Source organism: Saccopteryx bilineata, chromosome X (assembly GCF_036850765.1).
Source record: "Saccopteryx bilineata isolate mSacBil1 chromosome X, mSacBil1_pri_phased_curated, whole genome shotgun sequence".
Classification (NCBI taxonomy): Eukaryota; Metazoa; Chordata; class Mammalia; order Chiroptera; family Emballonuridae; genus Saccopteryx; species Saccopteryx bilineata.
The window spans coordinates 13,612,504-13,684,592 of NC_089502.1; positions in this window are offsets into that span (position 1 = coordinate 13,612,504).

Sequence of the window (72,089 nt, forward strand, 5' to 3'; positions counted from 1 at the left end):
AAACTTATCTCTCAAATCTTATCTTTCACAACACATTCGTCTTCACATATCATATCCTTCACTTTGTACTTACTATTTTTCTTATTCAACAATGCCCTCGCTGAAAAATTATCCCCATGTGCCTAATCGTGGAACTCCATTTGAGCCAACCAAAAATGTTCACTCTTTCCTTGAAAGATTAGAACAAATAATTGCAGCATACAATTATCTTATACTTGTATATTACTTTGTTCTATACTAATTTTCTTATACCTATGTTTATATTGTATGATTTGGAGTAGAGGACAGCATTGTTTCAGAACTTTAAAATCACCTCAGTGCTTGAACCAAGTTGGCACTTAATAATGTTGTTCAAGGGAAGAATAATAACTTTGCACATACTGCATCTCTGTGCTCTGTCATGGATATTTTTGTCTATTTTGAACCCTCTAAAATGTTTAGAGGTATGTTTTTAATCCACACTTTTTCTTTTTTCAATATTTTATCTCCTCTCAAACATTTACATTTTATTTTTAAATTTATTAGGATGACACTTGTTTATAAAGCCATACAGCTTTCAAGTATACAATTCAACAAAAATCATCTGTGCACTGCATTCTGCACCCACCAACCAAAACAAAGTTTATTTTCATTCACAGCTATACCCTCTTTGCCCACCTCCACCAACCACATTCCCTTTCCCTCTGGCTATCACAAACTTTTGTTGGTGTCTATGTACTTATTTATGTTATGTATCACATTTATTTATATGCAAGTATTGTACCAACATTACATCCTCGGAATAAATTCCACTTGATCATGGTGTATGAATGTTTTAATGTATATTTGGATCTGGTTTGCTAATATTTTGTTGACAATTATCACATCTATGGTTATCAGGCAAATTGACCAATTTATTTTTCTTTGTAGTTTCTTTATGTGATTTTGGAGTTAGGATAATGCTGGCCTTTTTAAGAAAATAAATTAAAAAAAAGCTTGGCCCTGGCCGGTTGGCTCGGTGGTAGAGCATCGGCCTGGTGTGCAGAAGTCCCGGGTTCGATTCCCGGCCAGGGCACATAAGAGAAGCGCCCATCTGCTTCTCCACCCCTCCCCCTCTCCTTCCTCTCTGTCTCTCTTTTTCCCTCCCGCAGCGAGGTTCCATTGGAGCAAAGATGGCCCGGGCACTGGGGATGGCTCCTTGGCCTCTGCCCCAGGCGCTAGAGTGGCTCTGGTCACGACAGAGCGACGCCCCAAAGGGGCAGAGCATCGCCCCCTGGTGGGCAGAGCGTCGCCCCTGGTGGGTGTGCTGGGTGGATCCCGGTTGGGCGCATGCGGGAGTCTGTTTGACTGTCTCTCCACGTTTCCAGCTTCAGAAAAATACAAAAAAAAAAAAAAAAAAAAAAAAAAAAAAGCTTGGAAGTCTTCCCTTAAATGTTTTATAATAATGTGAGAAGGATAGGTATTAATTCTTCTTCAAGTGTTTGGTAAAATTTGCTTGTGAAGGTATTCGGTAGAGGACATTTGTTTCCTGGAAGTATTTTGATTATTGTTTAGATTTCATTAGTTGTAATCAGTCTATTTAGATTATCTGATTCTTCCAGATTCAGTTTTGGAAGATTGTATGTTTCTAGGAATTCATCCATTTTATTCCGATTGTTCAATTTGTTGTTGTATAGTTGCTTATAGTGTTTTATTACAATCCTATTTCTGTGGTGTCAGTTGTTAGTTTTTCTGTTTCATTTCTGATTTAACTTATTTGGATCCTCTTTTTTTTCTTAATGAATCTGGTTAAAGGTTCATTAATCTTGATTATCTTTTCAAAGAATCAGCTTTTGGTTCATTTGTCTTTTATATTTTTTTAATTTCTGTCATTTATATCTACTCTAATCATTGTTCTTTCCTTCTTTCTGTTTACTCTGAGCTGTGTGTGCTTTTTATTTTCTAGCTCTTTTAAGTGTGGGGTTAGATTCTTTACTTGAAAATTTTCTTGCTTCTTGAAGAAAGCCTATGATGTATGGACTTCCCTATCAGGTCAGCTTTTGCTGTGTCCCAGAGTTTGGGTTATTGCATATTTACCTTTACTGAGTCCAGGTAATTTTTTTTAATTTTCATTTTTCTGAAGTGAGAAGCGGAGAGACAGAGAGACAGACTCTTGCATGTGCAGGACCAGGATCCACCTGGCATTCCCACAGGGGATGATGCTCTGCCCATCTGGGATTGTTGCTCTGTTGCAACCAGAGCAATTCTAGTGTCTGAGGCAGAGGCCATAGAGCCGTTCTCAGTGCCCAAGGCAAGTGGAGACTTGGCTGCGGGAGGGGCAGAGAGAGACAGAGAGGAAGGAGAGGGGGAAGGATGGAGAAGCAGATGGGCACTTCTAACTGTGTGCCCTGACTGGGAATCAAACCTGAGACTTCCACACGCCAGATCAACACTCTACCACTGAGCCAACCAGCCAGGGTTGAGTCCAGGTAACTTTTAATTTCTTCCTTGATCTCATTGTAAACCCATTCATTGTTTAATAACATGTCATTTTGCCTGCACATGCCTGAATGTTTTTCAGGGTTTTTTTTTTTCTTTAATCTTAGTTGATTTCTAGTTCATACCATTGTGGTCAGAGAAGATGCTTGGTATGATTTCAATCTTCTTGAATTTATTAAGACTTATTCTGTGTCCTAAACATGTCATCTGTCATTGAGAATGTTCTGTGAACTCTTGCAATGAAAATATAGTCTGTTGCTTTGGGATGAAGTGTTCTGTAAATATCAATTAAATCCATCCTATATACTTTGTCATTTAAGGTTGCTGCTGCTTTGCTAATTTTGTGCCTTTAAGATCAACCCATTGATGTTAATGTGGTGTTAAAATTCTTTATAATGACTGTATTATTATCAGTATATTCCTTTATGTTCATTAAGATTTTCTATTTATATTTAGATGCTCCTATGTTAAGTAAGTTTACAAGGGTATGCCTTCTTGCTGAATTGATCTTTTTAGTATTATGTAGTGACCTTCTTTGAAGTCCATTTGGTCTGATAAGTTTTGCTACACCAGCTATTTTTTTTTGTTTCCATTCCTTCACTTTCAGTCTTGGTGTATCTTTTGTTCTGAGATGGATCTCTTGTAGACAGTATATATTTTGTTATCTATTTAGCTACCCTATGTCTTTTAATTATAATATTTAATCCATTTACACTTTTTTTGACAGAGACAGAGAAAGTCAGAGAGAGGGACAGATAGGGACAGACAGACAGGAAGGGAGAAAGATGAGAAGCATCAATTCTTTGTTGTGGCACCTTAGTTGTTCACTGACTGCTTTCTTATACTGCTTTCTTATGCCTTGACCAGGAGGCTTCAGCAGAGCAAGTGAACCTTGCTCATGTCAGAGACTTTGGGCTCAAGCTGGTGAGCCTTATTCAAACCATATGAGCCTGCATGCAAGTTGGCAACCTCTGGATTTCAAACCTGGGTCCTCTACATCCCCGTCCTACGCTCTATCCACTATACCACTGCCTGGTAAGGCTTCATTTACATTTGAGGTTATAATTGATAGTTACTTATTTAATGCTACTTAATTCTTTCTACCTAAATTCCTCTTTCTCTTGATTTCTTCTTTTTTCTTAAAGAAGACCCTTTAACGTCTCTTGCAATAGTGGTTTGAAAATAATAAAATCCTTCAGTTTTTTTTGTTTGTTTTTGTGTGTGTGTTTTGTTTTGTTTTTTTATCTGGAAAGCTCTTTATTTCATCTTTAATTTTAAAGATAGCTTTGCTGGATGGAGTAGTCTTGGTTCTAGGTACTTTCTTTTCATCATTTTGGATATATTTCAGCCCAATCTTTTCGAGCCTGAAGTGTTTCTGTTGAAAAATTATCTGACAACCTTATGGGAGCTCCCGTGTAGGGAATTAGCTGTCTGTCTCTTGCTGCTTTTAAGATTCTGTCTTTGTTTTTAACTTTTACCATTTTAATTGTGATGCATCTGGTTATAAGCCTCTTTGGGTTCATCTTTGTCGGGATTCTCTGTGCTTCTTGAAATTCTATGATTTTATTTTTCCTTCAGAATGTTAGATAAGTTTTCAGCCAATATTTCTTCAAACAGATTCCCTATTTTTTGCTCACTTTTTTTTCTTCTGGTACTACTAATGTGGATACTGTTACACCTGATGTTGTCTCAGAGATCCCTTAAAGTTTTCTCATTTTTTAAAAATTCTCTCTCTTACTATTTTTTTGATTCTCTGCTTGTTTATTTACTGTTTTCTTGCCCTCTAAATCACTGATTTAATTTATTTTATTACTTTTTTATTATGTAGGAGGCAGGTAGGCAGAGACAGACTCCTGCATGTGCCCCGACTGGTATCCACCATGAAAGCCCACTGGAGGTGATGTTCTGCCCAACTGGGGTAGCTGTTTTGGTACTTGACAATCAAGCCATTTTAGCACCTGAAGAAGAGCCCATGGAGTCATCCTCAGTGCCCTTGGAAAACTCACTGAAATTGGTTTGAACAATGGCTTCAGAAGGGGAAGAAAGGGGGGAGTGAAGGAGCAAGTGGTTGCTTTTCTTGTGTGCCCTGACTGGAACTTAAAACCAGGACTTCCACATGCCAGGCTGATGCTTTACTGCTGAGTAAATGGGTCAGGGCCACTATGTCATTTTAAATGCATACTATCTCTTTGTTTAGGTTCTCATTGAGATCCGCCATTTTTCTCCTAAGGTCCTTGACCATCCTTATAAACGTTGTTTTAAACTTTGCATCTAGTATCTTGGCTGTTTCCATTTTATTTAATTATTTTTTCTGAGTATTTGTTTGTTCTTTCATTTCAAGCATATTTCTTTGTCTCCTCATTTGTCTCTGTGTTTTAGGAAGATCTATTATAATTTCCAAACTTCTTATATTGGCTTCATGATGTAGGTGCTTTTTGAACTCTGTGGCACAATCTTCTAGAATACCTTAACTACACGTGCCAGAAATGTTTCTTGAGAGTTATGTGCATCTTGATTTTGTAGTTGAATGCTGTTAGTTCTTTCTTGTGTTGCATTAACCCTTCAAGCAGGTTAACTATAAAGATAAACCTCAATCACTGTGTATGAGTAATTGTGCAGAGGCTGCTCACTGAAGGCACAGTTGTTACAAGCAGGATCTATTGCCTGCCATAATACCCCTTTAGGTATGCCATTTGTGTGGCAAGTTGAGTTGAGCTCAGGTGTAGTATAAAGTTCATCACTAGTTGTATTTCTTCGGATCCATTTTGACAGGATTCAGGTACATGTTAATGACATTGTGTATAATGGGCCTTGGGCAACCTGTCTGCAGTTATCACACTATTCCCAGTCTGTGGCTGCATCTACTGGGCCTGGATAGATGTGCATGAGAAGGGCCAACCTGTGTACAAGGTTTGGTTTCCTCCAACTTAAAGCTGGAGACAGACTTATAAACTGCTTGAGACTTCTTGTGGTCTGCCTTTATCTTTCAGCTACTTCGCCTCCCCCTGAGCTTGCCTGCTCTTCTTACAGAATATTTTAAAGAAGGACTGTAGAGTGAGCCAAGATGGCCATCACCCACAAACGCTTCCACAGTTTGTAAGCTTGGTATGGTGGGAAGAGCAGGCAAGATCAGCAAGACAGGGCTAGTGTGTCCTCTTCTTGGTGTTGTGTGGTCAGGCACTCACTGAGGAAATAGTGGCATCTGTTCCAGGGACATATCAGTCAGTCTCTTCCAGAGTTTCCAACTCTAGGTCTCCTAGGAAGAGCACACCACAAGTTCATGTTGGGTGCGGTAGCTGTCCCCTCTGCAAGAAATCTTTCTCATCAATCATTTTAGACTCTTGCTCAGGTACCATAGAAAAATACCGTTTCTAATAATTAAACTGTTCTAGAAACATATTTTAAGAAAATGGCCCTTGGGTAATATCTAAAATCTTTTAAAATGTTATTACCAGCAGTCATGTGTTCCTTCAACAACTTCATTATGTTCCAATGTCCTAGTGCTCTGCTTAGCTAAAGTAAGGATTTTGAAGTCTGACTTACTCTACCTTGAAACAATTCTCCTTTAGGTCACTTCAAGAAAGCTCATAAGATATAAGTATTTTAAAATTAAGTGTTTTTCTTAGTGAATGAGGTAACATAATTGTCACTGGCCCTTCTTAAGTAATATGACCTAATCAATTTGATTTAGTTATTTTTCCTTGTTTGGGATTCATTCTAGTTAATATGCATCACAGACCAAAACTACACCATCTTGACAGCACCTTGAGAATTAAAGTCTTGGATTTACTATTAAATACAGTAGTAATAACAATCCAACAAGAGCACCTCTGGTTTAATGCATGCCTATGATACTAGTACCTATTGTTTTGGACACAATTTCTCATTTCATTTTACCAACAAAAAAAATTTAGGCTCTAAAAGATGAAGGAATTTTACATAAGAATAATTAAAAAACAGAAAAATGCTTACTACTGGAAAGAAAATTTTAACACATGCCTCTCAGAAATTTTAAAAGCAAGTATGCAAGGATATATATATATATATATATATATATATATATATATATATCTCAACACAATTTTGAAGCTTGACTTAATACACAAGCACACACATCGAATCCTGGACCCCCAAAATATAGGCTACACATTATTTTCAATCACATTCTAAACAGTTACAAAAAAAGAACACCCTGACCAAGGGTGGCATAGTGGATAGAACGTCACACTGAGATGCAGATGACCCAGGTTCAAAACTCTAAGCTCACCAGCTTCAGTGCATGGTCGCTGCCTTGAGGATGGGTTTGCTGCCTTCAGGGTGGAATCATAAACATGACCTCATGGTTGCTAGCTTAAGCCCAAAGGTTGCTGGCTTGAAGCCCAAGGTCGCTGGCCTGAGCCCATGGTCACTGGCTTGAACAAGGAGTCACTCGTTCTGCTGTATCCCTCCTGGTCAAGGCACATATGAGAAAGCAATCAATGAACAACTAAGGTACCACAACAAATAATTGATGCTTCTCATCTCTCTCCCTTCCTGTCAGTCTGTCCCTCTCTCTTTCTCCCTCTTTGTCTCTCTCTCTCTCTGTCTCTATCACACACACACACAAAAAAAAAAATCACATTTCAAGTATAAAAAGTCTTAATAAATTTCAGGTAAGCAATATAATATTAATAACATTCTCATCAAAATGTAATAATACAGAAGTTAATAAATAATATCCAAGGAACCTCCATATTTAAATAAAAATTCCTTCTAAAAGGAATAAAAATGTAATAAAAATTACAATTACTACTGAATATCATGAAATTATAACATGTAACTGATGTGATGTTCATAAGAAAATGCATGAACAATGAAACAAAATAACTAAATATTAATATGCTAAACATTCAACTGAAGAAGATAAAAAACTATAAAACTAATCCTAATAAGGTAAAAGATTAAAAATAAATATCTAGAACAGAATAATGAAATAAACAAAAACTAAATAGGCAATAAAAGATTAAATAAATACAAAAGAATCAAGACCAAATAACCATCCTTAACAATGAAAATGGGGACAGTACTAAATAAATACTTGAGATTTTTACATATTATATTATATTATATTAAATTAGATTAGATTAATTATATTTTTAGTGAGAGAGAGATGGACAGTGACAGACAGACAGGAAGGAAGAGAGAGATGAGAAGCATTAATTCTTCATTGCAGCACCTTAGTTGTTCATTGATTGTTTTTCTCATATGTGCCTTGACGGGGTGCAGGGGAGAGGGAATGGAGGTTTTAGCTCAGCCAGTGACACCTTGCTCAAACCAACGACCTTGGGCTCAAGCCAGCAACCATAGGGTCATGCTTATAATCCCATGCTCAAGCTGGTAACTCCATGCTCAAACTGGTGAGTCAGCACTCAACCAATGACCTCAGTGTTTCAAACATGGGTTCGCAGCATCCTAGGCCAATGCTCCATCCAGGGCATCACCACCTGGTCAGACAATACTTCAGATTTTTAAAACAATAAATGTGTGTTATGACATATTGTATGCCAATAAACATGAAAATTTTGATGAAACAGACAATGCTTTAGAAAAATACAAATCAACAAAATTTTATTGATGAAGAGATTAAAAACATGTACAGGACATTAGATATTGAAGAAATTTAGTCAGTAGCCAATTCCCTCTGCCACCAGGGACACTAATCCCATATTATTTCACAGGCAAGTTTTATCAAACTATCAAAGAAAGACAATCAAATGTCTTTAGTCACTTAATAAGCAACTATTCCTTCTCCCTTTCTTGTTCTTTAGCCCTGATAAAGCTCTGCAGGTAAAGGAATCAAATTATTCTCTAACATTCATTGGAGCTTCTCAAAATTGAGAGCTTTGATTTTAACCATTACTTTGGTTCAGTTTCTGTCTTAAGGAGTCACTACTACCACAACATCTTTCAGTTAGCTTACAAGAGTATGCAACCATGTCTTCTGATCTTCAATCTCCTTGCCTATAAAATAGTGCAGAGAAATCAGCAATTGAAAGTTGTATTTGTTATCACTGATAAAATTAGCTGAGCTATAGATATGTAACAGGAAGGCAATCAGCTAGACCAGCCTTTACAGTTCATTTTGGAGAAGAATGGAAAACAAAGTCATATAACCTTAATAATAAAAAAAGGAACAATCTCTACATTATAAAAAGTAAGCCAGCAACAATAAAAGAAAAGCTACCAAATTCATTTTATGAGGTTAATAAAATCTTGATACCAAAATCAAACAAGTTTGTTAGAAAGACCAAAATCACACGTCAATATCATTGTGTTTAAGTTTCAAAAGCTCTTATTAAAATATTAATCAGTTGAACTCAACATATGTACAAAAATAATGCAACATGATCAAATGAGCTAGATTACAGGAAATTTAAAAAGCCTAATTTTAGGAAATCTATTATTACAAGTCACCACTTAAGCTGATTAAAGAGAAAATATACGCTCATCCCAATAGAATAAAAAAAAATTAAAGAAAATTCCACACCTCTCAATGGGCATAAACAAATCTAATCAATTTTAAAAAGAAGAAAAATCATTAATCTGTCAAAGGATTTCTACCAAAAACCTACAATAAACATAATTAATGTAGAAACATTAGAAATATTTTCATTAGAGTCATGAACAAGATGAGGATACATGCTTTCCAGATTACTATATATTTCACATCACATTGAAGAAATCACTGTCAATTCAATAAGACAAGGAATAGAAATAGATTTAAGCATTGAAAAAGAAGAAAGTGTCATTATTCATTGATTGGCTGCAAAGAAAATCAAAGAATTTTTAGATACATTATTTTAACTATTTAAAGAGTTCATTAATGTTGCTGCATAGAAGGTATTCTTTAAAAATTAACAACAATACAATACTATAGCAATAGACAATTAGAAAATATATTTTTAAAGTTACCACTCATTGGTTAAAATAAAAAAAAACTGATAATATTTAGTGTTGGTGAGGATGTGACACAACTACTAGATCTTGCATACATTGTTAGTGGAAATGCAAAATTGTATAGTCACTTTATAAAACAGATTGATATTCTTAAGTTGAATTTATTAGGGTGACACTAGTTAATGTAATTATACAGGATTCAAGTATCCAGTTCTACCACCTATATCTATACACAGTATTATGTGTTCACGCTAAGTGAAATAAGTCAGTCAGAGGAAGACAAGTATCATATGATTTAATTCACATGTGAAATCTAATAAAATGAACTAATAACCAAAATATAGACAGACTGATAGAGAGCAGGCTGACAGCTGTTGGTTGGCTGAGGCAGGGAATGTGTTAAGGGAGTGGAGAGATTGAGCTAAAAATGGCAAAAATGAGAAAAAACTTGTGGACACAGACAACAGTGTGATGATTTTCACTGGAGGGGCAGGGGAGAGTTACAGAGGGTATTAGGTTATAAGGTGAAGAAGGTAATGGTAAAGGATTGATATTTTAAAAAATAAAGTTAAACATGCATATAAAATATGGCCTGACAATCTCATCCTAGTAATTTACCCAACAGAAATGAAAACATGTCCACATTAAGACTTGTCATGTGGGCTCTGGCCGGTTGGTTCAGTGGTAGAGCGTTAGCTGGGCATGTGGAAGTCCTGGGTTTAATTCTCAACCAGGGCACACAGGACTGTCACCAATCTGCTTCTCCACCCTTCCCCCTCTCCTTCCTCTCTATCTCTCTCTTCCCCTCCCGCAGCCAAGGCTCCAACGGAGCAAAGTTGGCACGGGCACTGAGGATAACTCCATGGCCTCTGCCACAGGAGCTTGAATGGCTCCAGTTGCAATGGAGCCATGCCCCAGATGGACTGAGCAACCCCCCCTGATGGGCGTGTCAGGTGGATCCCGGTGGGGTGCATGCAAGAGTCTGTCTGCTTCCCTGCTTCTCACTTCAGAAAAAAAAAAAAAAGATTTGTCATGTGAATTCTTATAATAGCTTTTTTCATTACAGCTAAAACCTGGTAACAACCATGAACTGGTGAATCGACAAATAAACTGTGGTACATCCATATGATAAAATATTACTCAGCATTAAAAGGAAACTAATAATACAAATTTAAAAAGTGGGTGAATCTCAAAAACATCTTGATGAGTAAAACAATTCAGGCACAAATGACTTTATACAACACAATTCCATTTATATGAAATTCTAGAAAAGATTAACTATTGTGACAGTATCTGTGGATGGATGATTGCCAAGGACCTGATGTGGTGGAAGAAGCTCACTTCAAGGGCCAGGAAAGAACCTTTTTTGTGTGTGTATTTTTTCTGAAGCTGGAAACGGGGAGAGACAGTCAGACAGACTCCCGCATGCGCCCGACCGGGATCCACCCGGCAAGCCCACCAGGGGCAACGCTCTGCCCACCAGGGGGCGATGCTCTGCCCCTCCGGGGCGTCGCTCTGCCGCGACCAGAGCCACTCTAGCGCCTGGGGCAGAGGCCTAGGAGCCATCCCCAGCGCCCGGGCCATCTTTGCTCCAATGGAGCCTTGGCTGCGGGAGGGGAAGAGAGAGAGAGGAAGGAGGGGGGGGGGTGGAGAAGCAAATGGGCGCTTCTCCTATGTGCCCTGGCCGGAAATCGAAGCCAGGTCCCCCGCTCGCCAGGCCGACACTCCACCGCTGAGCCAACCGGCCAGGGCCGAAAGAACCTTTTGACTGACAGAAATGTTCTACATCTTTATTGATGTAGATTACACAACAATGTTTACATTTTCAAAACTCATCATACTATAATTTGTAGATTTTATTATTTGTAAATTATACCTCAGTAAAACTAGTAAAAATAAATCTTTCATTCAATATAACAGATAACACAATTAGGAATGTAAGTATAAATCTAAAAAAAGATATCCATAATCTTGATGGAAAATATTGTAAGTACTATTGAAGGATATAAAAGAAGACTTTAATAAAGGAAGATATGCATCATTTTTGCTACAGGAAAACTTACCAACTTAGAGTTGTTCACAGTTCCAAAAATTAATTTATAGATTCAATGTAATCCCAAAGTTCCAGTAATATGTTTCATGAAACTTAACAAGCTGATTCTAAAGTTCATATGAAAAATTAAAGAGCCAAGAATATCTAAGACAATTATGAGGAAGAACAAATAGGAAGGAATTTTCTTATAGATATCAAAACTAAGAAAACCATAGTAATTAAAAGAATGTAGTATTTGTGTAAAAAAGAGAAACAGATCAGTTGCAAAAAAGACAAACCCAGTAACAAATCTGAAAATATAAGGAAACTTGGTACATGACAGAAATGACATTGTAGATCATCCGAAGAAAGGATGGATTATACAATAAATGGTATAGGAAAAATTGCTTATTAATACTGGAACAAGTAAAATTAGCTTCCTACCTTGCATCATGTACAGGAATAAATTCCAAATGGATTTAAATTTTAAAAGAAATTTTGAATAATATATTTATAATATAAGGGTAGGAAAGGATTTCTTGACTAATTAAAAAGCAAAAATTGTAAATGATTGATAAATTTGGCCACAAAAAATGCTTCTGTCCTTCTATGTGATAAGATACTATAATGGACAAAGTTAATAGGCAAGTGACAAATTTGGAGAAGGCATTTTCAACAAATATGTAACAAACAGATACAAACTACATGAAAGACTATATTTGGTTAAAAAAAAGAAATCCAGATCAACAAAAGACAAAATATTATTGGGAAATACACAGAGAAAAAAAACTTGAATGAACATTAAATAAATAAAAACATGATTTTATCTTTTCTAATAATAATCAAGAAAGCACAAATTAAATTAGCACAGTGATACTACTGCATAGCCATCATGTTTCCACAAACAGAAATATACACTAATATCAAACACTGGCAAGAATGCGAAGAAACAGATGCTGCCATACACTACTTGTGAAATGAATGTTTGCAAACCCATTTTAGGGAGTAGTTCGGTAGTACTTAATATGAATATACTTCAAGCCAGCAACTCAACTTCTAGGTACCTTAAAGAAATACGATAAGCAAATAAATTGAAGGACATTCATTACAACTCTGTTTGTAATGGTTAAAACTTATTAACATAAATACCCATCCTTTTCTAGATCAAAAAAATCAAGTGTTCGCCTGACCTGTGGTGGCGCAGTGGATAAAGCGTCGACCTGGAAATGCTGAGGTCGCCGGTTCAAAACCCTGGGCTTGCCTGGTCAAGGCACATATGGGAGTTGATGCTTCCAGCTCCTCCCCCCTTCCCTCTCTCTCTCTCTGTCTCTCCCTCTCCTCTCTAAAATGAATAAATAAAAATTTTAAAAAAAAATCAAGTGTTCAAATCATCAGTCCTTTTATTAATTCATTCACTGCAAACTCAAAGCAAGCAGCTAAGAAAACTAATTACTATTGCAAGATTCTTATTTATAGCAAGTAAGCAATTAGGAAAACAAAGCAACCAACCTACAATTTTCAGTATTAGGAAGAGTATGGCAAATCAACAATGAAAGCATGACAACTACATACATTAACAGATATAACGTTGATAAAACAAATATGAAGTGGGAGTAAAAAGCAAGTTGAAGGGTTCAGATGTCATTTGTGGAAAATTAAAACATACAAAATATTACCAGTATTGTTTATGGATATATTAATATTTAGTAGAAGAATAAAAACTTGAACATGTAGGACAAACTTTAAGTTTGGGTTAGTGGATGTCTCTGGAGCTCAAGAGACATGGGAGTGGAACAAAAGAAATTTTTACTCTACCTATAATGTTTTATTTCTAAGAACACCAGCTTGTAACAAAAATAAACAATGGCTTATCCATATGCCAGAAACTATGCAAATGTTGAAATTAATGAGATTGATCCATGCGTGCAGACACAAAAAGATTTCTAATATATATTAAATTTAAAAAATCTGTAAAATTATTATGTTCTGTGCAATTACTTTTGTGTAATATGAAAAAGTGTAAATGTACATAAATGCTGGTATAAGCATATACACATTTCTTGAAGCACCCACAAAAAGAGATTAGAGTAGTCACCTCTGGGTGAGGGACTGATGGTTTAATATTGGAGGATTAATTAGTTACACTGTTTTAATTATTAACCATGTACAAATTATACATTGGTCATTAAACTTAGTTTTTCAAAAATTCATGAATTTAAAAATCAGACTAACACTTTGTGTGATCTTCAAGTTAGTATGCTTTGTGTATTGAAGATTATGTAACATTATTGGATTTTTAAAAATAAAATTTCCTGCTGAGCCTTAGTGATGAGCAAGCTGACAATTAAGGAGGAGGTGTCACTTTGGTGAGCTGTCCAGTGGAAAAATTTTCTTTGGATTGTAGCTTTGTGTCTACCAAACATAGTACAGATCCTTACTGTGTTAGCAAATTATACTCATACATTTATTCCTTCATTTGTTCATTTAGATATTTATGCAATAAATGTTATAAAGAACTACTATATTTTACTTCAACCATAAAGCTTTTCAAGTAATTCTTTCTTTAAATATATTTTTCTGATATGATTAGAGATTTGGGACTGTTTTAATGGGAAATGTGAATTGACATAAAATAACTAAGTCACATATAAACTTTAAGGTTATGACTCATTTACGTTTGTGAATACTCAAAAAAATATTTTCCATAAACTACTTTTGATAAAGTTGAATGATGATGAAGGGAAAATATTACCTTATTGACAATGACATGATGTTATTAGTCCCCGAAGTCATTGCCTCCTTTTCTTTTCCAATGACCACCATTCTTTCTTGAATTGATTTAACAGCTTAGTCACTGGACTTCCTGCCTTTATTCTCTTTATCTCTAACTTATCATTTGCATAACCACCCACCCAGAATACATAGTTGTCTAACATGCAAACATGACTATGCCACTTTCTTTTTAAAAAAATGCTTTAATATCTTCTCACTGACTTCAGGATAAAGTCCACACTCCTTAGGATGATATATACAGGACCCTCCATCTTCTGTGCTGGTCTACATCTCCAGCCTCTTCTCTTGTTACTCCTTTATTGTCACATGCTATTTCTTCTGGCAGAAACACTTTTCATTCTTTATTGGCTTGAAAGATTTGTATTTATTCTTTCTGCATTTTAAAGTTTAGTCAATTATAAAATGGGAAAATACTTTGGAAAAGCAAAAATAAAAAAAATCCCATCCCCGATGGCAGGCTCTCCAATAGACCTTCACTGTTACTGCATTTTTCATGTTGTTATTCCAGTGGTCGGGAATCTATGGCTCGTGAGCCAGATGTGGCTCTTTTGATGGCTGCATCTGGCTTGCAGACAAATCTTTAATAAAAAAATAATAATGTTAAAAATATAAAACATTCTCATGTATTACAATCCATTCATTTCCTACCACTCATGTTCATGGTTGTGGGTGTTTGGAGCCAATCTCAGCTGTCCTCTGGGACAACATCAAATTTTTATTGAATAATGCGTAATGTACACAGGTCGTTGTATGGATCTCATGGAATTACATCTTAAAATGTGTGGCATTCATGGCTCTCTCAGCCAAAAAGGATCCCAACCCCTGTGTTATTCCATTGCTTTGTTTACATGTTTGTTACTTCCACTATTCATTGCCTTCCTAAATAATGAATTTATTTTCCTAGCCTTCCTTCTTTATATCCTCAGCATTTAGAGCACTGCCTGACAAAGAGGAAAGGCCTGATACTGTTTTTGAACTTCATAACCGAATAGTGACAATGATGATAACTTTTATTAACAAACACAATTGTCTTATTTCTGCAAGTGCTCTGTTTTATATTATACTCACATAGCATTATGGGATGTTCAAAGAGCCATCAAAGAAACAGGAGAGTTGCTTCACTAAATGCTATACAATGGATTTTACTACCCCCAACCAACACTTTTCTGTACAGCCTGTAAAGCAGATAAAGTATTTTAAACCAACATTGAAGTAACTTACTCAGGAGGCCAGATGCAATCTGTCCACCAAGGATGGAAAAATGACAAGGTAACTAGATTAAAAAAAAACTGCCTTTGTTAACTTATGTAAGAGGATTTGTAATTTGATTATTAAAACCAAATTATAACAATTGTTATTTTAAATAGAATTTAGAATTCACTTAAGATTGACTGAAGGCTTAGGGTGAAGGGAATCAGATGCTTTCAGGCTATGTTTAATGATGCTGGTTGTCTCAGTGGTAAAGTGTCAGCCCCATGTGTAGATGCCCTAGGTCCAATTCCTGGTCAGGACACACAGGAGAAGCAATCATTTTTTTCTCCAACCCTCCCCTCCCCTCTATCTCTCTTTCTTCTCCTTCCACAGCCATGGCTTGATTGGCTTGAGTGCATCAGCCCCAGGTGCTGAGATGGCTCTGTAGAGTCTCTCACCTCAGGTGCTAAAAATAGCTTGGTTGGAGCATGATCCCAGATGAGCAGAGCTTCAGCCCCACATGGGAGTTGACAGATGGATCCTGATCGGGTTGCATGCAGGAGTCTGTTTCTCTATCTCCCTTCCTCTCACTTGGGAAATAAAATAAAATAAAGTTTTACTTCCAGGTTTAGTAGTCCAGCTACCTTTGAACTTAAAGACAAAACTATTCTGAACATTTAGGACCAGCAACATCATTTCAATACTCCTCAAATATGATACTAGGAGGGAGCATATAGATTTCTAGTTGGTAAAGGTTTTCCCATGTATCATTTTGTTTGAGTCTCACACACCTGTGAGGTCATTAGGGCAGGAAATAGTGTCACTATTCAAAATAGAAAGAACTGAGATTCATTAAAGATAAGTGACATACCAGACAGAATGTACAGTGGGAGATCCAGGTCCACAACCTAGATTTTCTGTCACCAGTTTCAGTATCTTTTACTTTGTACCGTCCCCAAAATATTACTTTGGAGCTTTCAGCAGTCTTTGGAGGCTGGCCTAATATGGATCATGGCTCTGACTCATGTGACATGTCAGATACTGCAATATCCAATTTCACACTCTTAGTCAGCATTCACTGAATGGAAGTTCAGGCTGTCATGAGAGTCCAATACTGATGTCTCAAAAAACAAAACTCCTCTGGGAGAAAAACTTAATGATAATTGTTTTGTTTGTTTGTTTGAACTACCAGTCCCTGTTTGCAGAAGGCTGTAGAAGTCTTAAAAGACAGGTACACTAGCAAATATTATGAATTTTCTAAAATCAAAGGTCACTGCAGGAGCTAAAATGTTTCAGCCACCACCACTTGAAAAATAAAACTGTCTTTAGGTGATGTGTTCTTAGTTGGTATTTTTATTTTATTTTATTTTTCCTGGTGTGAGTTTTTATTTATTTATTTATTTATTTATTTATTTATTTATTTACTAATAATTTTTTATTAATGGTAATGGGATGACATGAATAAATCAGGGTACATATATTAAAAGAAAACATGTCTAGGTTATTTTGTCATTAAATTATGTTGCATACCCCTCGCCCAAAGTCAGATTGTCCTCTGCTACCCTCTATCTAGTTCTCTGTGCCCCTCCCCCTCCCCCGAACTCTCTCCCTCCCTCCCCCCACCCCTGGTAACCACCACACTCTTCTCCATGTCTCTTATTCTCGTTTTTATGTTCCACCAATGTATAGAATCATGTAGTTCTTGTTTTTTTCTGATTTACTTATTTCATTCCGTATAATGTTATCAAGATCCCACCATTTTGCTGTAAATGATCTGATGTCATCATTTCTTATGGCTGAGTAGTATTCCATAGTGTATATGTGCCACATCTTCTTTATCCAGTCTTCTATTGAAGGCCTTTTTGGTTGTTTCCATGTCTTGGCCACTGTGAACAGTGCTGCAATGAACATGGGGCTACATGTGTCTTTACGTATCAATGTTTCTGAGGTTTTGGGGTATATACCCAGTAGAGGGATTGCTGGGTCATAAGGTAGTTCCATTTGCAGTTTTTTGAGGAACCACCATACTTTCCTCCATAATGGTTGTACTACTTTACAGTCCCACCAACAGTGGATGAGAGTTCCCTTTTCTCCGCAGCCTCTCCAACATTTGCTATTACCCGTCTTGTTGATAATAATCTAACAGGGGTGAGGTGGTATCTCATTGTAGTTTTGATTTCCATTTCTCTAATAACTAATGAAGCTGAGCATCTTTTCATATATCTGTTGGCCATTTGTATCTCTTCCTGGGAGAAGTGTCTGTTCATGTCCTCTTCCCATTTTTTTATTGGATTGTTTGTTTGTTTGTTGTTGCGTTTTATGAGTTCTTTGTAAATTTTGGATATTAGGCCCTTATCTGAGCTGTTGTTTGAAAATATCATTTCCCATTTAGTTGGCTATCTGTTTATTTTCATATCAGTTTCTCTTGCTGAGCAAAAACTTTTTATTCTGATGTAGTTCCATTCACTTATCTTTGCCTTCACTTCTCTTGCCATTGGAGTCAAGTTCATAAAATGTTCTTTAAAACCCAGGTCCATGATTTTAGTACCTATGTCTTCTTCTATGTACTTTATTGTTTCAGGTCTTATATTTAGGTCTTTGATCCATTTTGAATTAATTTTAGTACACGGGGACAGGCTGTAGTCGAGTTTCATTCTTTTGCATGTGGCTTTCCAGTTTTCCCAACACCATTTGTTGAAGAGGCTTTCTTTTCTCCATTGTGTGTTGTTGGCCCCTTTATCAAAGATTATTTGACCATATATATGTGGATTTATTTCTGGGCTTTCTATTCTGTTCCATTGGTCTGAGTGTCTATTTTTCTGCCAATACCATGCTGTTTTGATTATCATGGCCCTATAATATAGTTTAAAGTCAGGTATTGTAATGCCCCCAGCTTCATTCTTTTTCCTTGGGATTGTTTTGGCTATTCGGGGTTTTTTATAGTTCCATATAAATCTGATGATTTTTTGTTCCATTTCTTTAAAAAATCTCATAGGGATTTTGATGGGAATTGCATTAAATTTGTATATTGCTTTGGGTAATATGGCCATTTTAATTATATTTATTCCTCCTTTCCAAGAACAAGGAATATTTTTCCATCTCATTGTGTCTTTTTCTATTTCTCTTAAAAATGCCTTGTAGTTTTCGTTATATAGGTCCTTCACATTCTTTGTTATGTTTATTCCTAGGTATTTTTTGTTGTTGCAATCGTAAAAGGGATTATGTTTTTTGAGTTCGTTTTCTAATATTTCATTGTTGGCATATAGAAAGGCTATGGACTTTTGTATGTTAATTTTGTATCCTGCGACCTTACTGTATTGGTTTATTGTTTCTAATAATCTTTTTGTGGAGTCCTTCGGGTTTTTGATGTATAGGATCATATCATCAGCAAAAAGTGATACCTTTACTTCTTCTTTTCCGATACGGATGCCTTTTATTTCTTTGTCTTGTCTGATTGCTCTGGCCAGAACTTCTAGCACCACGTTAAATAAGAGTGGAGAAAGTGGACAACCCTGTCTTGTTCCTGATTTAAGGTAGAAAGTCCTCAGTTTTATGCCGTTTAATATGATGTTGGCTGATGGTTTATCATATATGGCCTTTATCATGTTGAGATATTTTCCTTCTATACCCATTTTGTTGAGAGTCTTAAACATAAAATTGTGTTGTATTTTATCAAAAGCCTTTTCTGCATCTATTGATAAGATCATGTGGTTTTTGTTCTTTGTTTTGTTGATATGGTGTATTACGTTAACCGTTTTGCATATGTTGAACCATCCTTGAGATTCTGGGATGAATCCCACTTGATCATGATGTATTATTTTTTTAATATGTTGTTGTATTCGGTTTGCCAGTATTTTGTTTAGTATTTTAGCATCTGTATTCATTAGAGATATTGGTCTGTAGTTTTCTTTCTTTGTGCCATCCTTGCCAGGTTTTGGTATGAGGGTTATGTTGGCCTCATAAAATGTGCTTGGAAGTATTGCTTCTTCTTCAATTTTTTGGAAGACTTTGAGTAGAATAGGAACCAAGTCTTCTTTGAATGTTTGATAGAATTCACTAGTATAACCGTCTGGGCCTGGACTTTTATTTTTGGGGAGGTTTTTAATAGTTTTTTCTATTTCCTCCCTGCTGATTGGTCTGTTTAGGCTTTCTGCTTCTTCATGACTCAGTCTAGGAAGGTTGTATTGTTCTAGGAATTTATCCATTTCTTCTAGATTGTTGTATTTGGTGGCATATAATTTTTCATAGTATTCTACAATAATTCTTTGTATATCTATGATGTCTGTGGTGATCTCTCCTCTTTCATTTTGGATTTTATTTATTTGAGTCCTGTGCCTTTTTTCCTTGGTGAGTCTTGCCAAGGGTTTGTCAATTTTGTTGATCTTTTCAAAGAACCAGCTCCTTGTTTTATTGATTTTTTCTATAGTTTTTCTGTTCTCTATTTCATTTATTTCTGCTCTGATTTTTATTATCTCCTTTCTTCGGCTGGTTTTGGGTTGTCTTTGTTCTTCTTTTTCTAGTTCCTTAAGGTGTGAAGTTAAGTGGTTTACTTTGGCTCTCTCTTGTTTGTTCATATAGGCCTGAAGTGATATTAGCTTTCCTCTTATTACTGCTTTTGCTGCATCCCAGAGATTCTGATATGTCGTATTTTCATTTTCATTTGTCTGTATATAACTTTTGATCTCTGCGCTTATTTCTTCTTTGACCCATTCATTTTTTAGAAGTATGTTGTTTAGTTTCCACATTTTTGTGGGTTTCCCCCCTCTTTTTTGCAGTTGAATTCTAGTTTCAAGGCTTTATGATCAGAAAATATGCTTGGTACAATTTCAATTTTTCTAAATTTGCTGATATTGTCTTTGTGGCCCAACATATGGTCAATTCTTGAGAATGTTCCATGTACACTAGAGAAAAATGTATACTTTGTCGCTTTGGGATGAAGTGCCCTGTAGATGTCTATCATATCCAGGTGTTCTAATATTTCATTTAAGGCCACTATATCTTTATTGATTCTCTGTTTGGATGACCGATCTAGAGCCATCAGCGGTGTATTGAGGTCTCCAAGTATGATTGTATTTTTGTCAGTTTTTGTTTTAAGGTCAATAAGTAGCTGTCTATATATTTTGGTGCTCCTTGGTTTGGTGCATATATATTAAGGATTGTTATGTCTTCTTGATTCAACTTCCCTTTAATCATTATGAAATGACCATTTTTGTCTCTGAGTACTTTTTCTGTCTTGTAGTAAGCATTATTACATATGAGTATTGCTACACCTGCTTTTTTTGGGGTGTTGTTTGCTTGGAGTATTGTTTTCCAGCCTTTCACTTTTTTTTATTAAGTTTAATGCAGTGACATTGATAAATCAGGGTACATATGTTGAGAGAAAATATCTCTAGATTATTTTGACATTTGATTGTGCTGTATAACCCTCCCGCAAAGTTAAATTTTCTTCTGTCATCTTCTATCTGGTTTTCTTTGTGCCCCTCCCCTCCCCTAACCCCTCTCTCCTTCTTCACCCCATCCCCCCTCCCCCAACCCCCCGCCCCTGTTGCCATCACATTCTTGTTCATGTCTCTGAGTCTCATTTTTATGTCCCTTCTATGTATGGATTCATCTTAGTTTTTTTTTTTTCTGATTTACTTATTTCACTCCGTATAATGTTGTCAAGGTCCATCCATGTTATTGTAAATGATCCAATGTCATCATTTCTTATGGCTGAGTAGTATTCCATAGTATATATGTACCAAAGCTTTTTAATCCACTCGTCCTCTGACGGACACTTGGGCTGTTTCCAGATCTTCGCTATTGTGAACAATGCTGCCACAAACATGCGGGTGCATTTTTCCTTTGCGAGCCGTTCTACGGTGTCCTTGGGGTATATTCTTAAAAGTGGGATAGCTGGGTCAAAAGGCAGTTCGATTTTCAGATTTTTGAGGAATCTCCATACTGTTTTCCACAGTGGCTGCACCAGTCTGCATTCCCACCAGCAGGGCAGGAGGGTTCCCTTTTCTCCACATCCTAGCCAGCACTTATTCTGTGTTGTTTTGTTGATAAGCACCATTGTGACTGGTGTGAGGTGATATCTCATTCTGGTCTTAATTTGCATTTCTCTAATGATTAGTGATGTTGAGCATTTTTTCATATGCCTATTGGCCATCTGTATGTCCTCTTTGGAGAAGTGTCTATTCATCTCTTTTTCCCATTTTTGGATTGGGTTGTTTGTCTTCCTGGTGTTGAGTTTTACAAGTTCTTTATAAATTTTGGTTATTAACCCCTTATCAGACGTATTGTCAAATATATTCTCCCATTGTGTAGTTTGTCTTTTTATTCTGTTCTTGTTGTCTTTAGCTGTGCAAAAGCTTTTTAGTTTGATATAGTCCCATTTGTTTATCCTGTCTTTTATTTCACTTCCCCGTGGAGATAAATCAGCAAATATATTGCTCCGAGAGATGTCAGAGAGCTTACTGCCTATGTTTTCTTCTAAGATGCTTATGGTTTCACAGCCTACATTTAAGTCTTTTATCCATTTTGAATTTATTTTTGTGAGTGGTGTAAGCTGGTGATCTAGTTTCATTTTTTTGCAGGTAGCTGTCCAATTTCCCCAACACCATTTGTTAAAGAGGCTGTCTTTACTCCATTGTATTTCTTTACCTCCTTTGTCAAATATCAGTTGTCCATAGAACTGTGGGTTTATTTCTGGGTTCTCTGTTCTGTTCCATTGATCTATATGCCTGTTCTTATGCCAGTACCACGCTGTTTTGAGTACAACAGCCTTGTAGTATAACTTGATATCAGGAAGTGTGATAGCTCCCACTTTATTCTTCTTTTTTAAGATTGCTGAGGCTATTCGTGTCCTCTTTTGGTTCCATATAAATTTTTGGAATATGTGTTCTATATCTTTGAAGTATGTCATTGGTATTTTAATTGGTATTGCATTGAATTTATAGATTGCTTTGGGTAATATAGACATTTTAATGATGTTTATTCTTCCTAACCATGAGCACGGTATATGCTTCCACTTGTTTGTATCTTCCTTGATTTCTTTTATCAATGCTTTGTAATTTTCCTAGTAAAAGTCTTTAGTCTCCTTGGTTGAGTTTACTCCTAGGTACTTTATTTTTTTGGTTGTAATTGTGAAGGGGATTGTTTCTTTAATTTCTCTTTCTGACTGTTCATTGTTGGTTTATAAAAATGCCTCTGATTTCTGAGTATCGATTTTATATCCTGTCACTTTGCTGAATTTATTTATCAGGTCCAGTAGTTTTTTGACTGAGACTTTAGGGTTTTCTATATACAATATCATATCATCTGCAAATAATGATAGTTTTACTTCCTCTTTTCCAACTTGAATGCCTTTTATTTCTTCTTCTTGTCTGATTGCTGTGGCTAGGACTTCCAGGACTATGTTAAATAAGAGTGGTGAAAGGGGGCACCCCTGCCTTGTTCCTGATCTTAAGGGTATTGCTTTTAATTTTTTCCCATTGAGTATGATGTTGGCTGTGGGTTTCTCATAGATGGCTTTTATCATGTTGAGGTATGTTCCCTGTATTCCCACTTTGCTGAGAGTTTTGATCATGAATGGGTGCTGGATTTTATCAAATGCTTTTTCTGCATCTATTGAAATTATCATATGGTTTTTCTCCTTCTTTTTGTTTATGTGATGAATCACATTGATTGATTTACGAATATTATACCAGCCTTGCCTCCCCAGAATAAATCCCACTTGATCATGGTGTATGATTTTTTCCATATATTGTTGGATCCAGTTTGCTAATATTTTGTTGAGGATTTCAGCATCTATATTCATCAGAGATATTGGCCTATAATTTTCTTTCTTTGTGTTGTCTTTGCCTGGTTTTGGAATCAGAATTATGCTCGCCTCATAAAAGGAGCTTGGAAGTCTTCCTTCCTCTTGAATTTTTTGAAATAGTTTGAGAAGGATAGGAGTTAGTTCTTCTTTGAATATTTGGTAGAATTCCGTTGTGAAGCCATCGGGCCCCGGACTTTTCTTTGTTGGGAGTTTTTTGATAACTGTTTTGATCTCATTTGGTGCAATCGGTCTGTTTAGGTTTTCTGATTCTTCCAGATTGATTTTTGGAAGATTGTATGTTTCAAGGAATTTGTCCATTTCATCTAGGTTGTCTAGTTTTTTGGCATACAGTTCTTCATAGTATTTTCTTACAATATTTTGTATTTCTGTTGTGTCAGTTGTTATTTCTCCTCTCTCATTTCTAATTTTATTTATTTGAGTCCTCTCTCTCTTTTTCTTGGTGAGTCTACTTAAAGGTTCATCAATCTTGTTTATCTTTTCAAAGAACCAGCTCCTAGTTTCATTGATCCTCTGTATTGTTTCTTTAGCCTCTATGTCATTTATTTCTGCTCTGATCTTTATTATTTCCTTCCTTCTACTACATTTGGGCTTTACTTGCTGTTCTTTTTCTAATTCTTTTAGATGCAGGGTTAAGTTGTTTATTTGAGCTTTTTCTAGCTTCTGAAAGTGTGCCTGTAGTGCTATGAACTTCCCTCTCAGCACTGCTTTCGCTGTTTCTCATAAATTTTGAGTTGTTGTATGCTCATTGCCATTTGTTTCTAGGATTTTTTTATTTTTTCATTGATCTCATTCTTAATCCATTCATTATTTAGCACCCTGCTATTTAGTTTCCATGTTTTTGAGAATTTTTGAGCTTTTCTGTTGTGATTCATTTCTAGTTTCATGCCGTTGTGATCGGAGAAGGTTCTTGATATGATTTCAGTCTTCTTAAATTTGTTGAGAGCACTTTTGTGCCCTAACATGTGGTCAATCTTAGAGAATGTACCATGAGTACTTGAAAAGAATGTATATTCTGCTGCTTTAGGGTGAAAGGATCTGAAGATATCTATTAAATTGAGTTGATCTAGTTTTTCCAATAAGTCTGCTGTTTCTTTGTTAATTTTCTTTCTTGAGGATCTATCTAGTGATGTTAGTGGGGTATTGAATTCTCCTACTATTATAGTATTGCTGTTGATCTCGCCCTTTAAATCCATCAAAGTCTGTTTTATATATTTGGGTGCTCCTTATTAGGTGCATAGATATTTATAATAGTTATATCTTCCTGTTAGATTACTCCCTTTATCATTATCTCTTACTATATCCTTTGTTTTAAAGTCCAATTTGTCTGATATAAGTATTGCTACCCCAGTTTTTTTTTTTCTTTTCCGTTTGCATGAAATGTTTTTTTCCATCCTTTTACCTTCAATCTATGTGTGTCTTTTGTTCTAAGGTGTGTCTTGTAGACAGCATATGTATGGGTCCTGTTTTCTTATCCACGCAGCTACCCTATGCCTTTTGATTGGATCATTTAATCCATTTACATTTAAGGTTATTATTGATATGTAGTTGTTTATTGCCATTTTCTTCTTTAAAGGTGTATTCCTTTTTTTGCTATATTCTTTTCCAACTTTGATCTGTTTACAACAGGCCCCTTAACATTTCTTGCAGCGTTGTTTTGGTTGTAATGAATTCCTTGAGTTGTTTTTTGTCTGGGAAGCTTTTTATTTCTCCTTCAATTTTAAACAATAGCCTTGCTGGATAAAGTAGTCTTGGTTGTAGGTTCTTGTTCTGCATTACTTTGAATATTTCTTTCCATTCCCTTCTGGCCTCAAGTGTTTCTGTTGAGAAGTCGAATGTCATCCTTATGGGGGCTCCTTTGTAGGTGATAACTTTTTTTTCTCTTGCAGCTTTTAATATTTTCTCTTTATCTCTTAGCTTTGGTATTTTAATTATGATGTGTCTTGGTGTAGGTTTCTTTGGGTTTCTCTTTAATGGAGTTCTCTGTGCTTCTTGGACTTGTAAGAGTTTCTCTTGCATTAATTTAGGGAAGTTTTCAGTTATGATATGATTGAACGAAGTCTCTATCCCTTGTTCTTTTTCTTCTTCTTCAGGAACCCCTATGATGCAGATGTTATTTCTCTTCATGTTGTCACAGAGCTCTCTAAGAGTTTCCTCTGACTTTTTGAGTCTTTTTTCTCTTTTCTTCTCTGCTTTCATGCCTTCATTCCAGTTGTTCTCCAACTCGCTGATTCAATCCTCTGCTGTATCCATCCTGTTTTTAATTCCTTCCATTGTGGTCTTTATTTCTGATATTGTATTTGTCATCTCTGACTGATTCTTTTTTAATATTTGAATATCCTTTTTTATACTTGCTATTTTTTTATTTAGGTTTTCAAACTGCCCCGCCATTGTTGTTCTAAGGTCTTTAAGCATCCTTACAATCATTATTTTGAACTCCGCATCTGGAAGTTTGATTATTTCCATATCACTCAGCTCATCTCTCAAGGGTGTCTCTTGTGGTTTCATTTGGGTTGCACTCCTTTGTCTTCTCATAATGGTGTTTTATTTGTAGAGTTGTTTTTAGTCTAGGCTTGGTGTTGTCTGCCTCCAGTTTTCAGTTGCGTTATTTCTAGGTCTTCTTGGGTTGGTATCAGCTATTATTTGTAATCCACTTTTGGATTTGGGCAGCTTTGAAGTCTTGATTTGTTTGTTTTCTTAACAGGTGATAGTCTTGTTAACTGATCTCAGCAGGGGGCTTCCTTGAAACTGTAACCAGGAATGCTGTGGGTGTAACCTGAGATGCTGAAGGTCTCTTCCTCCAACTAATCTCACTGGGGGCAGGGTTTTTTCTCAGCTTCAGTAGGGGGAGGTGTATCTCAGATCTCCATGGAGACCTGAGTTACTGCCCCTCCTCCCCACTTCTTGTTTTCAGCTGTGTCTTGTTGAGCTGATTGGAGCTGGATAGATGTCCGGAGATCTCTGATCCAGAAGCACTTCAGCTCTGTTTTGTGAAAGTTTTAGTCCCTCCCCCAGCTATGGCTGCCTCCAGCACGAATGTGTCAGCTTTTTTATTTCATTTCTTGCATACCTTAGCCCCTCACAGTCTGTCCCTCTCCTTGTCCTTTCCACTTGGGAGATAAGCTGGTCTTTTCAACCCACCTTGCTCCCTGGTCGCCAGGTAAGTGGCTGTGAGCAGTAGTTTCTGCTCTTTTTCCTCTGTGAAATCCTCTCTGGGCTCTCAGCCTCACCCCCCCCTCCTTCAGTTCCTGTAAGCAGAGGAGATTCAGGCACTCCTTACCAGGTTTATTGTGGCTTCCTCTTTGCTCCTTGGTTTTTGAGAGCTGTTCTTGCAGTTCAGTGTTGGTTTTTCATGCTGATTTTTCCTAAATTGATTTGTATTCCAGTTTGGTGTTGAGAGCTGGGCGTCTGTGTGTCCGCCTACTCCGCTGTCATCTTCAAAAGACCCTCCAGCCTTTCACTTTGAATTTGTTTTTATCCTTGTTGCTTAGATGTGTTTCTTGTAGGCAGCATATAGTTGGATTTTCATTTTTAATCCATTCTGCTACTCTGTGTCTTTTTATTGGTAAGTTTAATCCATTTACATTTAGTGTAATTATTGACACTTGTGGGTTCCCTACTGCCATTTTATAAATTGCTTTCTGTTAGTTTTGTATCTTGTTTGATTCTTCTCTTTTGTTTTTCTATCATTTGTTTTTGTTTGTTTGTGTTCCATACTTTTTTCCTCTGTTGCTACAATTTTAAGTCAAGTGTTTTTTGGTGTTTTTTTCAAGGGTGGTTACCATTAAGTAATGAAAAGGGTACCTACCATATTCATTGTAGTACACTATCTTATGAGTATTTCTGCACTTCATCATCCTTTGCTACTGTTAATCTCCATCCTCTCCCCCCTTTTTTTCCTTTTTGTCACAGTTTAAGTTTGGTTTTATTGTGTTCTTGGTGAAGCTGTTACTTGTGGTGTTGTTTTCTTTTGTTCTTTGAATCTGGTTGGAAAACCCCCTTTAGTATTTCCTGGAGTGGGGGCTTTCTGCTGATAAATTCTCTCATCTTTTCTGTATTTGTGAATGTTTTTATATCTCCTTCGTACTTGAAGGATAGCTTTGATGGGTATAGTATTCGTGGCTGAAAGTTCCTCTCTTTCAGGGCTTTAAATATTGGGGTCCACTCTCTTCTAGCTTGTAGAGTTTCTGCTGAGAAATCTGATGATAATCTAATAGGCATTCCTTTATATGTTGTACTCTTCTTTTCCCTGGCTGCCTTGAGAATTTTTTCTTTGTCATTGGTTTGTGTCATCTTTATTATGATGTGCCTTGGAGTGGGTTTGTTGGGGTTAAGAAAACTCAGTGTTCTGTTTGCTTCTTGAATTTGAGGCTTTAATTCTTTCCACAGGCTTGGGAAGTTCTCGTCTATTATTTGTTTGAGTATATTCTCCATCCCATTTTTTCTCTTCTCCCTCTGATATACCTATTATTCTTATGTTATTCTTTCTGATGGAGTCAGACAATTCCTGTAGGGCTTTCTCGTTTTTCATTATTTTTGAGTCTCTTTATTCTTCTCTCTGTTGTGCCTCAAGTTGTTTGTCTTCTATTTCACTAATCCTATCTTCTATCTGGGCTGTTCTCTTAGCTAAGCTTGTTACCTCGTTTTTCAGCTCGTGAATTGAGTTTTTCATTTCTGTTTGATTTGTTTTTATAGTTTCAATTTCCTTGGTAATATATTCTTTGTGTTCATTGAGTTGTTTTCTGACCTCCCTAAATTGCCTTTCTGTGTTTTCTTGTATATCTCTGAGTATTTTTAAGATTTCTATTTTAAATTCTCTGTCATTTAGCTCCAAGGCTTCCAATATGTTAAGTCTTTTCTCCATAGATTTTTCCACATCTATTTGTGTTACCTCTCTTTCTTTTATATCCATAATATTCAATTTCCTCTTTCTTGTTGGGATCTGAGGGTGGTCTTGTTGATAGCACTAATTAGAATTAATAAAGAGTAAAAAGAAAAAAAAAGGTAAAACACCCCACAAAAAAAAAACAGTAATAATTTATTATTTCCCACTTTTTTCTTTCTTCTCTTTCCCTCCTCTCCCCTCCTCAGGGAAATATTGTGATGACCTGTGAATTATATTATGCTAAATGGAACAAAAACTGCCTATAATGGAGGGCCTGATTTGGGTTGAAGAGTTCAAGGGGCAAATAAAAGGAGTAGGGACCTACTAAATGCAAAAAAAAAAGAAGAAAATCTTAGACAAGCATAAGATGATTTGCTTGTAAGTGATGGTCAACTAAGAGATATAATGAGAGGGATAATAGGGAACCCAAAAAAGGAGAAAAGAAAGAATAATAAAGAAGAAAAAAATAAAAATAATAAGTAAAAATCTGTTGTATTAAGTGGAGCGAAGACTAAATACAATGGAGACCTTGGGTTGGGAGGAATGCTAGTGAGTTAAAAAGCAACGTAAAAAGTACTTAAAATGCCACAAAAATAAACAAACAAACAAACAAAAAAAACAATAGCAAAAAAGAAAAATAAAACCAAAAAAAAACCTTGAGTCCCAAATTAACTAATTTGTTCGTGATTGAGGATTAAATGGGAGGAAAATTAAAATGCGAAAAGAAAAAACGAATAGAAAGGAAAAAATAAGAAAAAGAGAAAAACGAAGGAAGAAAAAAAAGGAAGAGAAAAAAACAAAATAAAGCAAAACAAAGAAATACAAAAGAGGAGAGAGTGAGAGTTAAGTGTTTTGGAGTATAACCTTAAAGGAGGGTGAGGATGAAGAAAAGAAATAAAATGTAACACTCATGGGTAGTGGAGTTCAAGAAAAGGGAAGCATAAGATGGGCAGAGAATAGAAGGACCGAGGTGGAGGAAATAGAAATAATAATAATAAAGGCAATAAGATAGAAGAAACAAACAACAACAAAAAAAATTAGTGGAACAAGTTGTAAAGTCTGTGGATTTTTCTTGATTTTGAGAGGTTAACTTCTTCCTTTTTCTTTTCTCTCCCTCTTCCTGGTCAGTGACTCTGTACCCCAGGCTCTGCCCCTGTGTCACACTTAGGTAGGGATTTGCAGTTGATGGGATTCTATGGCAATGTCATATAATTGGCTTTAGTCTTGCTGGAAGTAAAGGCTTGTTGGCGTTTGCAGGGTCCAATGATGAGAGAGTTTGCTTTCCTGGAGTCTCTCTCCTAGTCCCCCCTTCCGGAATTAGCAGCCTGGTGATCCAGCTATAAGGCTGCTACTACTTCTGCCTGGGGAGTAAGAGGCTCAAAGAGCTAGGAAATCCCCACTCTATCCCCACTCAGCACAAGGCTTTGGGAAAGGCTCTGGCAGACAGAGCCTCCAGTGTAATCAGGCGGGGGTGGGAGTCAATTTTTGTCAAGGTGACTGTTCAGTGCCTAGCATTCAGTTGGACCACTCAACCCAGGCTTTCCACACTTTGTAGCCTGTTTTGGCTGGGAAGAAGAGGCACTAGTCTCTGCTTGCGACTAGTGTAGTATAGATCTTATTATCTGCCAAGTCCCTCTTGTTAGCGTTTATCCCTGAATATGGAGGCTCTATCAATCAGAAGTTGCCCCCTCCCCTTTAGCGAGAGGCACTAAATAATATCACGCCTCTTGTCTTGGATCGCTGAACTGAGAGAAATCTTATCAATTAGAGCCCGTGTGTGTGCAGATTTCATGGGTTAAGCTAATTTCAGTGATTGGGTTCCGCAGCTGTGCTCCCAAAGGTATTTCAGGCTGCCCGCGCACCCCTCCCCCAACGCTTGATTGTTAGCTTGAATGGCTGGGTGAGGTGCCCCGCCCACGGAGAGAATCTCCCAAGTAGGAAAGACCGCCCTGGCGCCTCTCCAGCTCGCCCTGCCGCTGGCGGCTGGGGCGCACCGGGCACAGGATAACGGTGCACCCTGGGTGTGCGGGCCAGTAGGGCGCTCTGGGCAAGTGGGATGCCCAGGGCACGAGCGCGAATGGGGTGCTCCGGGCACCGGTGGCTGGGGACTCTCACTCGCAGTGCGCGAGCCACTGGGAACGTTAGCGGTGCTCACTTTGCAACCGGACCGGGTGCGCTCCCGAGTGTGGGCCGACTCACCACAGGCGCACTCCCTCCGCGGCTTGAATGAACGTCCCTGCGGTAGTTAGCTTCCTCCACACCCTCGTCTCTCAGATTCAAGTGATAACAGTCCTTTCGCTTTCAGTTTGTGTGGAACTCCGGAATGCTCCGAGGATAAATTTTTCTGTTTCTAGTTGATAAATTTGTTGTGATTTTGGGGAGATCTGTTGGACGCGCTGCTCACGGTGCCATTTCTGTGACGTCACTGGTTTTAGTTGGTATTTTTAGTGGGTTCCAGGGAAGTTAAGGAGTAGTAATTATGCAAATTTAGGAGGAAAGGTAGGAAAGCTATGACTCGTAACGTCCTATTGGATCTCAAAGGACATATAATAGCTGTTGGTGAATTTACTTTTGTCATGCTGTTGGTGAATTTACTCCTGGTCAAAAACATAGTAATAATACAATAAACCAGCTATCCACCTGAGCAACCCATTTTGGTCTTCAGTAAGTATTTGGGGTTCCACTTATACAGACAAAACAAGAAGACAGTCTGTGAGGAAGCAAAGTGAACATCTATACCATAGGCTTTTTGTGCCCATCTAAAGAAGTCTTTAAGTTTTCAACTCAAGAGGAAGGAAAAGATAAGGTAACTATACTGATAATTCTTATCCATACCTTCTATACCCTCTTCTCTACTAAAAAGAATGATCTTCTTCTCTTCCCTGAAGATAATGCCTCTACTTTTGTATTTTCCCTATTTTATCCAAGTCCAACTTCCTCTGAGATCCTCCATGTTCCACTACTCATCCCTTTGCCAGTCTTTCCTATTTCTTCTTCTCTGGGCTTAGACTCTTTGCTTAGAATCTTGGTCAAGTTTCTCTTTTGCTAAAAAGCCAAATCAAGAATAAACAAGAATATTATATTTCCTTTCAGTCCACTTTTCTACCTGTAGTTTTTTTTAAATCTTCTCCTTTATTTCACCAACAGCCTTCTTTAAATATATCTATATCTATATCTATATATATATATACATATATATGGTATATTATTGATATAACAGAGAGAAAGAAGGAGGTAGTGAGAAGTATCAACTCATAGTTTCTTCACTATAGGTGTTCATTGATTGCTTTTCTTAAGTGTCTTCACCTGGCAAGCCCAGGATTTCAAACCAGTGACCTCAATGTTCTAATTCAATACTTTAGCCACTGTGCCACAACAGGTCAGGTCTTCCTGAAACAATAATTCACTTTTTTTTTTTACTTCTTACCTACACTCCTCAGTTCAGTCAGGATTACTTGCCCTAGCACTCCAATGTCAATGGTCCCTTCTTTAATATCAGTTCTGTTGGTTACTTTCCTCCCGTAGATCCATTTAAAAATAATTTTATTGTTTTTATTTCTGAAAAAATGTGTGCCACTTCCTTTTCTGTTTTCAGTTCCCTTCTCATTTTTCCCAGTCTTTAAAAATCAATGGCTGCCTGACCAGGTGGTGGCGCGGAGGATCCAGGTTCAAAACTCTGAGGTCACCAGCTTGAGCAAGGTTCACGAGCTTGAGCCCAAGGTCTCTGGCTCCAGCAAGGAGTCACTCAGGTATGCTGTAGCCCCTGGTCAAGGCATATATGAGAAAGCAATCAATGAGAAACTAAGGTGCCACAATGAAGAATTGATGCTTCTCATCTCTCTCCCTTCTGGTCTGTCTGTCCTTAAGTGTTCCTCTCTCTATCTCTATCACAAAAAATTAAAATTAAAATAAATAAAATAAAAAATCAATGACTAACACAGTCCTTTGATTACTGTACTTTTTCTTACATTATTCCCTCTGTCTGGAATGCCTTCTCTCTCTTCTCCTCTTAAGACAACTACTTTTTCTGGATACCCACCGTAGCTCTGAAATAGTTTACTTCATCCTTCCCTTCAAATCCCCTTTCCCTAGAGCACAATTTTTGTTACATCTCCACCATGGAAATCTATGTCAATTTCTTATGTTTTGTTCAGCTCAGATGATGACAATATTCATATGGTTTTCCATTATCTAATTACCTGACAAAAATTTCTGGCTCTTAATATAATTAGCTTATTGTAAATTCACATTTACATCAACGTGAATGATATTAACTTTTAAAAAAATCTCCAGTAGAAGGAGTTATAATTGAAATACAAGTACAATGTGGGAGTGTACTAATCAGCATTCTTAGTTTTCTCATCTGAAAATCAGAGGAGACAAATCAAAAATCTACTCCTAATTACCTAAAAAGATAGTTGAGAAGATTAAAAATGATAATGAATCTGAAAGTTATTTGAAAGAAAGATATTAAGCTTCCAACATGTAAATTACTAATTTAAAGATAAGTTTTTCCTCAGGTACTTGTATATTACATATTAAGGTCAGGGCAAAATGTATGAGAGCATGGTATGATAGAAAGAGCAAGAACTGGAAAATGTGATCTGGATGCCACTCATGCTGTTACTAACTAGATGTAAAATCTTAAGGAAGACTCTTTACCTCCCTAAATATTCTTTTTCTTTTTACAAAATTTAAAAAGTGATCAAATGGTATTTTTAAAGTACTTTCTCTCTTTAATAATAGTGGAAGTGCCTGGCCAGGTGGTTCTTGCAGTGGATAGAGTGTCAGACTAGGACTCAGAGGACCCACATTCAAACCCCCGAGGTCACCAGCCTGAGCGCAGGCTCATTTGTCTTGAGCGCAATGTCACCAGTTTGAGCATGGGGTTACTGGATTGAGCCCAAGGTTTCTGGCTTTAATCCCAAGGTCACTGGCTTGAGCAAGGGTTCACTCACTCTGCTGTACCCCCGCCCGGTCAAAGCACATATGAAAAAGCAATCAATGAATAACTAAGGAGACTAAGGAGCCCAATGAAGAATTGATACTTCTCATCACTCCCTTCCTGTCTGTCTCTCCCTATCTGTCCCTCTCTCTGTCTCTCTCTCTATCTGTGTCACACAAAAAATAATAGTAGAAGTAAGCAGGAAAGACAACACATCACATATATTCCTTCAACACAACTTTTTTTCAGAATATCCATCAAATCTCTCATCCCTCTTTTCTTCCATTTATTTTTCATTGGCAAACTCCAAACTTGATTGAAACCAACTATTTGCCTCCTCAACTCTAGTAGCTAAATATTGCCAAAGAAAATTATGCAAGAAGGCAGTCTGGTTTTATCTTTTTCTATTTTTAATTAAGTGAGAGCAGGGGAGGCAGAAAGACTCCTGGAATGCACCCCCCCCACACAGATCTACCTGGAAAGACCCCTATAGGAAGATGTTCTGCCCATCTGGGGCTTTGCTCTCATTGCTTGGCAACCAAGCAATTTTTTCATGCCTGAAGTGAAACCAGAACCATCCTCAGTGTCCAGGGCCAAATCCTTTGAATCAATTGAGCTATGGCTGTGTGTATGTGTGTGTGTGTGTGTGTGTGTGTGAGAGAGAGAGAGAGAGAGAGAGAGAGAGAGAGAGAAGGGGAGGGGGAGGAGTGAAGAAGCAGATGGTCAATTCTCCTGTGTGCCCTGACCGAGAATTGAACCTGGGACATTTACATGCCAGGCCAATGCTCTACCACTGAGCCAATTGGCCAGAGCCACTGGTTTCATCTTCTTAAATGTATGATCTTAAAGGTCAAATTGCCATTCAATACTGTCTGGAAATTGTAGTATTTGTTCTGACAGAGTTGCCTTATCATTTCCAAATATGACTATTTTACAGTTTTTTCTTTGCCCTCAAACCTCCCATATGTCTCCTCTAGCTTCACTTTTACATAATTACTACCTTTCCAACTTCATTGAGAAAACAGAAACCATTAGAAGCAAACTCCACATCTTTCCAAGATTAAATATAGTGCCTTAGCTCTAATTGCATCTCTTCTCTTATCTTCCTGTTGTTAAAAAGATAAAGTATTCCTACTCTTACTAAATATTAACCCTTTCACTTGTGGTCTACATCTTATCCCCTTTCATTTTCTAAAATATTCCACTCCTAAAATTAGCTCTCTGTTTACTTATACATCATTAATATCCCCTCCCCTCTTTTCTGGATCATTATCATCAGCATATAAAAAGGTCAATGTTCATTTCTCTATAGTTGTCACCCAATTTCTGTTTCCCTTCAGTCTCCAACACTCTACTGAATGTATTATCCATGTAAACAAATAAAGAGAACATTTTGTACCTTTATCTTAACCTTACAACAGCTTTTAACATAATCAGCACTTTCCTTGGCATCTGTGTTTTCTATCTCCTCTTGGTTTTCATCTTACTTCACTGACTCTTCCTTTTCAGTCTTTGTTGTTTACTACTTCTTTTCTGTCAGGCCTAAGACAAAGAGGGCCTTAAACTGCAGAATAGGCCTTTCTTTTCTACCCACAGTATCTCTGTAAGTCAACTTCTCCAGTTTCATGATTTTATATATTACTTATATTCTTGCTATTTCTAAGTTTATATTCCACTTCAGCATTCTCTTCTGAGCTATGTGTGCTGAAATCCAACTGTCTACCTCTCCACTCTACTCAGAATTCTTATAAACATCTCAAGCTTAATGCTGTCAAACTGAACTATGTATTTGCTAAACTTTTCCTCCACCTTATCACCATCTAAATAAATGGTATAAGTTACTCAACCAGAAACCCAGGAGTTATTTTTGATAGTTCACTTTTCATTACTCTTCACATACAAATTATTAGTTGCATTTCTACCTCCAAACTGTATCTTGAATCTGTCTTTCCTTTATCAATTTTTTTTTAAATTACTTATTTCAGGTTAACTAAAATCTTTCACTTGGTTCACTGAAATAGTCTCTTAACTGTCTCATTCTGTCAATGAAGTTTTTTTCTCTAATTCATTTATTGCACAGTATGAAAAATGATATTTAACTGTAAATTTATTCATAATGCTGTTTAACACCCTCTAACGAATTCCTAAAGTATTTATAATCTATATTGCATAGCATGGCCTACAAGGACCTGGATGATCTGGTCCTTCTATTTTTTCTATTCTTTTCATCATCATCCTTCTTTCTATCTCTTTCTCTCTGTATCTCTCTTTCTGTATCTCTCCAGCTCCCCACTTCACTTTATATTTTTATACTTTCTTTCCATTTTTCTAACACTTGAAATTATTCTTTCATTATGGTCTGTTCCCTCTGCTTAGTATAATCTCACCCATCTCTACTCCCAACTCCTGCATGACTATTGCCTTCTCATGCTTTTTTTTCCAAAGTGAGAAGCCAGGAGGCAGGCAGACAGACTCCCACATGCTCCTGACAGGGATCCACCTGGCAAGACCACCAGAGTGTGGTGCTCCATTGAAACCAGAACCATCTAGCCCCTGAGGTAGAGGCCATGGAGCTGTCCTCAGCGCCCGGGGCCAACTTTGCTTCAATGTAGCATTGTCTGCAGGAAGGAAAGAGAGATAAAGAAGAGAGGAAAGGGTGAAGAACCAGATGGGCACTTCTCCTGTGTACCTCGGCCAGGAATCAAAGCCAGGACTTCCACACGCTGTGCCAATGCTCTACCACTGAGCAAACCAGACAAGATGCCTTCTCATGTTTTTAGGTCTCAACTTTTTTGTTTCTTTCTTGATCATATCAACCAAAAGACTCTTCTCCTAAACACACATACAAGCAACATATTTCTAATTTTGAGTACCCCTTGTTCATATTCCTAAGTAAACAACTCAAAATTATTTTATAGGTCTCTTTTCTTGTTTTTAGACTTAATTTCCAATTAAAATATTCACTCCATGAGATGCAGTATTTCTGACTTTAAAAACAAATAGTCAGCCAACTAAATAGGAGATGATATTTGCAAACAACTGCTCTGATAATAGGTTAATATCCAAAATATTTAAAAAACTCACAAAGCTCAGCAACAAACACCAAACAATTCAATTAAAAAAATGGGAAGAGGACCTGAACAAATACTTCTCCCAAGAAGAAATAAAATAGCCAATAGGTGTATGAAAAGATGCTCATCTTCTCTAGCTTTTCGAGAAATGAAAATCAAAACTACAATGAGATATCACCTCACACATGTTAGATTGGCTATTATCAATAAAACAGGTAATAACAATTGGAGAGGCTGTAGAGAAAAAATAATCCTCACTCTCTGCTAGTGGGAATGTAAACTGGTACAGCTATTATGGAAGGAAGTATGGTGGTTTCTCATAAAATTAAGAATATAACTACCATATAACCCAGAAATCCCTCTACTAGGTATCTACCCCCAAACTCAAAAATGTTGTTACATAAAGACACATGCATCTCCATGTTCATCACAGCATTGTTCACAGTGGTCAAGACATGGATACACCAAAGTGTCCCTCGATAGATGATTGGGGAAAAAAAAGAAATGGTACATATAAACGATGGAATACTACTCATCCCAGTGGTGGGATTCGGCCAATTCACACCAGTTTGATGGAACTAATACCTAATTTTTTGTTGCATTTAGTAAACCAGTTGTTAAAATGGCATTTGTAATCAGGGTTCTTTCTAAGGTGCTCACCTGAGTAGCTGCCCAATGTGGAAATCAGAAATTTACATTCCTTACCCTCTTCTTAATGTTCATCTGTGCAAGAGAATATTCTAAGTGCCTGTAGTAATGTTCATTCCATCCATAGGTGAAAAAATTGCAAGTGAAGATGCCAGTCAAGAAGCAATATGGAAATATCTTAAATAACAGTTTTATTGATTTTTAAGGTACTGTTTAATATTTTTCAACTCTTTTTTATAACATAATATAGTTTTGTGTACCTCTTTTGTTGTTCTTATTTAAGTATTAAATGCATAAAATAATAAACTACCTTTTGGTATATCATTTATTAAATACTTAAAACAGTTATTAGGGCAGAGAACTGGTTGTTAAATTATCTGAATCTCACCACTGACTCAGCCATAAGAAATGATGACATATTGCCATTTATAACATCAATTAACCTTAAGAACATTATACTCAGTGAAATAAGAAAATCAGAAAAAGCTAAGAACTGTATGATTTCACACATGGTTGGGATATAAAAGTGAGAACATGGACATAGACTAAAGTGAACTGGTTACCTGGAGAGGAGGAAGAGGGGAAGGGGATAAAAAGGGAAAAACAGTAATGGAAAATGATTTGATTTTGGGTGATGAATATAGAACATAATCAACAATTCAAATGGTATAGAAATGTTTGTCTGTAACCTATGTACTCTTATTGATCAATGTCACCCTGTTAAATTTAATTTTCCAAATAAAATTTTAAAAATAAAATAAAAGCTAAAAAAATTCTTGACTATTTCACTATTTTATTCTCAACATGTGTCAAAGACTTTGACACATAATAGATACTCAAATACGGTTTAATAAGTTAATGAATGTGATTGCAAAAATATATTACACAGAATTAATATATTGTTCCAGAGATGAGGAAACTGTCAAATAAGTAATGTGACTTACTCAAAGATACACAGACTTTAAGTAGCAAGTTAGAATTTTGAATTCAGGTGTGTCTCTTTCTACTATACCATATTTCTAACATGACTAGTTCACTCTCATTCCACTATTATTCCTCTACTAATATTTAGAGAACTTGTTATCAAATAACTTTTAAATATTGAGTATCCTTCAACATAATAAAATTAAATGTATATTATTTAATTGGTATAGATTATCTGAAATGAGAAATAGATTTGATCATAGACCTTATACAATTCACACATAGGTGATTTAGAATATTCATTGTTGATCATAACACCATTAGCAGCAGTAGAAACAACCAAAGTAAGATATACAAAAATAGAACATTTTCCCTCTAGTTTTGTTTTCAAAATAAATATCAGGAAAATGTGCATATTTATGTGTTATAATCACAGCTTCAAGAGCCCATGCATTCTCTATAGGATAAATTATAGATTATTTTTCCAAATGACACCTGGGGGACTATAGTAAAATTTATTAATTAAGGTTCAGAATCTTGAACATACATAAGGAAGCCAATTATGTTTGATATGTATAATGCCAATAAGCAGTGTGATTTTTTCTAAAAATAACATTTAATCAATAGTCATTCTTCATATTTATTTATATATTTTTTCAGATCAAAGTCATGGCTAGCACTAAACAAGAATATATGATTCAAATTTCAAAATCCATCCTTTTGAGTTTTGGAGATCTCCATAGTTTCTTTTTTTGGGGGTATTTCTGGTCATCTATGTGGTGACTCTCATTGACACATTGTAATCTTAACTGTGGTTTAAGCTGCTTGATCCTTTCACACACTCATGTATTTCTTATATGGCTACTTCTCCTTCCTAGGTATTGGCTACACTACTACCATTGATCTCATGAGGCTGTAGACATTGTTATCAGTTCATGTGCCTATTTCCTTCCCAGGTTGTGCTTGCTTTCATGTTTTACATTTTTTTGGCTACAGAATGTTTCTTCCTAGTTGTCATGTCTTATAATTGCTATATAGCCATTGGTAACCCATTGCAGTACTCCAGCATCATAGACCACTGGGGTGGCTTACAGCTAGCTAGTGCCTCTTAGGTGTCCAGGTTTTTGGTACATATCCTTCTAGTGGTCCCTATTTTTCAATTAACGCTCTGTGCTGTCAATGAGACTGATCACTTCCGTGATTTGAAGCCCATCATAAAACTAGCATGCACCTGGTACTCAAGTACCTGAGATGACCTCTTTTACATGTACCTCTTTATTTACCCTCAGCCCTTTTCTGCTAACTGTGGCTGCTTACACTCACATGATCTGCACTATTCTGAGGATTCCTTCTACTACAAGGAAGTAGAGGGTCTTCTCCATTCATTTTTCCCATCTGACAGTGGTCAGTCTGTATTATAAGATGCTGGATATTGTCTATAGCTTCCTACCAGGGTCTCAGACTGAAGATTTATTTAAGTTGCTTTATCTTCCATATGCAGTGCTTAACCCTAACCTCAAATCTATTATTTATTCCCTAAGAAACAAGGATATAAAGGTAGTTCTGAGAAAAATGGTGCAATGAGAAAGGTACACTTTATCAAATGAAAGTTTGAATTTTGTAGTGGTTCTTGGCACTTTCTGAAAACCCCAGCAAAGTGAACATTTAAAAAATATTATGAATAGCTACTGTGAAAGTGAAGAGTTTACCTTTGTTCCATCAATGCCCTCCACATTAATGAATAGGGAGTGTGGAAAGTTTTTGTTTGTTAAACGTTTTATATGTGCCCGACACTATGCTAAATTCTTACAACAACACTGTGAGCTAGCTATCCTTGTTATTATCCTCATTTTATAGCTATCAAAAATAAGTCCCAGAAATTAGTTACTAACTCAAGACCATCCAGCCAGACAGTAATAAAACCAGAATATGAATTTGAGCTCAAGGTTTGCTTAGCACCAAATCCATGATCTTTCCACTAACCAAAGAGAACTCAGATTCTTGGAGTATCCACAATGGTTTTCTTGGACCATGGAAGACATCACTGCAGATGATTTTCTTAAGGGTACATGAGTTAGAAGTGAGAGGAGAAGGATAAAAGTGATATAATACACTCTAAATACCAATCTAGCCCAATCAGGCAGTGACACAGTGGATAGAGCATCGGACTAGGATGCGGAGAACCCAGGTTTGAAACCCCAAGGTCGCCAGCTTGAGCCCAAGGTCACTGGCTTAAGCAAGGGGTCACTCAGTCTGCTCTATCTCCCCGGTCAAAGCACATATGAGAAAGCAATCAATGAACAACTAAAGTGCCACAATGAAGAATTGATGCTTCTCATCTCTCTCTCTTCCTGTCTGTCTGTCCATATCTGTTCCTCTCTCTGTCTCTGTCACAAATATATAAATAAATAAATACCAGTTTATCTCCTTTCCTCACCTAATGTCTTGATAAAAATGCATAAGATAAAAATGTCATGAGATTCAAATTTGTTTTAGGTTTTCATTTCAGGATTATTTATTAAAACAAAAGATTAAAAACAAACCAAATGGTTTAATAAAGTATATCTACACAATAAAATACAATATATCCATAAACAAATTAAAAAATGTGAAAGAATGATTTAGCTATGCATCTGCTGATATGAAAGATCTCTATGATTGTACAAAAAACAAACTAAAGTGTATATAATATGGCACCATTTGTGAGACAAAAGTTAAAATAAATAATACATATTTAATAATTAATATTTAACTATAGATACATAGACTATATTAAAATGCATATAATTTAGTGCTTTCAATTGCTTCCTGGTAGAGAAATTAAATCAAGAGAAAGGGTACTTTTCCAAGTGGTAATAGTGTAAATAACTTATCTATTGCAAAGTCATCAATGATTAACAAATCATTGTAAATTATACCGAAAAAACAGAACTATTAAACAATCTACGTTTATATATTTATACAAGCATAGAAGCCCTTCCAGAGACTTGGGAGGCTTCTCCTCTCGCACAGTTAAATTGTAAAGTCTCTAAGGGAATGATTCTTATCATTACTACTTTTGTATTTCACCCACAGTGCCTTAATACAAAAAAGTGTTCATAGCATAGATGTTTAATTTAACATTTCTTATTAACATCCAAGATAGGAGAACCCAACATCTACTGAGCATAACAATTCCTAAAAACATTGTTTCTATTTTAGAATAGAAAACTCAAGGAAGAAAAATAAGAGGTGTTTATCTGCTGTTCTCAGTCAACCATGGCAGTACAAACATAAAGGCTGTCAAGGGGCTGTGTATGAAGTGAGAATGGTTTCCTAGGCTTTTTCTTACACTGTCACTGGAGTGATCTTCCTGCAGTAAAACTTTGTCCATATCCCTCCTATGTATAATCAACTTCCGAGAAAAAGATCCTCAGTTAAGGAAAAAATAAAAGCCTTATTTAAAGGTTTTATACTGTTCATGACTCTATGACTTTGAACACGTTCTTTCCATTTTACCTCTGCCTCATTTCTCATGGGTTATTTTTTATTTTTTGTATTTTTCTGAAGCTGGAAATGGGGATAGACAGTCAGACAGACTCCCGCATGCACCCGACCGGGATCCACCTGGCACGCCCACCAAGGGGCGATGCTCTGCCCACCAGGGGGCGATGCTCTGCCCCTCTGGGGCGTCGCTCTGCCGTGACCAGAGCCACTCCAGCGCCTGGGGCAGAGGCCAAGGAGTCATCCCCAGCGCCTGGGCCATCTTTGCTCCAATGGAGTCTTGCTGCAGGAGGGGAAGAGAGAGACAGAGAGGAAGGAGAGGGGAAGGGGTGGAGAAGCAGATGGGCACTTCTCCTGTGTGCCCTGGCCAGGAATCGAACCCAGGACTTCTGCACGCCAGGCTGATGCTCTACCACTGAGCCAACGGGCCAGGGCCTGGGTTATTTTTTTTTATTCTTCAAAGCTCAAGTCAAATATCAAATGTCAAATCTCACAAATTATGTGAAGTATTTCCTGGTACTTTACTATACCTCTAAAGTTAAGGTTTTTATTTTTGCCCTATACTACTAAATCACTTTGCATATATTTCTATGTTAGCATCGATCACATTATATAGTGATTTTTTGCATGTGTCTCTCTCTCCATTTAATAATAATAAATTCTTTAACAACAATGAACATGTTTTATTCATTTCTATCTTTACTTTACTTTCACCTCTAGCTCTTTTCAGCACCTAGAATGGGGCATGACACAGAATAAGTAATCAGATAAGCATTTTAAAATAAATACAATTATCAACTGACTTGACTAAAGTCACACAAATAGTCAGTGGATGGGTCAAACCTCTGTTTGATTTTGAGTCAATTATTATTGTATTATACAATATTGCTATTTTTCCTAGAGGGTACTTGTTTGCCTACCTAAAGTAGAGGCTAAACTATACAGTGCCACAAGGATACTTCCAGTTCTCAAAGTGTGAAATTGGTCTTTGGGCAAATTAGACAGTAAAATTTGTAGTAAAGAGTGAAAAATCTTGCACATTTCTCTTTGAGTCAGAGACTAGTATTGTCTTGAGCACTTGGAAAAGCAGCCGAAATTATTTAGGCATTTATTTATTTATTCATACATCCGTATTTTTAACATAGTTGTTAAATATACATGTAACATTTAAATTTAAACACCCACTATATATGTAACATTATTTTGGGAACAAAAAGAATATGGTTGAGGGGATTCCAAGATGGTGATGGAGCAGGCTGATGTCCTAACTGCCACCTCCCAGGACCAAATTGGATTACAACTTAATTTAAGAACAATCACCTTGAAAAACCAACTTTGGACTAAAGGTAGAGGACTCTATAACCACCGATCACAGAAGAAGCCACACAGTCTGGTAGAAAGGGCTGAGACACAGAAAGAGCTGTCCTGCTCCCAGGAGCTAGCCATGGCTGAGGGTCCAGAGGGACTCTCACTGCAGGGGGATAACTCTGAGAGGTGTGGGCCTTAAGTACCAGACAGAGAGAACCAGCTTAAAGCCCCAGTGCCTATAAGAGGCACCCACACATAATTTGGTTGTGAAAAGAGTCGAAGTTTCTGCTTGGGAGAAAGAGATGGGAGCTCTATCTTACAGTGCCAGCACAGAAAATCTCATTAAAGCCATTTACAAAGGGCTCTAGGGGGTTGAGAACTGAAAAGGATGAGATTTCCATGAGGAGAGTGTGAAGTTGGGTGCCTAGAAAGAGACACTGTAGGAAACAGCCACTCAAACCTCTGTGCTGTGTTATTCTCCAATATTTCAGTTGCCATCATTCTTGGGTGAAGTAGACCCCTCTGAGCAGCATCAGCCCAGGGGAAAGCAATTGTCCCACCCTTGGGAGTTTCTACTGCACCACCCAATGGAAACCTGGCCATTCTGAGAAGTCAGCCACAAAGCAGGGGACTGTCAGTGACTCAGTTTTCTGGCATTGAGACCAGATATCCCCCCCCATGACTCTCCCAAGTCTATTACTGGTGTTTCTGCCTCACAAGAGACTCAGTAGAAACTATCCAGACTGGGAGCAGACAACACCTCTGGGTCTCAGAAGCCACACGCACCAGACTCGTGGGGCCGCACACTACTGAGGTTTCTGAAAAAAGTCTGGACAGACTGACACCCGTGGCTAAGCCACACCCACCATCCTTCCTAGTCCCAGAATGACCCCAAGCTTTAGATACCACAGAAGGTTTTATTTCAATGGCTGAACCCAAGAAGCATCCAGCAGACAGAGGCTGCAGGAGGCAGGGCTCAGGGAACCTTGGCCATTTGTGGACCTTCCCCCTGACCAAGTGTGGGTAAAAGCCAGCCTAGCTGTGCAGCTTGGCATTTCCAGGTGCACCTGGGCACAGCAGAGGCAGCCACAAATGCTAGATTTATTGTAGCTCCAAATAGGTTGCTGAGGGAAAGTCATGGGCAGTGGCCCCCACTGGTCTGCACCAGTTTCCATCTAGGGAGGCACAGGCCTGGCACATCCAGTAGTCAGTTTTGGAGATTATTGATTCAGGACCTAACTCCCTTTGCTAGTGGAGTGTCTTAAGGAACGGTTCCTCACACCAGGCTGAGCTGAGGATAGTTCTACTTTCTGTAATCAGAACCAGCACAGTGGCTCATGTGCACTGGGCAGGGTGGACCTTCACAGTCAGCCAGCATGGATGCTGGATATCCTGCCCTGCTGGACTAGGTTCCACAGGAGGAAGGTAGAGAGAAGCTTGGAGCACCAACATTTAAAGTGTAGGTCACCACAAGCTTATTGTTGAGTCTGGTCAAGGGGTTTAGCTACTTTCTGGGGGACACAGTCAAGCTCAGGAGAGAAATATTTAAGTTTTCCTGAGAAAAATGTCTCATCAGCAGAAAGAACTTCTACAGAGGGAATTTTCAGCCCCACTAAATCTGAACCTGCTGCTCATGTTGCTGGGGAGAAATAAAATTTGAGTATTCAACAATAGCTGAGGGATTAGGCTCTGAAATAGGGGCCACTTTCCCCTTACTGAACTCCTGACCAAAAAAACCCTGAAGTAATAGATCCCACTAATGTTGTATTACCAACCTCAGCTGCCCTAACTCACCAAGCTTGCAACATGTGCAGGGTTTGGTTGGATGAGGCCAGTCTAAGCCCACACTACATTTTTTCTACAGAGGACTCGAGGGAACAGTAGGCAGCTGATAAAGAAAGTGGAACAGTGGATAAGTGCAGGCAAATCTCATGGAGTTTGGGACGTTTACAGAGCTGCTGTCATTTCTAAGTAGGAGGAAGCTAATCCTTATACACAGGTTGGCCCCTCCCATACTACTCAGGTACAGTAAAAGCAGACACACACACACACACACACACAGAATAGTTGCTCCAGACAGGTAGCCCACAGCAGGTTACAATGGCTGACACCAACCCAAGATCTAGAACCAATACAACTAGTAGTGGGAAGAAGATAGCACCAACCCTAGACTCAGCTAAATACAAAAGCAGCACGCACAAAGGAGAAGTCTAGCAGGCACCAGACACTGTGGAGAATAAAAATGCCCAACAGAACAGATACGGTATGGTGTTTACTAACATAATTAAGGTTGACCTTTAAAGTCAGTGAGCCCTTTAATGTATAACTGCACCCACATTTGAGAACAAACTGTGCTCAATTGTCACATACAACAAGAGGGAAAATACTACCCTCAAGAAGAATTCCTAGAGCAAGGAAATCAGGTGGCCTTGAGGTCAGTACCACCAAACCCATCTTCCTCATAAAGACACCACAACAAATTTAAAAGTCAGACAATGCTAACTAATACACAGACAAAATGGGCAAAGAAATATGACCCAAACAAATCAACAACAGCAACAAAAATACCCAGAAAAAGAACTAAATGAAATAAAAGTAACCAAATGACCACATGTGGAGTTTAAAATAATGATTTTAAGGATGTTTAAGGATCTTGGAGCAACAAGGGATTGTCACAATGAGAACTTAAAAAAAGAGATAGCAAACATTAAAAAGGAAATTGAAATCATAAAAAAAGAAACAGTTAGAAAAGACAAATACAATATTAGAAATAAAGACTGCACTAAAAGGAATCAACAGCAGGCTGGATGAAGCAGAGGATTGAAGCGGCAATTTAGTGGACAAAATAAACAAAAGCACAGAAGCAGAGCAGTAAAAATAAAAGAGTCTCAATAATACTGAGGAACATTAGAAGACCTCTTGTGACAACATTAAGAGAAACAACATCTGTACCATAGGGGTTCCTGAAAGAGAAGAAAGCAAACAAGGATTAGAGAACTTGTTGGAAGAAATCATAGCTAAAAAATTTCCTAAATGGATGTAGGAAAAAGTCCTACACAATTAATACAAGTTCAAGAAGCACAGAGAATCCCATTAAAGAGGAACCCAAGGAGGCTTCCACTAAGACACATCATAATTAAAATACCAAAGTTAAGAGACAAAGAAAGAATACTAAAAGAAGCAAAAGAAAAGCAGTTAATTACCTACAGAGGAGCCCCCATAAGGATGATATCTGACTTCTCAACATAAACATTTGAAGCTAGATGGCATTGACAAGAAATATTCAAAGTGATTGAAAACAAAAACCTATAACTAACACTTCTCTATCTAGCAAAGCTATCATTTAAAACTGATGGAAAATAAAAAAGCCTCCCAGACAAAAAAGGCTAAAGAAATTCATTACAACCAAACCAGTATTGCAAGAAATATTATGGGGCCTGCTATAAAAAGAGAAAGAAAAAAAGAAATGAAGAAAAAGAAGATTGTAAATTTAAAGAATAAAATGGCAATAAATAAGTACATATAATAATAACCTTAAAAGTGAATGGATTAAATGCTCCAACCAAAAATCATAGGATAGCTGCATGAGTAACAAAATATGACCCTTTTATATGCTGTCTACACGAGACCCACTCAGAACAAAAGATACACATAGACTGAAGGTAAAGGGATAGAGAAAGGTATTTCATCCAAATGTAAATGAAAATAAAATCTAGGGTAGCAATACTTATATTTGACAAAATAGTCTTTTAAAACAAAGGCTATAGTAAAGGATAAAAAAAGATGACTACATACTAATAAAGGGAGCAATCCAACAGATGGATATAATCATTGCTAATATTTATGTGCCTAATGTAAGAGCAGCTAAATATATAAAGCAGATCTTGATGGACATAAAGGGCAAGATTTACAGCAATACTATAATAGTAGGGAATTTTAATATCCCAATATCATCAATGGATAGATCTTTCAGACAGAAAACTAACAAACAAATAGTAACCTTAAATGACAGACTATATCAATCAGATTTAATTGATCTCTTCAGAATCTTTCACCTCAAAACAACAGAATATCCATTCTGTTCAAGTGCTCATGGTACATTCTCTAGGATAGACCACATGTTAGGACCCAAACAAGTCTTAAAAATTTAAGAAGAGAGTAGGCTCCAAGATGGCAGCAGAGTAGGCAAACGCACAGACGCCCAGCTCTCAACACCAAACTGAAATACAAATCAATTTAGGAAAAATCAGCATGAAAAACCAACACTGAACTGCAAGAACAGCTCTCAAAAACCAAGGAGCAAAGAGGAAACCACAATAAACCTGGTAAGGAGTGCCTGAATCTCCTCTGCTTACAGGAACGGAGGGAGGGGTGAGGCTGAGAGCCCAGAGAGGATTTCACAGAGGAAAAAGAGCAGAAACTACGGCTCACAGCCACTTACCTGGTGACCAGGGAGCAAGGTGGGTTGAAAAGACCAGCTTATCTCCCAAGTGGAAAGGACAGGGAGAGGGACAGACTGTGAGGGGCTAAGGTACGCAAGAAACGAAATAAAAAAGCTGACTCATTCGTGCTGGAGGCAGCCATAGCTGGGGGAGGGACTGAACCTTTCACAAAACAGAGCTGAAGTGCTTCCGGATCAGAGATCTCCAGACATCTATCCAGCTCCAATCAGCTCAACAAGACACAGCTGAAAACAAGAAGTGGGGAGGAGGGGTAGTAACTCAGGTCTCCATGGAGATATGAGATACACCTCCCCCTACTGAAGCTGAGAAAAAACCCTGCCCCCAGTGAGATTAGTTGGTGGAAGAGACCATCAGCGTCTCAGGTTACACCCACAGCATTCCTGGTTACAGTTTCAAGGAAACCCCCTGCTGAGATCAGTTAACAAGACTATAACCTGTTAAGAAAACAAACAAATCAAGACTTCAAAGCTGCCCAAATCCGAAAGTGGATTACAAATAATAGCTGATACCAACCCAAGAAGACCTAGAAATAACACAACTGAAAACTGGAGGCAGACAACACCAAGCCTAGACTCAACCAACTCTACAAATAAAACAAAAAAAAGAAGATAAGAAGACAAAGGAGTGCAATCCAAATGAAACCACAAGAGACACCTTCAAGAGATGAACTGAGTGATATGGAAATAATTAAACTTCCAAATGCAGAGTTCAAAATAATGATTGTAAGGATGCTTAGGGATCTTAGAACAATAATGGAGGGGCAGTTTGAAAACCTAAATAAAGAAATAGCAAGTATAAAAAAGAATCAGTTGGAGACAACAAATACAATATCAGAAATAAAGACCACAATAGAAGGAATTAAAAACAGGATAGATAGAGCAGAGGATCGAATCAGCGAGTTAGAGGTAAACTGGAATGAAGGCATGAAAGCAGAGAAGAAAAGAGAAAAAAGACTCAAAAAGTCAAAGGAAACTCTTAGAGAGCTCTGTGATAACATGAAGAGAAATAACATCCGCATCATAGGAGTTCCTGAAGAAGAAGAAAAAGAACAAGGGATAGAGACTTTGTTCAATCATATCATAGCTGAAAACTTCCCTAAATTAATGCAAGACAAACTCTCACAAATCCAAGAAGCACAGAGGACTCCATTAAAGAGAAACCCAAAGAAACCTACACCAAGACACATCATAATTAAAATACCAAAGCTAAGTGATAAAGAGAAAATATTAAAAGCTGCAAGAGAAAAAAAAAGTTATCACCTACAAAGGAGCCCCCATAAGGATGACATCTGACTTCTCAACAGAAACACTTGAGGCCAGAAGGGAATGGCAAGCAATATTCAAAGTAATGCAAAAAAAGAACCTACAACCAAGACTACTTTATCCAGCAAGGCTATCATTTAAAATCGAAGGAGAAATAAAAAGCTTCCCAGACAAAAAACAACTCAAGGAATTCATTACAACCAAACCAATGCTGCAGGAAATATTAAGGGGCCTGGTGTAAACAGATCAAAGTGGGAAAAGAATACAGCAAAAAAAAAAAAAAAAAAGAAAAAAAGAAAATGGCAATAAACAACTACATATCAATAATAACCTTAAATGTTAATGGATTAAATGATCCAATCAAAAGACATAGGGTAGCTGCGTGGATAAGAAAACAGGACCCATACATATGTTGTCTACAAGAGACACACCTTAGAACAAAAGACACACATAGATTGAAGGTAAAAGGATGGAAAAAAACGTTTCATGCAAACGAAAAGAAAAAAAAGCTGGAGTAGCAATACTTATATCAGACAAAGTGGACTTTAAAACAAAGGATATAGTAAGAGATAAAGAAGGCCACTACATAATGATAAAGGGAGTAATCCAACAGGAAGATATAACTATTATAAATATCCATGCACCTAATATAGGAGCACCCAAGTATATAAAATAGACTTTGATGGATTTAAAGGGCGAGATCAACAACAATACTATAATAGTAGGGGATTTAAATACCCCACTAACATCACTAGATAGATCCTCAAGAAAGAAAATTAACAAAGAAACAGCAGACTTATTGGAAACACTAGATCAACTCAATTTAATAAATATCTTCAGAACCTTTCACCCTAAAGCAGCAGAATATACATTCTTTTCAAGTACTCATGGTACATTCTCTAGGATAGACCACATGTTAGGGCACAAAAGTGCTCTCAACAAATTTAAGAAGACTGAAATCATATCAAGCACTTTCTCCAATCACAACGGCATGAAACTAGAAATAAATCACAGCAGAAAAGCTCAAAAATTATCAAACACATGGAAACTAAATAGCAGGGTGTTAAATAATGAATGGATTAAGAATGAGATCAAAGAAGAAATAAAAAAATTCCTAGAAACGAATGAGAGTGAGCATACAACAACTCAAAATTTATGGGACACAGCGAAAGCAGTGATGAGAGGGAAGTTCATAGCACTACAGGCACACTTTCAGAAGCTAGAAAAAGCTCAAATAAACAACTTAACCCTGCATCTAAAAGAATTAGAAAAAGAACAGAAAGTAAAACCCAAATGTAGTAGAAGGAAGGAAATAATAAAGATCAGAGCAGAAATAAATGACATAGAGGCTAAAGAAACAATACAGAGGATCAATGAAACTAGGAGCTGGTTCTTTGAAAAGGTAAACAAGATTGATGAACCTTTAAGTAGACTCACCAAGAAAAAGAGAGAGAGGACTCAAATAAATAAAATTAGAAATGAGAGAGGAGAAATAACAACTGACACAACAGAAATACAAAATATTGTAAGAAAATACTATGAAGAACTGTATGCCAAAAAACTAGACAACCTAGATGAAATGGACAAATTCCTTGAAACATACAATCTTCCAAAAATCAATCTGGAAGAATCAGAAAACCTAAACAGACCAATTACAACAAATGAGATCAAAACAGTTATCAAAAAACTCCTAACAAAGAAAAGTCCGGGGCCCGATGGCTTCACAACGGAATTCTACCAAATATTCAAAGAAGAACTAACTCCTATCCTTCTCAAACTATTTCAAAAAATTCAAGAGGAAGGAAGACTTCCAAGCTCCTTTTATGGGGTGAGCATAATTCTGATTCCAAAACCAGGCAAAGACAACACAAAGAAAGAAAATTATAGGCCAATATCTCTGATGAATATAGATGCTGAAATCCTCAACAAAATATTAGCAAACCGGATCCAACAATATATGGAAAAAATCATACACCATGATCAAGTGGGATTTATTCTGGGGAGGCAAGGCTGGTATAATATTTGTAAATCAATCCATGTGATTCATCACATAAACAAAAAGAAGGAGAAAAACCATATGATAATTTCAATAGATGCAGAAAAAGCATTTGATAAAATCCAGCACCCATTCATGATCAAAACTCTCAGCAAAGTGGGAATACAGGGAACATACCTCAACATGATAAAAGCCATCTATGAGAAACCCACAGCCAACATCATACTCAATGGGAAAAAATTAAAAGCAATACCCTTAAGATCAGGAACAAGGCAGAGGTGCCCCCTTTCACCACTCTTATTTAACATAATCCTGGAAGTCCTAGCCACAGCAATCAGACAAGAAGAAGAAATAAAAGGCATTCAAGTTGGAAAAGAGGAAGTAAAACTATCATTATTTGCAGATGATATGATATTGTATATAGAAAACCCTAAAGTCTCAGTCAAAAAACTACTGGACCTGATAAATAAATTCAGCAAAGTGGCAGGATATAAAATCAATACTCAGAAATCAGAAGCATTTTATACACCAACAATGAACAGTCAGAAAGAGAAATTAAGGAAACAATCCCCTTCACAATTACAACCAAAAAAATAAAGTACCTAGGAGTAAAGTTAACCAAGGAGACTAAAGACTTGTACTCGGAAAATTACAAAGCATTGATAAAAGAAATCAAGGAAGATACAAACAAGTGGAAGTATATACCGTGCTCATGGTTAGGAAGAATAAACATCATTAAAATGTCTATATTACCCAAAGCAATCTATAAATTCAATGCAATACCAATTAAAATACCAATGACATACTTCAAAGATATAGAACACATATTCCAAAAATTTATATGGTACCAAAAGAGGACACGAATAGCCTCAGCAATCTTAAAAAAGAAGAATAAAGTGGGAGGTATCACACTTCCTGATATCAAGTTATACTACAAGGCCGTTGTACTCAAAAGAGCCTGGTACTGGCATAAGAACAGGCATATAGATCAATGGAACAGAACAGAGAACCCAGAAATAAACCCACAGTTCTATGGAAAACTGATATTTGACAAAGGAGGTAAGGAAATACAATGGAGTAAAGACAGACTCTTTAACAAATGGTGTTGGGAAAATTGGACAGCTACCTGCAAAAAAATGAAACTAGATCACCAGCTTACACCACTCACAAAAATAAACTCAAAATGGATAAAAGACTTGAATGTAGGCCATGAAACCATAAGCATCTTAGAAGAAAACATAGGTAGTAAGCTCTCGGACATCTCTCAGAGCAATATATTTGCTGATTTATCTCCACGGGGAAGTGAAATAAAAGACAGGATAAACAAATGGGACTATATCAAACTAAAAAGCTTTTGCACAGCTAAAGACAATAAGAACAGAATAAAAAGACAAACTACACAATGGGAGAACATATTTGACAATATGTCTGATAAGGGGTTAATAACCAAAATTTATAAAGAATTCGTAAATCTCAACACCAGGAAGACAAACAACCCAATCCAAAAATGGGAAAAAGAGATGAATAGACACTTCTCCAAAGAGGACATACAGATGGCCAATAGGCATATGAAAAAATGCTCAACATCACTAATCATTAGAGAAATGCAAATTAAAACCACAATGAGATATCACCTCACACCAGTCACAATGGTGCTTATCAACAAAACAACCCAGAATAAGTGCTGGCGAGGATGTGGAGAAAAGGGAACCCTCCTGCCCTGCTGGTGTGAATGCAGACTGGTGCAGCCACTGAGGAAAACAGTATGGAGATTCCTCAAAAAACTGAAAATCGAACTGCCTTTTGACCCAGCTATCCCACTTTTAGGAATATACCCCACGGACACCATAGAACGGCTCGAAAAGGAGAAATGCACCGGCATGTTTGTGGCAGCATTGTTCACAATAGCGAAGATCTGGAAACAGCCCAAGTGTCCGTCAGAGGACGAGTGGATTAAAAAGCTTTGGTACATATATACTATGGAATACTACTCAGCCATAAGAAATGATGACATTGGATCATTTACAATAACATGGATGGACCTTGACAACATTATACAGAGTGAAATAAGTAAATCAGAAAAAAAACTAAGATGAATCCATACATAGAAGGGAGATAAAAATGAGACTCAGAGACATGAACAAGAATGTGATGGCAACAGGGGCGGGGGGTTGGGGGAGGGGGTATGGGGTGAAGAAGGAGAGAGGGGTTAGGGGAGGGGAGGGGCACAAAGAAAACCAGATAGAAGGTGACAGAAGACAATTTAACTTTGCGGGAGGGGTATACAGCACAATCAAATGTCAAAATAATCTAGAGATATTTTCTCTCAACATATGTACCCTGATTTATCAATGTCACTGCATTAAATTTAATAAAAAAAATTAAGAACATTTAAATCCTATGAAGTATCTTCTCTGATCACAATATCATGAAACTAGAAATCAACTACAATAGAAAAACTGAAAAACATTCAAACACTTGAATGCTAAATAGCATGTTATTAAATAACAAATGAGTTAATAATGAGATCAAGGATGAAATAAAAAAATATTTGAATCAAATGAAAATGAACATACAATAATTCAAAATCTATGGGACACAACAAATCCAATCTTGAGAGGAATGTTCACAGCATTATAGGCATAACCTAAGAAGCAAGAAAGGGCTCAAATTAACAACCTAACCCTGCCCTTAAAAGAACTAGAATAAGAACAACAAACAAAACCTACAGGAAGTAGAAGAAAGGAGATAATAAAGATCACAGTGCAAATAAATGAGAAAAAGAAACAATACAAAAGATCAATGAATCCAAGAGTTGGTTCTTGGGCCCTGGCTGGTTGGTTCAGTGGTAGAGCATCGGCCTGGCATGCAGAAGTCCCGGGTTTGATTCCCGGTCAGGGCACACAGGAGAAGCGCCCCTCTGCTTCTCCACCTCTCCCCCTCTCCTTCCTCTCTGTCTCTCTCTTCTTCTCCCGCAGCGAGGCTCCATTGGAGCAAAGATGGCCCGGGCGCTGGGGATGGCTCCTTGGCCTCTGCCCCAGGTGCTGGAGTGGCTCTGGTCGCAGCAGAGCAACGCCCCAGAGGGGCGGAGCATCGCCCCCTGGTGGGCGTGCCAGGTTGATCCCGGTTGGGTGCATGCAGGAGTCTGTCTGACTGTCTCTCCCCGTTTCCAGCTTCAGAAAAATACAAAAAAAAAAAAAAAACAAAACAAACACAAGAGTTAGTTCTTTGAAAAGGTAAACAAGATTGACAAATCTTTAACCAAACTCATCAGGAAAAAAGAGAGAGGACCCAAATAAATAAAATTAGATATGAAAATGGAGAAGCAATGAATGACACCTAAGAAATACAAAGGATTATAAGAAAATGCTATGAAGATCTACACGCCAAAAAATTGGACAATCTAGGCAAAATGGATAAACAGACTGAATACAACAAATGAAATTGAAACAGTTATGGAAAAACTCCTAGCAAACAAAAGTCCTGGACCAGATGGTTTCCTAGCTGAATTTTACCAAACATTCAAAGAAGAATGAACACCTCTACTCAAACAATTTCAAAAAATTCATGAGAGGGATAGAATTCCAATCTCTTTCTATGAGGCAAGCATTATCCTCATTCAAAAACCAGGTAAATACAGTACAAATAAAGAAAATTATAGGCCAATATTTTTGATGAATATTAATGCTAAAGTACTCAGCAAAATATTAGCAAACTGGATCCAGGAATACATAAAAAAGATTATACATCTTGACTGATCAGGTGGTGGAGCAGTGGATAGAGCATCAGACTGGAATGGGGAGGACCCAGGTTTGAAACCTCGAGGTCCCTGGCTTGAGCGTGGGCTCATCCAGTTTGAGTAAGGCTCACCAGCTTGAGTGCAAAATCGCTGGTTTGAGCAAAGGGTCACTCAGGTATGCTGTAGCCTCCCGGTGAAGTCACATACGAGAAAGCAATCAATGAACAACTAAGGTGCCACAAAAAAAGTTGTTTCTTCTCATCTCTCTCCCTGCTTGTCTGTCCCTATCTGTCTTTCTCTATGTCTTTCTCTGTCTCTGTCACACACACACACACAAAGTCATACATCATGATCAAGTGAAATTTATTCCAAGAAGGCAAGGCTGGTACAAATCAGTAAATGTGAATCACCACATAAATACAATAAAGGATAAAAATCACATGATCATATCAACATATGCAGAAAAAGCATTTGATAAAATTCAGCACCCATTTATGATCAAAACTCTGAGCATAGTGGGAATACAGGGAACATACCTCAACATAATAAAGGATATCTATGACAAACCAACAGCCAACACTATACTCAATGTGCAGAAATTAAAAACAATCCCCTTAAGATCATGAACAACACAGGATTGCTCCTTTTCTCCACTGTCATTCAAGATAGTTTTGGAAATCCTAACCACAGCAATCAGACAAAAATCAGAAATAAAAGGCATCCAAATTGGAAAAGGAGAAAAATTATCATTATTTGCTGATGACATGATACTGTACATAGAAAACCCTAAAGTCTCTTTCAAAAAACTACTAAAGTTGATCAATTAATTTGGCATGGTGGCAGGATATAAAATTAATATTCAGAAATCAGAGACATTTTTATACACCAACAATAAACTGTCAGAAAGTAAGATTAAGGAAACAATCCCTTAACAATTGCAACAGTAAAATAAAGTATCTGGGATTAAATTTAACTAAGGAGGTAAAAGACTTGTACTCAGAAAATTATAAGGCATTGAAGAAACAAAGCAAGGAAGATACAAACAAGTGGAAGAATATACCATGTTCATGGATAGGAAGAATAAACATCATTAAAATGTCTATACTACCCAAAACAATCTACAGATGCAATGCAATTCCTTTTTAAATACCAATGGCATACTTCAAAGATATAGAAAAAATATTACAAAAATTTATATGGAACCAAAAAAGAACATGAATAACCTCAGCAATCTTGAAAATGAAGAATAAAATGGAAGGTATCACAGTTCCTGATATGAAGTTATACTACAAGGCTATTGTAATCAAAACAGCTTGGTACTAGCATAAGAACAGGCATACAGGTCAATAGAACAGAACATAGTACCCAGAAATAAACCCATACCTTTACAGTCCATTGATATTTGACAAAGGAGGTAAGACTATACAGTAGAGTAAAGACAATCTTTTTAATAAATGGTGTTGGAAAAATTGGAACGGTACATGCAAAAAAATGAAACTAGACCACCAACTTACACCATTCATAAAAATAAGCTCAAAATGGGTAAAACACTTAAATGTAAGTTGTGAAACCATAAACATCTTGAAAGAAAACATAGGCAGTAAACTCTCTAATACATCTCGTAGCAATATTTTTGCCGATTTCTATCCATCCACAAGTGAAATAAAGGACAAAATAAACAAATGGGAATCCATGCCATTTTAGAAAGCAAAAAGTATGTTCAGAAAATTCACAAAATGGAGAAATGCATCTTTACTGACGCTAGGTTTAAAACATATAAATTATGCTATTTAATAAGAAAAATTGTACATTCACTTGATGACTTGTTTTCCCAAAGAGAAGTTTTTTTCTGCTCCTCCCAAGCAGAGGAATACTTTGTCTGTCCTGGATGCTACCACTGTTTCAATAAGCCTCTATTAGTGCCCTGGTTACACTTGCTGCACATGTTCTCTCTCTCCTCCTCAAACTTTATCTGTATCACGTTTGTCTCTTCAGTGCTTTTCACTGAGAGTTCAGTTAACACATTTTTGGTGATTAAATGAATGTTTCTAACGATCATTTTAATCTGGGATGGCTTTAGTCTTCTCTAAATGTCAAGTTTCACTCTGTACCAAGTCTGCATCCACCTGTCTTTGACAAAATTGGAATATAGATGAGTGTCTGAGCCATCTGTTCTGTTTTGTTTGATTTAAGGTCATCCGTGGCTTTAACATCCAGATTTTACCACTAGCATTTCATACATTCGTTTCCTGGAAAAAAAAAAGTAAACACATGGAGAGATGGCCGCAGTAATGAAGAAGCCAAGACTATACCTAAAAGCAACAATAAACATAACAATAGTAAATGCAACTAGTAGTTAATGAAATTGTACTATGCTCTAGTCAGTGTACTAATATTTTACATACATTATACCATGAAATTTTTACAATATTCATATGAGATAGATGTTATTATTATAATCATTTTACTAATGAGGAAATTGAGGTTCAGAAAGGGTAAATACCAAAATTTTATTGCTAGCAAGTTGTAGCATTCAGTCTGACTCTAAAATTTATTCTATTTGCAAGTATAACCATCAATATGCTGACTTCCTTGGATTTTTTAAAACCACTTATTTTTTTTAATTTTTTTTATTTATTCATTTTTAGAGAGGAGAGAGAGAGACCGAGAGGAGAGAAAGACAGAGAGAAGGGGGGAGGAGCCGGAAGCATCAACTCCCGTATGTGCCTCGACCAGGCAAGCCCAGGGTTTTGAACCAGCAACCTCAGCATTTCCAGGTCGATGCTTTGTCCACTGTGCCACCACAGGTCAGGCAAAAAACCACTTATTTTTAATAGCAAAAGAAAAGCAACATGTGTCTGGAATTTAAAGGCATTTCAGGCAATTGTTTCTCTGAATGAAGGGAAGGATGTTTCTCAATGGCGAAGTGGGAGCTAGGTTTTATTTTTAATATGACTCTATCCCCTCAAGGACAACTGTGAAGATGACTGTATTAGTCACTTCCTAGGATCAGGGGCGGGGATAAATGTAGGTGTGTACTAAATTTAATCACTTTCCCTTACCCTGTAATCACACCTGCTCCTTGAATTCCAGATAATGAGATTCAGAACCCAGTTTTCACCTTATGACGCCACCACTAGCCAGGGTTGTCTTCTCTGTCCCCAACTGAAATCTCTGAGATTGAGAGAAGACCTCATGTTAAAGATATAGCTCTTGATGGGTTCTTCAAATGAAGGGGCCATATGTCTGGCAGCCAGAGATAATTATTGGATGAGAATACCCCAGATTTATTCTCTAACAATAACAAGTACTTGATGAAGGTGATGATTAATGACAACCCAGTATCTGCTCTGTTGATGTGGATGCAGTTGAGGGATATGTAAGAGCTGACAAACTCAGAAGAAAAACTGAGAATTCAGTTTAACTGTGTGGAAATAATTCTAATTACAGGCATTTATGTGAATTGTTTACAATTTATGCCTGATTGCCACCAAGCACAATAACAATTATGCATATCATTAAATGTGTCAGATTAATTTTGTTGTAAATTCTGATTATAACAGCAAACCCTATATGTATGTGATCTGTCTTCAGAATTTTTTGCTTAGATTACTCATAATTTAGGAAAGAATGGACAGAACATTGTCTGTGGGACCAAGAGTGCAGAAGTTGCAGAGGCCGCGGTTGCCCCTGGTTGAATATTTACTATGGGTAGTGCTCAAAGTAGGTAATCAACAAATGCATAAATCCCTGCAGCTTAACTTCAGCAGAGCCCTGCAGGAGCCAAACAATATTTTATTCATTTATTGTTGATTATTTGGCCTTATTCATTGCCACAGCATGTCCCAAACCTTTTCTGTTCTCCTTAGCCTCACAACTTACCCCTCCTTTCTCTGAATCTTGTTCAGTGAGTAAGAATGACGTCATCCCAGCCCTTGCACAGCAGAGCTGGCTGATGCCTCCCTCCTCTGCTTCACAAATATTCTCAATAATGCAATCTTCTCTTGGTGGCCTCTGACAAATAGGTATGCCCTTTCACCTATGGTCTGGTCTCTTCTCCTTTTACCTTTCTCAAGTACTGGTTCCCTGCCCTAGTATTTAAAAATGTCTTTCATCTCTTTTCCTGCTTTTAGCCATGCACTTAGTAGGCACTCAGTAAATCTTTATTGAAATTTCCTTCAGACACACATGGGACACAATGGAACACACACACACACACACACACACACACACACACACACCTGTACCAATCATTGCTCTAATTACTACCATTTTCTCCCCTTCCTTTAATTTAACTTTAGACTTAATCTACATTTTATGAATCTGATTAGGTTAGAAATTTATTGAGAGAAAGTGGTTTCTGTATTATTTTTTTTTCTGATTTCTAAGCACAGCTTGAAGCATTCAAAAACTGTTGAGATATTTCCACTCATCGATCTTTACAGGCTGATTCTTCTGAGGAGAGATGGGGATCTCTAACACTTTCTTCGCCAGTTTACTCTGGAAGAGCCTGAGTAAAATAATAGAAAGCATGTGTCTTGGGTATCAGAGGACTTAGACTCCACTCTAGGCTCTGCCACTAAGTGACTAAGAAAACCTGGACAACTGATTATAATTTTTCTGAGGTCCAAGTACCTCATCAAAAAAATGTAACAATAATAAAAACTGTCTTTCAGGGTTGTTGTGAAGATAAAATGACAAGGTAATGAGAAGGGCTTAATACACACTAGTAATGATTATTAGGCACAAACTTTCTACTCCAGTGGCTCACTCAAATTCATGATTTTTTCCTCCTACTTTGGTAATAATAAGTCAGGATTTCAACAACTGAAAACCTACTTATTATCCATATTATTTTTTGATTCTTAGTACTAGATAAATAGTTCTCATTCTTGCGAGACCTCATACTCTTTCTTAATAATAAATATTTTGTGACACCCCATTCACTATTCTGAAAAAAAGTTTATAAATAATTTAACCTACCTACATACATAATTTCACAAAAGTCAATTTACTGACCCAACTGAAATATAAATGAGAAATGAAAGAAAAATAATTTACAATAGAATGGTATTTATTTCAATACACAAATGCAAGAGCATGACTATATTAGAAACATAATGAAATACATGATTATACTAACTTAAAATGAATAAGTTTATATTTAAGAAAAATTAGAGCTTTGGAAGTGATTACATATAAGTAAAAAACAAGTATAGGGAAACAGTAAGATAAAAGCTGCTGTTGAGATAAGACAGGATTAATATAATTATAAACAATTTTTCTTACCTATATTATTAAGGTTCACTGGAATATTTAAAAATTGTGTGGGATACAGGATAACTCTTTATTATACAGGATTGTCCTATCACTTCAGAATAACTAGCATCACTGACCACCACCTATGGAATGTCAGTAAAACCTCCCAATCATTGTGGCAAATGAAGTATCCCCACAATTTCCCAAACACATCTTAATAGATGGAACTCAGTTAGGAACCAGTATTCTAGTGCATGCCCAGTAGTAGGAAAAAAGGCAAATCTAGCAAGGGTCACAAAACTTACTTTCCTAGAATATATGAATTTTTATGGATTGGAATTCCTTATCTTTTCAATGTTTCTGGTGACTTTTTTGGGGGCAGGGACTCTATGACACAATATTGAGATTCTGACAGTGATACCAACCAACCAACCTTTGCTCCCTATATACTTACTCTAGTCCAATTTTGTCTTCTCAAATATCTGCTACCAATTCAGCACTATCTAACTGATTCCACCCACTTTTTGTCCTATTAAGTAACTTCTTTCTCAGGATTGGCCAACTATCCTACATATACCAATAGCTTGGTAACTATTGAATGTTTTCTAATGCTCTTGTCTTTGGCTACCACTTAAGTTTCTGCCACCCTTTAACCTCTCGCCTCTAGTCACTGATACCATACCTTTGACATCCAGCTAATAACCATTTCGTGGCTTATGTGTTTTTTTTATTCCATCTTGACCATTTTTAGGTGCTAAATTTTTACCTCAATTTTTGTTAATACTAATATATACAAAAAAGTACTTGGTTTTATTAAAGTCATTGTATTGAGCATTATTATTTCTTTGATATCCCATGGATATTATTCAACTGAAATTATTTAAATAACTATATTTTCCAACATTTTATAATAATTTTTTATAATTTTTACAACAAATTAAAAATATTTTAAATGAACACCTAAAATTCCACAATTTAAGTTCTACCATTAACATTTTAGTATAATTGCTTTTTCAGATATACACCAGTCTTCTTCATCATTCATCACTACATCTTATTTTTTTATATATACTGTATTTCAAAGTCAGCTGCAAACATCAGTACACTCATCCCTAAATCTTTCAGAATTTATATAATTAATTAGAATTAAATATTTTCTTATATATTTTCTTGGGTGTAAACTTTACATACTATAAAATGCAAAAGCCTTAAATCTAAATTTGAAGAGTTTTGACAAATGCATACGTGTGTAATCTAAATACCTTTCAACATGTAGAACATTACCATCATCCTAGAGTTTTCTCATTTTCCAATCTAGTCAACTCTTGCCCCAGAGGCAAACCCGGTTGTGATTTTTTTTCTATAATAGGTTATTCTTATTTGCTCTGGAACTTTGTATGCATGTAATAAGATAGTAAGTGCTTTTATATGTGAAGTTTTTTGACACAAAATAACATTTTTAGGATTAATTGATCCAAAAGTTCAAAAAAAGAAAAATGATCCATAATGTACTATGTAGTCTGTAGTTTGTTTCTTATTATGGTGAGTAATAATCACTTTTATGATCATACTAAAGTTTGACTATCCATTCTCATATAGATAGTCTCCTGGGCTGTTTCCAGTTTTGGGTTATTATGAATAAATCTTCTATGACTCTTCACCTTTAAGGTGTTATGTGGGAGAGAGTGGCCCAAGTTACAAAATGTGAGCTAACATATCCAAAACTGATCTTGTATTTATCACCACCTACATACTCATTCATCTTTCTTGTGTTCTTATCTCAGTGAATGAAATCATTTTGCACCTAGTTTTCCAAGCAAAAATTTTATAGTCAACTTTAATGCTACTCTACCCCTCTATCAAAAACCATCAACTATCTTGGTATATTATGCCAATTTACCCTTACCTGTAAATATTTCTTTCTCTTTTGTACCTGCCACTACATTGTTAAGCTGCTTCGAAAACTCCAGTCTCTATCTCCAACAACTTCTCTGCTTTTTTAATCCTTTAAGTTATTTCCCTAGTTAAATCATTTTAATTCTTAAATTTATTTTCCATGGTCATGATTCTTCCATATTTTTTAGCCTTCGAGTTCTTTCTGCATGAAGCAAGCATTCTTTCCCTTCTCCTTGGAGACTACCAAAGCATTTGTAATGTCTCTTCTTAAATGTTATTTCCTTTGAGAAATCATTCTTAACCACCCCCTTCCATAATCTGGGTTTAGTTCCTTTCCTCTGTGGAACAAATATCCTGTATATTTCACTATCATATGACCCTTTCCATGTTATGGTGTAATGTCTTGCTTACTTGTCTCCATATCCCATTAGCTGTGAGCTGTTTGAAGGCATTTTAGTAATGTATATTCAGTTATTAGAATTTTACTTAAAACGTAGTTGGTCCTCCATAAATAGTTGAATAAATGAGAGTAAGACATACTGCAACATGGAGGGAGACCAAGATCATTGAATGAAATAAGCATGGTACATGCATTCTAAGCAAGTAAATAGGGAGGGCAATGTTGCATGAAGTGAGAAGAGCTGCCTAATAGTAGTCAAGAGTGTATATAAAGCAATGGTGACAATTAAAGTTAGAAAAGAAGAGTAGAGTAAGAATATGGAGGACGTTGAATGACAGAGTGAAGAATTTCAACTTGATGAATAAGGTTATAAGAAATTCTGCAAACATATTTAAATCTCTCCTTTGGGCTCCTAAATATTTTCTTCTTACGCACTGCTTCTTCAGAAGTATATAGGCAGGGTGGGTAAAAACAAGAGAACTCCATTGATTGCAGATTGACCTTGGACACATTTTTTGTTTGATATTATCAGCCATTATTGAGGTGTAATTTGGAGTTCACCAGTTGTGCGGATACAGTCCTAAGACCTGTGACAAATGTACATAGACATGTAACTGCCACCACAACAAGAAAAAGAGCATTTCCTTCACTCCTAAATGTTCCCTCATTGCCTTCCACAGAAGTCCTATACTTCCAATCACAGTTTCTGGCAAACACTGATCTGTTTTCCATACCTATAGTTTGCGTTTTCTAGAATGCCATATAAATGGATCATACAATATACTGCCTTTTAGGTTTGCTTTCTTTACTTAGCATAAAATGCCTTTAAGAGACATGTGTGTTGATTACATGTATAAATGGTTTGTTTTCCTTTTAGTTTTTAGATATAGTATGATTTATTTGTCTATTCACCAATTGATGGGGATTTTGAATATTTTGGTTTAGGGTTATTATAAATAAAGCTGCTGTGAATATTCAAGTAATAGTCAAATAAACACTTAGCCCTGCAACTCAAAGCAAAAATGACTGGCAAGAGATGAATGGGTCCTGGAAAAGACTGCTGCACTAAATCCATCAGAACTTACACTCTTCACCCCCCTCCACCCCATCTAATTCATTAGTATTAGTATAAAGATACTGTTATTGGTAATTTCATATTGGGAATAAAAAGTGATTTATTACTTCTCAGTTTAAGATTTTTTGTAATACATTGTACTCGTTCAAACATTTGCATGTTCAGTTTCTCTGCTTTCCAGTTTTCTGTATTTCCCTATTTAAATTTCTTTTTTCTCTGTTTTCATATGTATTTTCTCCCTTTTTCACTTTTTTCTTTATTTCTCTCCCTATTTTTCCATCTGTCCTTCCCCTTTCCTATTACCTCCTTCCCCTTTTTATCTCCTCTTCCATTATTTTGTAACACATTTTATATTCACAAAATAGTTAAATCAAGGATGTAGTCAACTTACATAAACTATAAGCATTTTGTGTACTGCCAACTCATTTTATTAACTTGTTTTAACTGTGAGGGTACTAAGCAGTCATTTCTATTTCATGAGATAACATCAGTCAATTACATATAATTTTCTATAATGATTCTGAGAATTTCAGCTTGATAGAGCTTTTATGTTTTGCTTTAAAGTATGCAGTTGTTGGTTCTTTTGCTATATACCACTGCCAGACCTTTCTGCTCCCCATTAAAACTCATATATTTTGACAAATTGGAGTCATTACTATTTCAGACCTTCAAAATAAGTTTTAGTGATTCAGATGGTGTTCTATATTCAAACTTTTGTACTAACAAACTCCCTCTTCTCTCTCTCTCTCTCTCTCTCTTTCTTTCTTCCTTTCTTTTTTTCTCTCTCCCTCCCTCTCTGCCTCCCTCCCTCCCTCCCTGCCTCCCTCCCTTTCCTTCTTTCCTTCCTTCCTTCCTTCCTTCCTTCCTTCCTTCCTTCCTTCCTTCCTTCCTTCCTTCCTTCTTTCCTTCCTTCCTTCTTCCCTTCTTTCCTCCCTTCCTTCCCTCCCTTCTATCCTTCATTCTTTCTTCCTCCCTTCCTTTCTTTTTTTTTTGTTAGATAGGTACCTGATATTCAAGCACCCTAATCAGTGTTACAGGTGCACTTTAAGCCCACCCATGACCAGCTGGGCTCAGATTCCCATGTCTAATGCCAATGAGCATTAGGTAAACTAAAGAAGTTTATTTCATAGCTTTATTAGAATTGTTCCTTTTGTACCTAGGCCCTTTTTCACATGGCCTTGGCTTAAGAGTCTGTGCTAATTAACTCATATTCTGTTTCCTTTCCCAGGGTCATGAAGTCCTTCCTAAAAATAAAATGTGGAGGGGGGCGGTTACTGGGATTCAGTCCTGCTATCTGTGAATGGGGATGCAGAAAAACAAAGGGAAAGTGTTGCAGGACAATGTGGTGTGTGGGGTATGCAGGGAAGTAAGGCCGGTGTTAAAAAAAGAATTGAAACATCATGATCTTACAATATAACTTTAGGTGGAAGGATAATAGAATGAAAAAGAGAAAAGGAGAGAAGGGGCAAAGAAGAGGGGAAAGGGTGAAAGGAGGAGATAATGAAGATAAAGCAGAATCAGGCCCTGGCCAGTTGGCTCAGCTGTAGAGCGTTGGCCTGGCGTGGGGGGTACCCGGGTTCGATTCCCGGCCAGCGCCCATTTGCTTCTCCACCACCCCTCCTTCCTCTCTGTCTCTCTCTTCCCCTCCCGCAGCGAGGCTCCATTGGAGCAAAGATGGCCTGGGCGCTGAGGATGGCTCCTTGGCCTCTGCCCCAGGTGCTAGAGTGGCTCTGGTCGCGGCAGAGCGACGCCCCGGAGGGGCAGAGCATCGCCCCCTGGTGGGCAGAGCGTCGCCCCTGGTGGGTGTGCTGGGTGGATCCCGGTTGGGCGCATGCGGGAGTCTGTCTGACTGTCTCTCCCCGTTTCCAGCTTCAGAAAAATACAAAAAAAAAAAAAGCAGAATCAAAAGTAACTATACCCTGACCTGTGGTGGTGCAGTGGATAAAGCGTCGACCTGCAACGCTGAGGTCACCGGTTCGAAACCTGGGCTTGCCTGGTCAAAGCACATATGGGAGTTGATGCTTCCTGCTCTTCCCCCTTCTCTCTCCCCCCCTCTCCCCCTTCTCTAAAATGAATAAATAAAATCTTTAAAAAGAGTAACTATAATCTCTTATTTGTTTTCAAAAAAATATCATTTCCAGTTTAATGAAGCACAAACTTTTCAGCAGTCCTTCACCAGCATGATTTTCAGATGCTTCCTCATCCTGCTCTTTCCCTTCCAGATTTATTTTAGCTTGTGGTGGTTATCAAATGCCTGCCACGCTCCACCCCTCACCCATGATGCCATTTTCATTGAACACTTTTAGTATAGGTCTGCCAAGCACAGAGCTGGGCTGCGCTATCACTCCCTTGTTTCTAACTTTGTCTTTTCATTAATGTAGTTGAAGATGGGTTTACTTTTCTTTGTAGCCACAACACACAACTAAATAATATTGAGCTTATGGTCCTTGAAAACTCCAAAAATGTTTAGGCACGTTGCTACTTAGCCACATCTAACCTTTTGCTTTTGCATCTGGTTGTTTTAGACTCAAACGCAAGGTTTCACACTTATGTTCCATAGTTTGTGAACATTTAAAAATAATTTTGATGCAAGTACTGTTTATTTCAGAGGTTTTGAAAAAGTAGCTCTCATTAATTATGCCATCAAGTAAATGTCCTATTTTGTTTTGTTTATATTTTCAGAATTATTTTTTTTAGAATAAAGGCACAGATAATTAAGCTTTCAAGGGCGTTTATATTTTCAAAATTTATCTTTAAATTGTAAATGTCTTCAAATTTAATCTCTTGACAAATAATAGATTTAAATTCACTTTGTTCTATGTTTCAGCCTTAGGTGGAAAAAAAGTGGCATATACTTAGACTGTCCCCAGCTTACTAAAATGATGCAGTGCTGCAAAAACCACCAGAGTCCTTCGTTGTTGAGCAATGGACAGTGTCTCAAATCAAACTCCCTTGATTTCTGCATGTACTTATCTAGCTTAATGTTGAGATGGCCATAATTAAACAAGGTATTTGTTATATAAATGGAATAGTTCATGTATTTCAGGAAATTTTTAGATATTACTTAGTTTGTATGTGTGCTTTCTGTCTTTTTAACCTTGGAAGAGATAAAAGTTATTTAGAAACAAAATTAAATTACATTAAAAAAATGTAACCTTTTTACCTTGTGATAAACATGAATCTTTAAAAACCTCTCTGTTAATGTTTTGTATTTGAATGATTTTCAGCAGATGACGTTAAGTTATAAAGTGATTTATAAAATCACAGAATGATCTTCTCGTTTTAAGGGAAAATTCAAGTTGTTTTTAGCTTTCATTTCTTTTTGAACTCTGAGAGAACACAGATTAAAGAAAACATTTTCAATTCAGGATGTATAATTAGTATATTTCCAGTTTTGCTCTTTTCTATCTCAAGTCCTTTATAACTGCTAAAAATACTATTCAGGAACATCTTTTAAACATATCATAAATTGTTATGCGTATTATCAATTATAATAGCAATATTATATATGCCGTATCAACATTTAGTCCAAAGACACCATTGCCTCTGAACAGACTGTAGTTTTTGCAATTATTTACTATATACTAAGCTAAGAAAATAAACATTGGTTCCATGTACATAGGCTTTATTTAACAGCAGTGTTGCAAAAGTAAACTAGCAAAAGGGCTCTATGAACACTCTGGGGGAAAAGAAAAATGTTGTTACACATAGATAGAGAATTATAGTAAAAAAAAATCACAGTCATCTGATTTGACCTAATGGACATTATTAGACAGCAGAACTAAAAGCAATTTCACAAACCTTTCAAAAATATCTTCTTCTTTCCTTGTTTTTATTTTATTGTTTTGGATTTTTGTTACCATGGCAATCTGTACTTGTGTAAAAGGCTTACCATTTGGATTAATTGCCCCATTTTGTCTAACTTTTCTCTCCATCTCACTTTCCAAAAACCCCTTACCAACTGTCTATTTAAACAAATATCCAAGTCAATTCAACTAAACAACCAGTTACTTCAGTAAAAATGATAAAAATGCATTGACTATCTCAAGATGATTTTGAAGAAGTTGAACAGAAGTTAGTATTTAAAATAACTGCAGGAAACATGGCCAACTACACAAACTAGGATGGGTTTCTTCTGGTACAAATGGCAACTTTAAAAAGAATGGGTTGAGAATTCCAAAAGAAAGAAAATCAACAGAAATAAGCGCTAGAGAAAGAGTAGAAATGTTATGATTCTGATGTTTTTTCTTTATTAAATATAAATTGTAGTATGCTTATATATGAACTGTAAACTATATATATACTATACACACATTTCTTTTTTTGCTTTACTTATTGAAACTACTGTTTTTTTTCTACTTTTAACATAAATTTAGACTTAAAGAAATGTTAAAATATCAGTATAAAAAATTCTCAGATAATATTTTTCTCTCCTAAATTTTTACATTTTAGTATATGTGTATGCTCTCTCTTTATATGTATATTTTTCTATATATGCATACTGTACATATAGAATAATACTACCCATATATATGTGTATATACACATATATAAAAGTATGCATGTACTTTTTTGGAATTATTTAAGAGTAAGCAGAAAATATAATATCCACATCACCCCTAAGTGTGAATTTCCTCGCAAGAAATTTCTATTGTTTTAAAATGTTACATAATGATTTAAAAGGTTTTTTATCAAGCATAAGTTATTTGTTGTCACAGTAGAAAATGCAGAAATAAAGAAAAAAGGACAACATCACTAATAACTGTCCACCACTCAAAATTGACAGGCATTAACACTTTGCCTCTTTTCAATGTAACCTTTAAGAATATCACTGTGTATACGTAAAACGTGTCATAACATTTCTCAAATTCTTCATAAAATAATTTTTAAAAATCCAGTAGACAGTAGTTAATCTTTTACATGGGAAAATATTTACATTTATTAGCTTATGAATAAAAGAAGAAAAAACGACAGTTTTGTGTTCACTCTCCCCTTCCCAATTTACAAGTTCAGTGGTTTCTATCTTCACAATATCTCTCCTCTTTCTTCAATTTTCATTCACTTATTTATGAAAAATTCTAAATTCCTTTCCAAGTAACAGGTACCGACTTATGATAACATGAGTTTGAAATCAGATGACTTGGATTTCAATTGCAGTTCTACTTCTGATTAACTTGTGGGATCTTGGACAAGTTGCTTAACCTTTCTGAAGCTTAATTTCTCATGTGTAAGAAAGGGATACTAACAATGACACACAGAGATTAAAGCAGATCCTGGCTCACAGTCAGTATTCAATAAATATTATTGCTCTTGTTGCTGTTGTTGCTGCTGCTACTGCTGCTGATGCTGCTATAAGCACTGCGCAAGAGTGTTATTAAAGTAAATATGACAAAGTATGGAAAAAAGTTTAACATGATGTCCGGAAAATAGTAAACATGTAATAAATAATAGAGATTATTAGTTTTATTTCTGTATTATGCATAAGAGTTACAAGGATGAGTTAGTCACCCTCTCTACTCTTGGAGAACTACACACCTAGTATTTACAGCTGCTAGATTAATTCAACCAAATTACAGAGTTCAGTTCAAATGCAACCTTATCAACAAAGATTTGCTAATCCCTGCAGCTGGAAAGAATATTAAGACTATTGCCTTTTATAAAACTTACATGACTATTTTTTTCCTGTACTTTCATATCAAACTTTAGTACACTGTACTTTTATTTTTGTTTACATATCCTTGTTCCACTTCTAAATTTTTAGTTACTGGAATAACAGTAAATGTGTTTTATTAATCTCTTAGCTGCTGACATATATGCAGAAGATTTTGCATTCTTTTGAGTTTTCTTCCTTCTATCTTTTACCCATCTTAGTCCACTAAATATTTGAGGGTTCCTTATCTATAGTGAGCACTCAATAAAGGTTGCTTTAGTGAATAAAATTGGAGTTAACCACATAAAATTCAAGGAACCATATGTATTAAGTCTGTCTCATATATTTTCAAAAAGTATAAAATTTAAGCTACTTCTTGAAGTCAAAAGAACAAGTATTCACTTCATTTGGAATTTGTGTTAAGTTCCACTTGGTAAATTTTTAGCACAATCTTACAGTTATTTCAAATGGGATTTTTTCATGATGTATATATTTTTAAAATATTGTCATGCTGTGCCTTGGATAGTCACAAAACTTCCACAGCAAGTGCTCCTTGTTAAAGTACAGAGTTATTAATAATGACAAGTCATTTGAATACTTTAATTAGTGTCTAGTATTATTTCTATTAGTTAATATATATTTTTTTAACATCATGGTGCCTAATGACACTTGTAGTCCAGATTTTTTGGCATTGCAATTTCCCCACAGGCTTATGCCACCTTAGCTCTTCTGGAGATTTTGTTAAAAATACTAAAAGAAGAAGATCTTCTGTCAGTAAAGATCACATAGTTATCAAAACAATCTTTAAAGCCAAGTGGCCAAACCATTTCCTATATTCTTTTCTAAACATGTAAAAGTCTTTCTATAATATTTCTCCTACACTTCTACTCTTTCTCTTCTACCTGCTCACTTGATTTTTTAAAAAAGGTTCAGGAATAGGGGATTTGATAGAATCATCCAAAAATCTCTTCAGAGTTATTCACACAGCCTATTTCAGACACTATTAAATGACATCCAAAAATTTATTTGTCAAAGTTTATAGCAAGTTTCAGTTCTGTATCTTTAGTAAAAGTAAAGTTATAAAAAAAATCTTCTTGTATTCAAGCATTAGAAAATGTATTTCCTCTGTACCCATATAAAGTAAGTGTACAGGCCGTGGTTGATTGGCTCAGTGGTAGAGTATCGGCCTGGCGTGCAGGAGTTCTGGGTTTGATTCCCGGCCAGGGCACACAGGAGAGGTGCCCATCTGCTTCTCCACCCCTCCCCCTCTCCTTCCTCTCTGTCTCTCTCTTCCCCTCCTACAGCCAAGGCTCCATTGGAGCAAAGTTGGCTCGGGCGCTGAGGATGGCTCTGTGGCCTCTGCCTCAGGTGCTAGAATGGCTCTGGTTGCAACAGAGCGGCACCCCACATGGTAAGAACTTCGCCCCCTGGTGTGCATGCTGGGTGGATCCCGGTCGAGCGCATGCGGGAGTCTGTCTGACTGCCTCCCCATTTCTAACTTCAGAAAAATACAAAAAAATAAAGTAAGTGTACAATAAATTTTTAATAAGTGTACAAATGAATAAATTTCACTTTCCAAAAATCTTATAGTACCTAAGCACTCTGAAGACTAAGACTATTTTTTAGTTGTTTTAATAAATATATAGGTATTGGACAGTTGTCTTAATTTTTATTAGACAAATCTTGTCAAGTGCTTATACTAATTTCTTATCACAATTCTGAATAATTCTGAGAATTCAGATGAGAATCAGATGAAATAAACTTTTGCATTTGAATGTACTGTACTTAATTTTTATTTCCTATTTCTGACACACCAAGTCCCATACTAAACTGTCTTTCTCCAAACCACATTAAATGTTCTCTGCTTGCTCACATTGGAATTTAAGACCCTGATTTTAAAATTACCGGACCTCTGAAAAGAACCAACCTTTTCATACATAATATTTCATATGCATAACTCTATTCAAAAACTACACCATCTCCTGTTTTTATTTTCTTTGAAAAGAAACCTGAACTACTAGGAGCATTAATTAGAGGAACAAGTGGACAGTCAATTCAAACAGTGGCCTCTGAACCTGTCCTTAAATATCCATTCCCAGGATAGTATAGTATCAGGGAAGAGTAGGAACTAGACAGGTCATTTTCTACTTGGCTAGAAGCAAAGTAGATTTAGATCTTGACCTGGTCTTTAAATTTTGCACAAATAAGAGATTTTCCAAAAAAAAATAAATCTACGTGGCAGACATAAAGATTAATGATTTGGCTTCTGCTTTACCTCTAGCCTCATTTCCAACCACTCTCTACACACCTTGTGCTACCATACTTTGCAATTTTTTGTGCTATATTAAAAAAAAACACAAAGTGAGTTAGATAGTAGAGTGTCAGGGAGGCATCAGGTAGGTAAAGCAGATGTTTTGCAGTAAGAAGCCTGATAGTTGCCTTCACTAAGCCAAAATATAGGGATGCTTAAGTCTGGAATACTTGAATGAAGAACCTAAGTGCTACCAATCATAATTAACTTTTTACTTTTCTATGCTCCCATAAGGCTTCGTTTGATACCATTGTTTTCAAAGCTGACCATATTTTGCATATTATACTTAGCTGTGAATATAGGTAAATCTCCCACTAAATCATAATCTTGCAGGTAGAGTTTATTTTCTCATCCCCCTTACTACTTTCTACAATAACTAGGATATAATCAAGCTGAATACATATTTTTAAGTTGATCAAAAAGAAAGATGATGTACGGGGCCCAAAAGAGTATCCATTTGAGTTCTATTCAAATTCACCCCTACCTATCTCTGTCCTGTCCTTACCTGCACCATCATTACAGATCTAAATCCCAGGTATTACTGTAAAGAGACATTTTAAAAACATGATTAGGCTGAAGCTAACAGAGTTCTGTATTCAGATTTAACTTACAATTATTGAGTACTCATTTAACTGATGAAGAGATGGACACTCAAATGACTTTTAGTAGCTTGCCAAATATCACACAATTACACAGCTAGTAAAAGGCTCTGCCAAGAATGAAATTCAAGCTCCCTGACACAAAGTCAAAATCTCTTTCACAAACTCCAAAACAGTTAGATAAACTCTTTTCACCTTCTACTTTATAATTCCAATGCACATTGTTGCTTAATCAGAAACAAATTCTATGTACCTTCAACCAGGAAAAAGCTAAATATTCTGAGCATATGAGGCTCATTTTATGTTCCTATATATTTCTATATTTATGTATTTGTGCCATTATTTATATTATTTTATTTGAATAATTATGAATATGTTTATACATTCAGGTATTTAGTGTACTATGCATTTATATACATGTATTAGTTTTTTGTGTATTTATATATATATTTTTTATTTTACATGCAGTCTTATGAAACTCTTATGGCCAATGCTATTAGAGAAGAACACATCAGTTAATTATTCCTTACTCTCTTATAATATTTTGTAAGATTTCAGCTTAAAATAAGAGTTGAATTTTGATTTAAAGACCCCAGCTCTTGAGCTTCCTGGGGAGAACAGATACCAGTTGTGAGCAGAACTGAATTGCTGAACTTTAGAAACAACTTGAAGCCAACAGAAGCTTTAGCTATCAGAGGAAATAAAAGTAAAACAAAAACTAATTATGCTTTAAAGATAATGAAAATATTGTGAAAACAAGCTTAGGAGTAAGCAACAGGTACTGTAATGTTGCAAAGATTTCAAAGATCTCAAAGATTTCACAAGATTTAGTTGGCCTGGAGGGCCAGCAAGCAGAACCCAGAGAAAGAGCCAATGTGAGGGAACTGATGTTTCCCACCGTTCTCCTTGCCTACCACCAGAAAGTTGATACAAAACCACAA